Source organism: Phymastichus coffea, unplaced genomic scaffold (genome assembly GCF_024137745.1).
Source record: "Phymastichus coffea isolate CEN01 unplaced genomic scaffold, Cenicafe_Pcof_1.1 PCOF00139, whole genome shotgun sequence".
In the NCBI taxonomy this organism is placed as follows: domain Eukaryota; kingdom Metazoa; phylum Arthropoda; class Insecta; order Hymenoptera; family Eulophidae; genus Phymastichus; species Phymastichus coffea.
In genome coordinates this window covers 309,795-370,742 of record NW_026706950.1, presented here as the reverse complement: position 1 = coordinate 370,742, position 60,948 = coordinate 309,795, and the positions used below count along the sequence as shown (strand labels likewise).

Sequence of the window (60,948 nt, the reverse complement as noted above, 5' to 3'; positions counted from 1 at the left end):
GGCAAACCCTTTGTAACGTTCGTTTAAAATGATAGGCGTTTTAAAACGACAATCTAATTGTCCCTCGATGAATATCAAGCATTTATTTTCTAACGGGTTTTATCACTGATTCCTCGATTTCATCAAGCTTTATTTTGCGAAGCAACACTCATTAATATTTTCATTCCTCGTCGTAATAGTGCAGACCAGTTGATGAAATACATTGGAATATATTACGTTGCGATTAACTAAAGCAATGAAAGTCGGATAGTAATAATTTGTATGATCGAGAGTTGCTTAAATGTCTGCGTTTCCAAAATGATATCGCTAACTACCTTGTAATGTGCAGCAGCGGCGCCAAGCTAATTCGAATTAAATAATGATTTCGCATAAACTCCATTGTTTCGTCGCTTTATTAATTTAACTGCAATTCAATGAGCTAATTGGCTTTTCTTTGAGGTACTCAATTAACATTACGTGGACGGCAAGAATCATGACGCTAGTCTAATCTAAGCAAGAGCGAAAAGTAAACTAACCGATAGTAGCCCAAGATTTAAATTATAGCCGGGTTAATAGAGCAATCGGCGAACTCATTCTAAACTGCCGATAGAATTAATCTGTGATGAAAGTTTGGATAAAGTATGTCGCAAACTAAGCGGGCAAACTGCGCTGCCAAGATCGGGAGGCAAAATAAAAAAATCGGCCGTATGCACAAGTAAAAGTCGACAAAAAGGCGAGCAAAAAAGAAGCGTCGAAGCGACGTGGCTCGCTGCAGACAGAGCGAGAGAGCGAGAGAGGCGAGTGGCTCTTTAGCTTGCGTCGAGATTTTCCAGCGCGGCGCGACGCATCGCGCGAACGGCACCGACGGAGAGAGGGCAAGAGATATCGCTTGCGCGGTAGCGCCGTGGCGTTTAGTGTTTCAGGGCTTTCAGAGAGCGGAGCGGAGCAGAGCGAGAGCGAGCGAGAGAGACGGGAGCCATGGAGGAGGGAGCTTTTGATCTGGCGAAGCTTTGGAGCGCTGCCAAGGAGGTGGGCTACCGCTGCGGCAGCTGATACGGGATACTGGATATAGGATACAGGATACGCTCAGGCCGCCACCGACACGTCGCTAATAAGCTCCAGACAGTGCCCTGAGCAGAGCAGCAGTCACAGAGTAAGAGAAATTGATTGATCCGTAAGCAGCAGCCGCAGTTAGCGATTGCCGCCACTCGCTCGCCCGCTGCTGCGCGATATCTCCGCGAAATTGCCAGCGCGAATGGCGTAGTCGTAGGTTATTCCGTGTGATGTCTAATGTTATTACACTGGGGCTTTGGCGCGGAGACTCAAGAGCGAGAGTGAGAGAGAGAGCGTCGGCGAGCGTAGAAGCGCCAAAGCGAACATTGAGCGAGCGAGCATGCAAGTGTGTGCATGTGTGCCAGTCTATGTCTGCGCTGGCTTCGCCTCGCTCTCCCTCTCTGCCGCCCTCCTTCCTCCGTGTGCGCCAACTACTGCCACTATATACTCGAGTCGAATCTCGCGATTGTCAGATGCTGCCTGCCTGCCTGCCTGACTGCCTGCCTGACTGCCTGCCTGCCTGCCTGCCTGCCTGCCTGCCTGCCTGCCTGCCTGCCTGCCTGCCTGCTTGCCTGCCTGCCTGCCCGCCCGCCCGCCTGCCTAACGACGCTCCGCCGCGCGCTGCAACCGAGGAATTTCCGACGCACACGTGGAATTTCGCTGCTAGCTCCGCCATGATTTACTATTGTACGCAAAAATTGATCGGTTTATCTGCGCTCGCCAATTGTGCCCCGCGCAGCACTCTTCCTGTCTGGCTGCTCGCCTCCCTTCTTTGTTCCGCGCGTTATTGATCGCCCCGCATATACGATCGACCGATTCCTAATCGTTCCAACACGCAAATGTCAAGTGCCATAAACCACGGGAAAAAGAGAAAAGCCAGTCGGCATACGAAACCCACGACGAATTGAAACCTATCGGGGTTATGAAAGCTCGCGACATTTAATGGCCATTAGCTCGTGCGCGCGCTCGCGTAACTTTTAAAGAAATTAATAAAGCGGAAATATTCAGCAGTCAATTAAAACATAATGCAGCAGCGGTAGCAGCATAGCGAGCGCGAGTGATAATTGAACGAAAGCGGCTGAAAAATTCACGGTGGGCGCTATCTCCGCGGGCGCGCGCGCGAGAGGCAGAGAGGGAAAGAGAGAGCGAGGACAGCAGGACAGAGGGAGAGAAAGGTTGGAAAAGAGGGAGCGAGCAGGCGAGCGCCCGTTGACTTTGGCATGATATATCCATCGCGAGAACCGCGCACGGGCGCATAATGAGATCACTTAGCGCTCGGGCGCGTTTTATCGCGGCGAGGCGTCGACTGTATAGCCGGCTGCTCAGCTGCGCAGGCTCCGCGACGGCGACCAAGAGAGCGACGTTCTCGCTCTCTCTCTCTCTCTCTCTCTCGTTCTCTCGGGGGGTCCTCGGCCTTCCTCTCTCGCGGCTGTTGTTAAGTGCACGCCTATCCAGACCGAGGCCTCTTGCCGTGTCCTTCTTTCCCCCTTCCTGCGGCGCTCTTTCGCTCGCTCTTTCGCTCGGTCGCTCGGTCGGTCGCCCGCTCGCTCGCTCGCTCGCTCGCTCGCTTCTTTTTCTCGGCTCGACTGCGCGCCCACTACACCAGTCAGTCAGCAGAAAAGCAGATATTATCGGCTTTTCGGCCCCGAGTCCGGAGAAGCTCCGGCGCGCAGCGCCGTGGCCGCCGTGGGCTGGCCGCGCGGCGCTGCTCAGCCACGGGCGAAGCGTGCCTTCCTTCCGCCTTAATCGCCGATTGGCGCTTGCACGCCCGCAAGAACAAATAAAGTGTCTAGAGTCATCGACGACTAGCTACTGCATCATTCATATGCCGTAAAAGTTTTATGCGATCGCGGCTATAAACTGCAATCCAGCGGTTATAAATATTAAGCCGCGTCGTCATCGCGGTCGCGCAGTTGGCTGCAGCTGTATAGCCTGACCCGTAAGTCGGTGGCCACTTGGGCGGGAGTTGGCGCGAGAGAGCGAGCCCAGCCAGGCCATATAACAGGAACAACGAAGAGGAGGAATTTTCAACTGGCCTAATCCGGGCGACGATTAAACAACTAGCTCTCGTAAACGAACTGGAGCCGCATTCAGAACTGAATAGACTCAATAAACGTTAGAGCGGGAGCTGGCGATCCGTCGCAATTAGGAGGGCCGCGCGCTGGCTGCGCTCCGGCTCGGCCGCCGACGATTAATCCCCATCCGCTCGCTCAATTGTCACTCGCGCCACGCTCTGCTCGACTCGCCGCTGCAGCTCGCCGCCGCTCCGCCGGCTTATTCGAGCCGTCGGCCAAGCCGAGAAAATAGCGCGTCCAGCTGCGCCTCGCACGCACCGAGAACAGACGGCGCCGAGTCAGCTGATTAGCTCTTTAGCTTCGAGTTTGACTTTGGCTCGGTCGAGCTTGGCAGTTGGCAGCTTCGTACGGCGTCGGCGCGCAGCCACGCGACTGTGTGTGGCCGCCGTCTGCACGTGCGTGTGTTCTCTCTCTCTCTCTCTCACTCGCTCGCCCGCTCGCTCGCTCGCTCGCTCTTTCTCTCGCGGCTGCTCGACTGCTCGCGCGGCCCCCTCCGCTCCGCCGCACCGCCGCCGCCGCCGCTCCGCTTCGCCACCGCCGCTTCTCTGTTTCACTGCAGCAGACGGAAAGCGGCGGCGGTGGCGGCGGCGGCGGTGGCGGTAGTAGTGGTAGTGGTGGTAGTCGTGTTGCGCGTCGCTGCGATAGGGTCCCGGGCCGGTGGCGCGCGATCGTCCCGTCCCGTAGAGTCGACGAGCGTGCGCCAGCAGCCTGCCGCCTGCCCGCCTGCCTGCCTGCCTGCCAGCCTGCCGCCTGCCTGCGCTTGCCAGCCAGCCACCCGCGCGCCAGCGCTCACTCACAGTGTCCCGTCGCACGCCGGCCCGCCTGCTTCTCGCGCTCGCGCGCTCTCCGCTCCGCTTCACTCGGCTCGGCTCGGCTCGGCTCTCGCGCGCTGTCGCTCGCCGTCTCGCCTCTATAGCCGACCACTGCGCTCTTACCTGTATGCCGGACACGAGTGCACCTGCATCCGCACGCGCCTCACCGTACTGACCGTAAGTCACTCATTTCTTCACTCTCTGCTTGGCTGCTTTTTTCTCTCTCTCTCTCTCTCTCTCTCTCTCTCTCGCTCTCTCTCTCTCGCTCTCTTTCTGCTTGCTCGTCTCGCTGCGACTGCAATATTGGCTAGTCTTTTGTCGTCTGCTTGTCGCTACTTTTCGCCAATTGCAAAATCCGCAGCGTTTATCGCTTCGGATTTCTTCGCGGTCAATTGGCATTCGCGTCTCACGGGTATCTCTCTCTCTCTCTCCGTCCTCTCTCTCTTTCTCTCTCTCTCTCTCTCTCTCTCTCTCTCTCTCTCTCTCTCTCTGTCTCCCGCGGGCGCGCGCGCGACGACGGCAGTGCGCGCTTTACTGCGGCTCGTTAAATTTTTACGGCCAGGCCACGGGCGTGATTGGCGAGGAGCGATCGCTTTTATTTGCCGTTAAAAACGTGACTTTTTTCGTTCGCCGCGAGCAAGCGTGTCAAGTATGAGGCCTGATTTGGGAGGACCTCGACCAAACCCACTGCGCCGAAATACTGGCGTGCTGTTTTACGGCTGTCGCGCGACGACGCAGATCTCGTTGGGCCGGCAAATTAGTCTGGCGAAAAAAGAGCAACCGGCTGTCGCGGGTCAAGTGGCCGTCTTCTCTCGGCCCGACGATCGAAGCGAGCGCGAAAATCTCGCCCGCGTGTCGGAAAACGACGGGCGGACGGACGGACGAACGGACGGACGGGTAACGAGGGGGCGGCGGTGGGAGGAGGAGGAGGAGGGGAGGGAGGAAGGGAAAGAGGAGGCGAGCAAGTGAGAAGGCTGAGTGGCGGGGGCGGTAGCGGCATCCGTTCCGGTGGCCGGCGCGGGCCGCTCTCTCGTTTGCTCTCTCGCTCGCTCGCACACCGCCGCCACACCCGCCCGTTTGGGAATTCAGCCTTGGCGGCTTTAACGGTTCGCTCACTTACGTGCGCTCGGCTCTCATCTCGCGCGTCCCCTATGCATTATTGACCCCTTGCGCGGGCGCCCGTCGCGATCAATTACAGCCGAACTCGCCGCGGAGTCCCGGCCCGATTGGCCGCCTCCCGCAACTCGGCTGGCGCTCCTCGCGCGAAAGGCGCGAGCAGCGTGAGCAGCGCGAGAATTGGCGTGCGAACTGCTGCGGCCACGCAGCAGTCGGAATCGCTCCGATGTTTAAATTCAGCACAGCCGGACGCACTCGAGCTGCCGGATCATTAAGCTCCGCGAGCGAGCGAAGAGCGCATAACGGCGTATCGCACTTAGCGCGTTGGCGCATATGGGCCAATCGTCGTCGCGGCGACGACGGCGGCGTCAGCTGTACACACAAGCGCGCTGCCCGAGCTGGAGTTTGCGTGGAGCGCGGCGGCGCGTCAGATGTAGGGGCTGGTTAGCTGGCTGCTGACCCGCGCGGATGCATTCAATTTCGGGAGCAGCGAACAACGAGGGCTTATTTCGTGCTCGCACCACCGAGAAATATGTAAGCGACGGCGGGCCGACAGGCGGTCGGGCGGGCAGGGTAGGGCGCCGAGCGGCTGCACGCTCGACACACCTACGTCATTAGAGCGATGACGCTCCCGTGCAAGTGTGCGTTATGTCTATCGGCGGCGGCCGCGGCGGCCGCGGCGGCCCCGGCGGCCCCGGCCCCCTGGCCTGGCTGGCTGCACGAGCCAGCCGAGCAAAGCCGAGTCGAGCGTATTATTATTCCGCATGCGGGCACTTGGCTCCTATCCGCGCCAGAGCTCCCTTCCCTTCTTTTCCCTATAGCACGTACGCCGCGCGCACTTATTGCTGATTGCTTATACGCTATGGATTTTCTATAGTGTCTTTCGACCGCGCTCGAGCGCGCCCTATTAACGGATTATATTGCTGCGGCCGCTTTAATGCTTCGTCTACCTCGCCTGCCCGCCGCCGCCTCCCTCCGGCCCTTGCCGCCCCACTCCGCGATTCTCCGGTTGAGCCGAGGGGCTGGCTGCCTGCCTGCCTGCCTGCCTGCCTGCCTGCCAGCCAGCCCGCTTTCTCGAATTATCCAGTGTAATTGTCGTCCCATCTCTCTCTCGCTCTCTCGCTCTCTCGCTCTCTCTGACCATCGGCTCTGGCCCGCCAACACTAAACTTTCCGTCAACTTTTCCCAACGCACTTTATTTTTCCCGCAAGTTTCACGCAATTATCAACTGCACGAGCGAGGAACAAAACTTGCTCCATCGGCGCTACCACCGTCATGAATATTTTCGTTTGTTCGCAGGAAGTATAGCAGTAATCGAGTGCCCTCGCACTCGGAGATTATGGATAAGAAGCGCAGGAGCAAAACTTGAATTCACAGTGCGTATACCTCTTGAGCGAGAGTTTTGTGCAGTGAATACGTGACGTTAAAAGTGTTCTCATCTCTCTCTTCTATTCTCGGCAGCCCGAGCAGCCGAGCGCAGACAATGGCAACAGCGACAATGGGCCTGCGACGCCGAGTGCACCAAGTCTCCACGACGAGCTCTACCCCAAGCACCAGCAGCACTAGCACCAGCAGCGCCGCCAGCACCAGCAGCAGCAGCCATAGCGGTGCAGGCGGCAGCAAGCGCACGCGCTCGGACAATAACAACAGCCCGTCCCAGGGCAATCTCAACTCGCCGGAGCCCGCGCCAAAGAAGGCCCGCAACAGCTCCCGAGTGGCCGCCGCGAAAGCCAAGGAGCTCGAGATGGCCAAAAAGGTGACGCCGCCGCATTGGTCGGACACGCGCCAGTTCGCTTCGATCGCCGGCCTCTCGCTGCAGGATCAAGCGGCCCTCTGCTCCAACGCCCTGCCCTCGCCGGTCAGCTATCTGTCGTCGATGGCGACCTTCGTCGGCAACGCCGCGGCGAGTCTTGGCAAGGCGCCCGGCGCGGCAGTCTCCTACCTCGACATTTCCAACATGACCGCTGGAGCCGGCCCCAGGCCCAATTGGCCCAATCAGGACGCCAGCACGGCGGATCCCATCAGCCTCGCCTTCTCCGCGGCCGCAGCCTTCCCGTCGACGTCCAAAAGCAACAGCAGCTCGAGCTCGGCCGCGGCCACGTCGACGGCCACGAGCGAGACGGCCGCGAGTGCACAGCAGCAGCAGCAGCAACAGCAGCAGCAGCAGAAGCAGCAGCAGCAACAGCAGCAGCAACAGCAACAGCAACAGCAGCAGCAGCAACCGTCACAGCCACAGCCGGCCGTCGGCTTGCCGAAAAACTTTCCCACCGACGCCATGTTCAACACGTACCAGCCGTGGGTGATCACGACCTACGGGGACCTGGCGAAAACGAAGACGATCACGATCAAGAAGTACGCGCGAATACTGCGGACGCTGCGGGGAGAGGAGGTGAACAGCGCGGAGAACAGCAAGTTTCGGTTTTGGGTGAAGAGCAAGGGATTTCACATCGGGCAGCCGGAGGGCTACGAGGCCAAGCCCGCCGACAGGATTATCGGCAGACACGCCGTCACCACTCCCGGGCTCGATCCCCCGCTCTACGTGCCCACGCAGCCGCCTCACAACAAGGTAAGCTTAAAATCTATATATCTATGCATCCATCTATCCGAGCATGGGAGTATAGTTATAGTGGGCCGCGTAGGTCGCCGCGGCGCGCCAGCGGGAATTGAGCGATCGCACGTGCGTCGCACTCGACGTATCTCCATCTGACACGTTGACTGTCGAGCGCGGCGGAATATACAACGAGCCTCGCTGCAGGAAAAATCGATGCGCGCGGCTGTGGCTCCGCGCGCTATCCCTTTTGTGAACGAGCTCGAGCCCGAGCTGCAGAAGCGAGCGAGCGAGCGAGCGAGCGAGCGAGCGGGGAGCCGGCGCATATTTTATTATGCACCGGAGCAGCGCGCTGCCGACGCTGTTAACGCGCTTCAAAGGGGCCATAGGATCGGGCGCCGCCGCCGCCGCTGCCGCCGCCGCTGCCGCCGCCGCCGCCGTCGCCGTCGCTGGCGCTGGTGCGCGCGCGCTGTGAATTAATCAGGTCTGCCGCCGCTGCCACCGCCACAACGCCGTTTCACTTGCGGGCGCGAGTTTCGCCGCCTTTTCTCTCTCTCTCTCTCTCTCTCTCTCTCTCTCGCTCCGCTGTGCTCCCGCATAGCGCTCCGCACTCGTGGCCGAGTATAAGAGCGCGAGCAGCAGATAAGGTGCCCGCTTCATTACGCCTAATTATACGCCGTCGGGGCGAGAGGGAGGGAGAGCAATGTGTGCGCGCTATAGAGAGGGAGCAGAAGGAGGCCACTTGCAAATGCGAGCTTGGCGTGCCGCCGCCGCAGCGATTTACGACTATGCGCGGCTATACGTATGCGCGCTTTTCAGCTAATTATTGCCGAGCGAAGTGGTAGCAGCCGGCAGTGGCGGTGGCGGCGGCGGCGGCGGCGGCGGCGGCGGTGGCAGCGGCCGAGCGACTGATTATCAATGGCGACTAAAACGAGTAGCGGAGAGAGGTTCATTAGAGACCGCGCGAGCTGCGACTCGGCGCGCAGGAAAAAAGGCCTAGCTAATGGTCGTGATGATGATTCGCAGTGGCGCGTAGTTACACGGCTCGAGCGATGAAAATTGGCGATCCTTAGCTTCCTTCTGCCCGCCGCTCGCAGTTGAGCAAGCGGCGGCAGCCGCGCCGCCAGCGCGGTGAGTACCGCGTGATTATATTCCCGTTGGCGCTTGGGCCGACTCGCTCCTTATTAGTGTAAAGCGGCGCGGAAGATAAAGAGAGGAGCGGCCCCGTAGTCATTTTTCACGGTTGACCGTCGACGCGAGTGAGCGAGCGAGGCAGCCAGCGAGCAGGCGAGAGAGAGAGAGAGAGAGACAGAGATAAGAAATGGAAGCAGTCTCGCTCGCTCGCTGCCCGGCCAGTCATTAGTCACTTTCCGAAGCAGCAGCGGCGGCGGCGTCAGATACGCGCGCAGAGCAGCTCTCGGCGGCGGCGGCGGCGGCGGCGGCGGACCTCACAGCTATTCTCGCGGCGCCGCCAGCCTCTCGCCAACAGCCAGTCTTCTCTCTCTCTCTCTCTCTCTCTCACTCTCCTTTCGCGCGGTATAGCTATAGCGCTGGCACTGAAGCAGCTTGAGCGCGGCAATTCTCGAGATGGAGTCAGCCGGCTCTCCGCCAGCAGCTCCCTCCCGGCACCCTCCTCACTCTCCCGCGGCGGCAGCAGCGGCGGCAGCAGCAGCCGAGAGAAATTCCGAGAGCCGCAGAGAGCTCCGCTGTTTATCTCCTTCCTCGTCTCTCTCTCTCGCTCTCCCTTGCCGTCGCCGCCGCCGCCAGCAACAGCAGCTCTTTCTTTATTATCCGATTCGAACTGCTGCTACGTTTTACCGCCGCACGAAGGTCTTTTCTACTTTTTCGGATTCTCAGCTGTCGGCACTCGGCGCTTAGCGCGAGCGAGAGAGAGAGAGCCTATATCTTGATTGACCGAGCGAGAGGCAGCAACTTGTCATTGATCGCTCTCTCTCTTTCTCGCGCGCGCGCTCCCCATCATTCTCCTTTTCTGTCTCTCTCTCTCTCTCTCTCTCTCTGGGTCTCTCTTGGTTGCTCCGGCTAAAGGTCCCGTAGACACGAGCGCGACTTCGCATTTTTCCGCGGAACGAGCGCTGCTAAACCGACCATATAAAAGGCGCACTCGCACGACTACTGGCTTTTTGCGTCTCGACTAGCTGTCCCTTTCTCGCTAGTCAAAGGCGTGCCTTTAACAACGTGCGCGTACTTGCGTGCACTTAGCAGTCAGCCCGAGAGAATCTAATAATTCATGACACGCTGAAAACGAGGCATTTAAAAGCGAAGCGCGATCTTGGATTCTCGGCGAGCGGAGCGGACGATGATCACGATTCGCGGCGCTCTCTGCGGTTACTTAACTCGCTATTTCTCTCTCTCTCGCTCCAGCTTTCTTGCTCGCTCGCCCGCTCGCTCGCTGCGGCTGGCTCCGCGCGCGCGCGTGTAGACTGAATTTACGCGGTAGCCGCATGGAATGCGCAACGAGCCTCGACGCGACAGCCTCGAATATTTCAATCTTGCCGGGGGACGAGACGCGGTGGACCGAGCATACACATCATCTAGAGCGCCGCTGGCCGGCGAGTCGCCGGCCGCCGGCCGCCGGCCGCGGCTGCCGTGTAATTTGGCGTCGATAAAAGCGGCCCACGAGCGCCAAATTACACGGGCGCTCGCTCGCCCGGCCGCAGCAACAAAACCTGCTACAACAAACGCGACGATCAACTAATGGGCTGCCGGCTCTCTCCAGCTGAGCCTCGTGTATACGCCTGATCGCGCGTGACTGCCTCGTTACTAGCCCCCTTGCCCGTGACATGCTGCTAGCAGGCCGGCGTCGCCAACTGAGGCGCTCGGCCAAGGCCAGACGGAAAAGGGCCGCCACGAGCGCGGCTAGGCCAATCCGGAGGGGCATGCAGTCGCTCGGCAAATGCTCGCGGATGTTTGAGCTTCCATTCCTTTGTTTGCCGCTCGGGACACGCATTGGCTGACTCGCCCGCACCCGGCCGCTCTCTTTCGCTGCCATCGACTTTCCATAATTAGACGAATGCGCGGCGAGCGAGCTCTCTCGCTCTCGGCCGCGGCTGCGCCAGCTTTCATCGCCGCTCGAGACAATCTGCGAGCAATTACGCTATCGAAAATCTCTCGACGTCACGAGGGCCATTAATTATGCAAGCGAGCGAGCGGCTGCAGGCGGCGCTCGGCTCGTCGACTCGGCCGCGGCGGCGGCGGCGTTGGCGGCAGACCGGCGGCTGGCCGGCGGCAGAGCGACGGCCTGAGTCGCCGAGTCGAGTGGTCGAGCCGAGGCGAGCGAGGAAAAGTCGCCGTTATCGCTGCGTTAACGAGTGGAGCGGAAAAAGCGAGGCCTCGAAAAAGCGCGCCGGCCGCGAAGCCTCGAGCCGAGGCGAGTGCGCGCAACAAGTAAATCGTCTCGCGGCCGCAGTCGCGCTCGCCGGCGCTCAAATGAGAAATCCCATAACGACGTGCAAGGCCGGCCGTTTATCTCGCTCGCTCGCTCGGCCGCCCGCCCGCCGGCTCGAACGCGTCAATAGCCGCGCCGGAGTGCCGCGAGGTCGGCCGGCTGGTTAGCTCGCGTCTCCGGCGAAAATAGAAGCTTGTTAGAGCGCGCAGATAGAGCACGACGACGCCGGGGCCACGATCCCTATCTCGCAGCCCACTTCCGTCTCGGCGCCGCGTGAGAGCCGTGCGAGAGCCACGCGAGAGCCGCGCGAGAGCCGCGTGAGAGCCGCCCGAGAGCCGCCCGAGAGCCGCCCGAGAGCCGCCCGAGAGTCGCCCGAGAGCCGTCCGAGTGCCGCGCGCGAGCGCGTTTCATCTTTATTCATGCGACACGCAGTCAAAACACGCCCGTAATCGCGACGGCGCGCTTTCCACTCTGCACCGTCGCCCGCTGCCGCCGCCGCCACCGCCGCCTGCGCCGCGCCGCCGATTATCGTGGGGATCCGTTATGGAAATCTCTCGGCGCTGGCTCTGCAACTCGGAATTATGCAATGCAGCTAGTTTGCTGTGTTCGCTCTCGCGACCTCGAAACTCGTTTCCCTGACTGCTGGCGCCGTTAGCCGGGACGACCAAGTCAACGACGACGACGGGACGCTGCGATTAAGACTCGATCTCTCGCTTCCTCTCGAGCAGATAGGGTCGGGTGTGGTCGGACGCGTGGATGAATTCCAACGGCAGAGCAATAATGCGATCGGGACAATGGCTTGGCGGCCTGTCCAAATGAAAAACGGAGTGGGAGACCGAGAGCCAAGTACAACGTTGGCCAGGGTTAATTGAAGGGTTGCAACGGCGGCGGCACCGGCACCACCGCCACCAGCAGGAGGGCAGCGGATCCCTCTGTTCCTCTTTGCTGGCTGCTTCTCTGGCTGGCACATGATACACGCGCGCCGGCGAATGAGAGAGCGAGAGAGAACAGAACAGAGCCACTAAAACACGAACAACGTGCGGCTCTGCTTAAAAAGATATGCTCGCTGCGAGAGAGAGAGAGAGAGAGAGAGAGAGAGAGAGAGAGAGAGAGAGAGAGAGCTGAGCAGCGGCGGCGGTGGCGGTGGCGGCGGCGAGACGGCGACGATGGAGCGAGAGAAAAAAAGGCGAAAGAGCCGGGAGAGGCCGCAAAGTGGAGATAATAGAAAGAGATGAATAGACGCGTCTGCCGGGCGAAAGGACAAAGAGAGCGAGAGAGAGAGAGAGAACGCGCGCACGAGAGAGAGTAGAGGTAATGAAACAGGTTCGAATCCGCTGCTGTTGCCTGCTCCACCACTACTGCAGACAGTGGACTCGTGTAATGGGCCGCGAGCGAGAGTGAGAGATCTCTGAATTAGATTCGTCCTCGTCCCACTCGCGGATCCGCCGCGGCGGCGGCGACGACGACGGTGGCGGCTATATTGAAAAGAGTATTTTCGCGTTGCTTTCTCCGCTGGCGCTAGAAAGCAAAAAGACGATTCGCCAGTCAAAGCTCATTATCTTCTGGCAGAATGAAAAAATACGGCGGAATGGCGCAAAATTTCCAGATTTCTAACACTCTGGAAGAGGGAAAGGAGGCGCGAGAGAGAACGAGAGAGAAAAAGCGCAGTCGAGCGTTCCCTTCTCATATCTCCATCTGGGGCCGTTGCCGTTCTCGGGTGTACTCTTTCGCGTCTATATCAGCTCGAGCGAGCTCTCGCATGACGCTGCAGCTGAGATTATTATCGGCTCTCTCTCTCTCTCTCTCTCTCTCTGTCTGCTGCTGCAGCTCTGCCCGTCTGTCTGCTGCTGATTCTGAACCTGACTACCACCGCGATGTAACGGCAGCAGAGAGCTGATCAATGAGTCGATCAAGCGACGCTCACTTCGCGGCTCCGTCCTCGAGAGCCAATCGGCCCGTTCGCGCAACGTCAAAAGTCGCTATTGCACGCGCACGAGTTCCCGTGCAGGTTCCGGGCTAAAGCTGGCTTCCCGATCCTTACACATATCGCATGTGCGCGGCTCATAATATATACAATACGCAGAGGCGTGCGAGAGCTAATTCTGAGGCCTGCGTAGCGTAGGTCTGTCTGCGTCGCGCCTGCGTGCATACAAATGGGCGAGCATTGAACGTCGTTGCGTGCGCTCGGCAATGACACACACTCCTAGTCAAACTATCAAGGGTACTGCTCGATGCACGTTTACCAATCAATACATTTCGCCGCACGCGACAACTTGCTGCTGCTGCTGCTGCTGCTGCTGCTACTGGAATACGTTAGCTTGATATCGAGTCAGTCAGCGAGCGTCTGGCAAGTTGGGCGTTAATCTACTAATGATATACAATTGCGAGCGAGCGACCGAACAAGGGGTCGAGGTGGCGGCGGCGGCGTCGACGGCGGCGACGGCAGCGACGGCGGCGGCTTATCTCTCGAAATGCAAATGCCGCCGCTGGGACGAATATGCATACTGATCGAGGATTTTTCAAAGGCCAATGTGACTGGCAGCTGCGGGATCCTCGTCGTTTTTCGTCCCCGATATCGACGCGCGCGCCGCGTGCGATAGCTTGGAAAAGGAGGGGGCTCCGAAAGAGAGGTCGAAAGGCCGGGTGACTGAGGCAAACAGAGAAATCCGAGAGCAGACGGTGCTCTAGCTGCGGATCGCCACCCTCGCTTCTGGCTTCCTCTTCTGCCTCTGCTTCTCTCCTTCGTACTTCTTCTTCTTCTTCCTCCTTTGCCGCGGCGGTCGCGAGGAAATGCGAGCTCTTGGCTGCACAATGGAAGCCCTTTTCTGCCTGTCCTTATGCCGCCGCCGGGCCTTCAAAGGAAAATCGACCTTTTCCTTTCGTCGCGCACGCGTGCGCTATTTGTCGCCGCTGCTCAAATTAGCATTGGATAAAAAATGTAATAAAGGCGTCGCGCGCGGGGCCAAACGACTTGGTAACAAATTAATTAAGCCAGGGAACCAGCGACGGCTATCTCTCGATCTCGTTGCTCGGCTGGCAGGCAGCCTGCGGACTTTTTTCCTTACCGGAAAGATTTCAGTTCCACGGCGGCGGTGGCGGCAGTGGCGGCGGTAGCAGCAGCAACTTCTTTGCAACAACGGCGGCGGCAGCGGCAGCAGCAGCAGCAGCAGCAGCAGCAGCAGCAGCAGCAGCAGCAGCAGCAGACGAGAAAGTTTCGAGATGCCAAAGTTCTCTCTTCTCGGCGGGCGATTCTCGTCCCACTTGCTCTCGCCTCTCTCAGGCGGCGGCAGTGGCGGGGTCCCGTTTCTGCATGAGAACGAGTTGGCTTTAAAGTCGAGCGCTCGAGAGGAAAAAATACGGCGGGGGATAATCTGTCACGGCGATAGGACTCGCTGCGCGAATGGCAAAGCGTTGCCGTCGTCTGAAATTCCCGGCGCGTTCTCGCGCACAAAGAGAGAATCGCAATAAAATGAGCAGAACGCAGCCAGTCGCCCGCAGCGATTCCCAGCCCAGCAGCGGCGACGGCAAGGGCAGCGGCGGCGGCGGCGGCGGCGGCGGCAGCAGCAGCAGCAGCAGCATCAGCAGCAGCAGCGGCGTCGGCAACGGCAGCGGCAGATAATTTATTCGGCTTAGGAGGCCGGATTCCGAAGCTCGATCCCCGCCAGCTCTCACATGCTCGCCACCATAGCCAAAGGCTCGCTGAGCGCTCTCCTTCTAATCCGGATGCTGTCTAACAATGTCATTACGGAGGAATGCATCGCTATCGATTTCGGAAAAGCAGACGTCGCGCTATACGTATAGCGAGGGCGCCGAAAATGGAAGGAACAGGCCGCTCGCGGCGGCGGCGGCGGCGGCGTCGGGGAGACCTACGGAATTTCGGAATAAATTCGCCGCCACCGACGCCGCTGCTCCGCCGCCTATCACGATAAGCGGCGTCGCATTATCGGTTGCCGATAATAGACTATCGGCTCGCTCGCCCCCTCTGCCGCCGCGGCTCAGCCCTTTCAACGGCGGCGGCGCGGCCGCTGGCCGGAGGCGTGTATTTACCTCGGCGCGGCCGGCCCGTATGCGAGCGAGCGGCGCGCGCGCTTAATTGCGCGGCGCTCTCCCGAGTCTTTCCTTTTGATCTTTTTCTCCGTCCGCGAGTTCCGAAAGCTTGTTACACGAGCGAGCTCAAAAGAGCGAGAGTGCTCTGGGTTTTACTCGCGAGCGCGCAGCGTCCCGCGCACGCTCGGTAGCGGCGGCGGCGGCGGCGGCGGCGGCGGCGGCGGCGGCGGCGGCGGCGGCGGCGGCGGCGGCGGTCAGCGCTCTGTCCAAATGAGCCGCTGGGTGGTCGCCGCTCCGTCCTCGCGTCCCGCCAGGCTCCTGCCCGCCGCCGCATGCAGATGGAGGCGCGCCGCGAGACAAACGCGCCGACGTCCCCATCGATTGAGCTATAGAGCTGCGGCCCTGCCGACTCGCGGGCGCGTACGCGTCTCGGCCAGCAAAAAAGAGCCCCGCGAGCTAGCCGGCGAACCTTCCGAGAGCGGAGCGGCGGCCGAGCGAGCGGGCGAAAGAGAGAGAGAGAGAGAGCATCCTGTTATGCGGCTCGTTGAGAAATGGCTCGGGCAAAAAGCAGCCCGCCGCCCGGGCTCGCTCGCGCGCAGTCGAATTTCAGTCGATCCTCGAGCGCTGCAAAAAGCGGCGGCACAGGCGCAGGCACAGGCAGCGCGAGATAAAAGCACGCACGCCACGCGAGCGCGATAAAAATGGGTCAGAGCGGAGAGCACAGCCGGCTCGGCGGCTCTTAACCACTCGCTCAAAAAAAGCCGCGGATGTGTAACAGGCCGATCATCGATTGCCGTCGGCCAGCGTGTAAAGCCGATCGATCCGCCGCCGTCGTTGCCGCCGCCGCTGCCGCCGCCGCCGAAGCCGCGATTTTATCTCGGCGCCGCCGTCGCCGCCGCCGTCGTCGCCGCCACCGTCGCCGCCGCGGTGTACACACATTATCCATGCGTGCCCAGCACGGAACAGCACAGATGGACGCAGTCGAGGCGAGCAGCGTGGGGGGAGTAGGGGAGATGTTATCGGCGAGCGAGCGGAGCAACCCGATTTTACACGCCGGAAGACAACTAGGACGAGCTAGAAATCTCCATAATCTCTTAACGACGCGCCGCGAATCCCATTGCTCGCGGTGCGCGCTTTTCGACGTCGCCCGACGGCTAGCCGCCGCCTCTTCTCGCCTTGTCGCGGCCATCGGCGCGCTCTCCAGTAATGACGCGGCAGCGGGCTTTATCGGATAATCGATATCTACCTATGCGATAAGATTCGCTCTTCTTGTTTTCCCCGGCGAGCGCAGCTGCCAGCCGAGGCGTGAGCGCGAGACCGATACCGTGGCAGCGGCGGCGGCACCGGCACCGGCCGCGTATTTATAGCGCATTAATTATGCCCGTCGAAGCGTAAGCGAAGGAGAGCGTCGTTAGGAAGGGGACTGCGCGTGGCGCGAGCAGCCCGTCGGATCACGAGCGCCGCGCCGAACTACGGGCTGCTCCGCGCACGGATTTGTCCGCGTCAAAGCATCGCCGTCGGCGTGCAGCCGCCGCCGCCGCCGCCGCCGCCACCGCCGCCGCCGCTCCCTCGCGGAGGAGGAGGAGAGGAAGCCCGCGTGTAAGCCGTAAATAGGTACACACGCCTGCAGCTCGCCCTTTCTTCTTTTCCGCCTGTACCCCTTTCGTCTCGCGCTAATCCCTCCTACACCGCGCCGCTTCCTGCAGTGTGCACTCGTGCGCACCGAGACAAAGGCGCGATTATCGATTTTTCGACTGTGTCAGGCATTCGAAAAGAGACCTTTCCTTCTTTTTCCGCCATCGCCGTGGCTGTCGACGTGGCCGCCGTCGCGGCAAGCCAGCTGGCTAGGTGCTCTCTCGCTCCGCTATGCAGGCACGACTGCGCTTGATTAGTTTGGCCGCGTCACTGGCAAACGATGCCAGCCGTCGCCGCCGCCGCCACCGCGGCCGCCGCCGACCGCCCGTCATTAAAAATGTAATCTCGCCGCGCTTTTAACGCCCGGCCACACCACTGCCGACTGTCCGATAAATTACTGCCGCGACGATTGCTCCGCCGACGCGACGCTTTCGCCGGATAATCAGCGCGATGCGCCTCTCTGCGGGCCACGCTGCAATTTGTCGAGCGAAACGCAACGACGAGATCGGCCCGAAAAGAAAACGACCAAGAGCGCAGAGCGCCGAGGAGCACGACAAAAAGAGGAGAAAAAAAGAACGGCGAGAAGAAATCGATGCGCGCACATCGCTCACCGGGGACACCGTCGAGGATTTAGCGAGAGAGCGAGCTTTCGAGCGGCTGCTAATGAAAACAATGCTCTCGCTCGCTCTGCGCTCGCGCATAGAGGATCGGCGTCGTTGTCCCGCCTGACCACAATCCCCTAATCAAAGAGCAAGCACCGGCTCGCTCGCTCCTCATCCTCCTCTCGTCTGCCCGTCCGTCCGTCCGTCCGTCCATCCGTCCATCCGTCCATCCGTCCGTCCGTCCGTCCGTCCGTCCGTCCGTCCGTCCGCCCGTCCATCCGTCCGTTCACTCGCGCACATTCTCTCTCTCTCTCTCTCTTCGTCTCTCGCAAGTCCGACTCTTCGCCCTTCAACAGGTGTTTATAGGGAAATACAATAATGTCGCGCATGCGCCCGCCCCTTCGCTATTTATTTCCACACAAAGATAGTTTGTACATGCACGTGCCCGCACGGATTTTACTGGAGCCCTAAAGTTAGCTAACGCTGATCACCCCGATCCAGCAAATTTGTGCTGGAACGTGCGACACTTGGCTGATCAGCCCGCACTGTTTCGCCTTTATTAGCCCCACTCTCTACAGCTACTTTCTTTTCCACCCTATTTCCCAGCGAGGACAAAAAATTGACGTCTCGGACGCGCGCTTCCGTTTATTTTTATCTTGCAGTGTTTTCACCTCTCGCTTTTCTTCGTTTTATACGACGGGCGCGCTTCTTCGCCGTGCACTCGCGCTATCGTCGGTTCTCCATTAAACTACACGCAGCAATTGATACTCCGATCGTACCAACGACTAAAGAAGGGAGACGTGGGAAGACGTGGGATCTTAATCGACTTGACAAGGCGAGAAAAAATTTGATAGGAACCGTCAAAACGTGAAATCCGTAGGACAGCCGAAGCGACAACGTAGACAAAGACGTTATCGACAGTGCGCGGTTATCGCGTGCGGCCTGAGTCCGAACCAACTGAAGCTTTTCCAGAGTCGATAAAACAGGTTCTCCGGCTCCGCGCTAGATAGGGCGTTGGTAACATTTGCATCGAGTTACCCCTACGCAGTACGTGCCCTTGCGTCTGTAGTACGGCTACCCCCTAACAGAGGGCAGCTGCGACGGGCAACCCTCGCACTTGTTCAATTGACACAGACGTCGCATGCCTCAATAACGTTAAGATGCAAGACCATTGACTGTGATTTCGATAACTTAAATCGTTCGTCGATTTCGATGTTGCAGGCTTTGAATGGAGCCGAAGGAACGGTACCACCAGGAAGAGTCTACAAAAAGGTTGCCATAGTGGAGAACTTCTTCGACATAATCCACGCGGTTCACGTAGACTTGGAGGGTCGCCCTGGGAAGCACGCCGGTCAAAAGCGCACCTACAGAACCGTAAGTACACAGCTTGCTCAATTGGCGCCGAAACAGAGACGCGCAGACCAGCAACGGACAGCTGTATCCGCGATCCGCGTTGCGATTCGACGACGACGACGACGACGACGACCGAGTGGCTCCCCGTGAAAAGGCGGCGCAGAAACGCCGAGACGAATGGCTCGCTCGATTCATTGGAGGAGCTCAATCGCGCGTGTTTTCATTTTGCTCGATTATCCATTTACCCGTGAGAGCGCTCTATCCCAGTCAGTCCGCCTCTCTGTCTCTTTCTCTTCGCCTCCTCCCATCCTCTTTCACGCTGGCTCGACGCGATCTGCTTGTGATTCAAAACCTCAGGACACTTGTTGCACACTGGCTGCCTACTCACACCGCCTCGCACAGGCGTACGGACACACATGCAGGTGTACGCAAGCGCGCTCGCCCTCAAACTGTTTTGCGTTAAGTCGGCCTTACACGCCGCTCGCTCGGCCGCTCTCGCGGCGCGATTCATCGAGCGGAGCATCCCCCGAGATTGCAGCCCCGGCGCGCGCGATCCTCGCTCGGCCGCTCGCCGCCACGGCGTCCTCTCGTCGGAAATCAGAATCTGCATTGCAAACGCACGGCGCGACCATTGAAATGACACGCTCGCTGTTCAGTTTCCGCGCGCAGAGCCGAAAAAACGGAAAAGGCGGGCTTGCCGCGAGACCGGCGGCTGATCGATAGGGCGCGCTGCCGGGGCGTTAACGATCCCCCGCGCCTCGCGAACTTCGCCAAAGGAGCCCCTCGCAAAGTTCGCTTGCGCCGGCGTCCCGGGCCCAGTCCCGCGGGGGAGAGCGAACCAAAGTCGGGCCGGGCCCGCACTCTCGGTCGAGGCCTGCGCGCGCCCGCTCCACGCCGAGGCACACCAAGCTCACGCGAGCTCCTCGCTCGTCTGATTGCAGATCACCGAGACCTACGCCTTCCTACCTCGCGAGGCCGTCACCCGCTTCTTGCTCGGCTGCACGGAATGCCAGAGACGACCAAGGACGCCGAGTCCCACTGCCGGCAGCGGCGGCGGCGCCGCCGCGACCAAGCCCGGCTCGCCGTCGCCCACGGCCTCGCCCTCGCCGACGCCGGACGAGAAGAAGGACGAGCCGGCCAGTCCGAAGCCCGCCGCGGCCGCCGTGACCGGCGGCTCGGCCAAGGACGCGGCGCTGGCGGCGGACGCCGGCTGCAGCGAGAAGCCCGCGGAGACCGGCGCGCTCTGCACGGAGGGCACGAGTGCCGTGCCCGAGGGCGACGACAAGCCCGAGCTGCCCAAGACCGCGTCGACGGAGCCGGCGACACCGGCCGCGGCCGGCGACGCGACCGCGACGGCCGCCGCGACGACGACGATGCCCGGCTCGGACCCCCGCGGGTGCGGCGAGGCCAGCGGCTGCGGCAGCCCCGAGGTGAAGGCGCCGAGCGACGCGGGCGCGGCCAGCCTCGGCGGTGGCGGCGGCCCGTCCAGCGAGTTGCCCAGAGCGAAAGCGAGGGACGAGAAGTACAACCCGCTCAGCATTAGCAACCTGCTGCGAAAAGACCCGGTGAAGAGGAGATCGCCGCCGATCATCACGACCGCCTACCAGCCTTTCCCCGCGTCGGACGTGTACGCGTACACGATGACGGCGACCACCGCGATGAGCGCGGACAGCAGAGCCAGTCAGTCCTCGACGTACATAAGGAAGCTCCACGGCGAGGAGGGGGCGGCCGCGTGCACGCCCGCGGCAGCCTCGGTCGCGCGGCCCTGGTCGCCCGGCAGCAGAGGCGAGTCCAAGTGCGCGCCCGTCGACTACAGCCGGTCGCTGGCGGCCGCGAGCGCGCACGGCGAGCCGACCGGGCAGCAGGAGCCGTGCCGCGCGCAGAGCCCGGGCGCGCCGACGGCGGCGGCGGCCGCGCCCGTGGCGAGCCTGGCCAAGGCCGGGCTGCAGGGCGCCGCCGTGGCGTGCAAGCTCGAGGGCAGCGAGGTGGAGGAGAGCGCCTTCTCGCCGACGGCCGGCCTGATCGACACGAACCTGAACCTGCTGGCGACCATCCAGCAGCTGCACTGCCAGGTGATGCTGGCGCTGACGGAGCGGCTGCGCCCGCCGGTGGCGGCCAGCCCGGCGGCCACCGACTCCTGAGGAACGCCCCCTCCGCCGGTGCCTCGGCGCTGCTATAGCTTCAGCATCGACTCGCTTGTAAATAGCGACTGTAGCATAAAGGGAGCCGAGCAGAAGCCCGAGCAGTGAGGATTGCGCAGTCCTCGTCGCCGCGAGAGCTCTTGTAATTATTATACGCGGGTGATGACTTTGTGCCGTAGAGAAATGATGTTACGTAATTGACAGATAAGCAGAGAAGTACCTATAATGTATCGTTAACACAGTGCTGTACCATTGATTATAATATACGACGATAGAAGTGACAAACACTGCGCTAGACTCTAAGCAGCTGCGAAATATATTATAAATATACGAAAATCAAAGATATACGAAACTTGCTTCTGTTTCAATCTGCCTCCGTTGAGCCCCCGTCCTCGTCCTCGTCCCAGGCGCGGCTGGCTCAGGCTGTGCTGCAGCTAGCCCTTTGAACCAGCGCGCCGAGCATCGGCAAAGGGAGATCGCGCTTAGCTCTCGCGAATAATGAAGACATCTGCGTACGCACGGCCGAGTGAACGGCTGCTCGATTAAAGCGCACCCTCGCCTGGCACTCGCCACCCTCGACAGCGCCGTCAGTCGGCTCTCGCAGGCGCTAGCTCACAATGACCGCGTTATTGACGCTAAACTGGCGGCGGCGGCGTGGCTCTTGGCGCGCACGCGAAGGATCGGGAGAAAAAAGTCAGTGGCAGCGGCAGCCAGAGGTAAGAGAGAGAGAGAGAGAGAAAGGAACGGAGGCATTGTGCTGGCGCTGGCGCTGGCGCTGCCCGGGGGCAATTCGTAACTCGCGACTCGTAGGGAGAAAGGCGCGCGGCTGGGAATCTCTTATTTCCTCGTTGTAGCCTGCCAGAGCGAGCGAGAGAGCCCCAAGGATATAGCTGCCACGCCGCCAGAATGTAGGGGATCATTTCGGAGATAGCTCGGAGATTCGCAAGCTCTCTCTCTCTCTCTCTCTCTCTCTCTCTCTCTCTCTCTCTCTCTCTCTCTCTCTCTCTCTCCACCCCCATTCCCCGGCTCTTCCGCAACGCAGAAGTTGTCGGATGCTAGCTGCCGCCGCCGAGCCGAGGCGAGTTGGATGAAGGGAGAGAGCGCGCGAGAGTGAGAGGGAGAGAGAGAGAGAGAGAGAAAGAGAGAGGTTTTAGGTAAAGGCGGAGGTACAGAGAGAACGGGAGCGGCAGCGGCAGCGGCGCAGATAGCCGAGGCTGGTGGGTTGCTGCGCGAGATGGAACGGGAGGCTAAAGGGGGTGGCTGCGCGAAACGGGTTCTGGCACACAGAGGGATGGGAGGTGAGTCTGCAGAGTCTCGCTCTCGCTCTAGCTCTCAGGAGGGTGAGTTTGGCGCCGAGGTGTCGCGCTCCCGCCAGCAGTTCCGCCCTCCCCCTGCCCCTCTGCCCGCCGTGCGCCGCGCTCCAACTCACTCGAGCTGCTTCCCTCCGCCTCTTCCTTTCGGATCCTCATCTGTTTTATCCCTTTCGTCCTAGCCTTCATTCGTTGCTACGCTACTGCTTGCTGCCTCGTCATTCTAAATAAATAATCCTACCGAGAATTGCAATGCCACTTGGTTCCTGGCGTATACTTGCAGCTCAGCATCGATCGATTATTCGCCGATTTTGAGTTATGTGCCGTAACATAGATGACGGGGGAATGATGACGGAATCGTGTAGTGTCTTGCTGGGCAGGAGGGTCACAGGCAGAGGGGGAGGCGCCAGAGTGACGCCAAGCTGAGCCGAAGTACCTCTACCTCGTCGATGTATCCCTTCCAGTCAATAGCAACGGACTCTAATTCAACAAAAATAGCCAACATGCTGACTGGTTGATATACCATATAATGCATAGAATCAGTTTGAATGGAGAGGCGCGAAGCGGTAAATCCAACACTCGAGTCGACGGTATTAAGTTTTAGCGTTTGCTTTCGCAAGGCCTCCTTAGCAAGCAATTAGAAAGGAAATAATGCGCGCAGGAGTAGGTGAATGAGAGGCGTGTGTGTGTGTGTGCGCGCGCGCGCGCGGGAAGAGGAGTGAGGGGGAAGCGCTAAATCGAGGAGCGAATGGGGTCACTAATGCCGGCATAATAAAGGGATGAATCGCGCTCTCTGAGCTGCTGGCGCTCGTCAAAGCGTTTCCCCCTTTGACGGACGCGCACTCACTCTACTTGCTTGCTTGCCTTTTATTTCGTCGATGCGTGATGTCGCTCCACCTATGCGCACTCGCACGCATGTGCGCGCGCTTGTATTTCGAGGTTGCACGTTGTTACGATTGATGCACCCTTTGTCGCTGCAATCGGACAATTCTACGGACGAGTAATCACAGTGATCCGGCCAAGTTTTAAAAGCTCAAGAGATCAGTGACGTGTGCGCTTGGAAAAACTAGTGGGCGCGCTGCACGCGCTGAGGGACGATATTCGCGCTGGCAATCTGCAAAAAGTAGCCGAATAAGAGCGCAGAGGCGGCTAAAACTAATTGAGGTCGGGGAAGCGTGTCCCCCCGGCGAGAAACTCTCGTTTCTTCACGCCACGATTGTCACGTTATGCATTTCATCAGGCGGGCAGGCGAGCTTCGGCCCCCTCATTGTCGTCGACGGCGCTGTCGTTGCCGCTTCCTTGCGGCTGAGCGTCTTTGTACTTTTCACTCTTACTAATTTCGCGGGGGCGGACGCGCTGCTGCTTCTTTGATAAATGGCTGCCGCGCCAAGCAGCGCGAAACTTCGCTCGGCGCGCTGCGGCGCCGTTGCCGCGTCGCATAGCTCGGGCGCTGAGAGAGAGAGAGAGAGAGAGAGAGTACCTGCGTTTAAATGAGCGGTGCGTAAGAGGCGCGTCCCTCGCCTTTGTTTGCCTCCCCGTCCTCTGGCCGGAAATGGCTCGTTTGCCCGTGAAAAAGTACCGGCAATTTTCGGGAGAGCTTTTGCCTTTTCTTTGTTTTCATCTCCGCTCGCTTATTTCCCAGACTCATTATTAACTGTACCGTTTAATTAGACAAATTTATTAACTGGCCAAACGATTTGATTTAACGTGCGCGCATTTGGCATGGCCTTTTCGGCGATAGCTCGCAACTCTATAACTCACCGTGTCACGCACTACTGGCGAGTTCGATCAACGCGTTTACACCGTAGATTTCTTTTAGAATTGCCGAATGCATTTGTTCTTGAAAAAGATTGGCCGAATATGGCATCTTTCGCGACTGTTGACTAAGACAACGCGTAATCCGTTGCATCGTATTACCGACACGGTGAAAGGGTATGAATCACGTGGCAGGCCAACTTCCAGCCATCGGTGAAAAAATCAGGCAACCTTGAAAAATCGCCGAAAGTCGGAAGGCCAAAGCCCAAGTTGTTGCGGAGCGAAGTTTCCTCGGCGAGCGGAGAGAGAAAGAGCCGAGGCATAAAACCCTACGTTGCCGGTCTAGGCAAGAAATTCGGGGCATTTATTCAGCTAAATCGCAGAGGAAACAGGCTTGGCGTGGGTCGTTCGCTAGCTCGCTAGCGCAGGCGGTGTAGGTCGGGTCGAGTCGGGTTGGGCGCGCGCGCGCCAATGTGTCACTGCTCTCCGGAAGGAAACCATATTTATTAAGAACTGAAGCCCCACCGGCTGCGCATAGCTCGACGCTCGCGCGCGCCACAGCCAGCGCCGTACGTTCGGCTTAACTTGGTTATCGAAATCAATCTTGAGCAGGAAACACTCCGCTTGATAATTCCGCTATTGGCAAAGCCGCGCGACCGAAGTATTCGTCGATTAGCCTCGAAATCCAAATGGTTTTTCAATGGCCGAATTCGTTGCCGCGAGAGCCAAAGAGGCAGGCAAGGAATGGCGCGGCGTCGCGGGACAGATCGGCCAGCTGTCGATAGCGATCGAAAGCCGCAAAGCGAGCACGAGGAAGGAAGCGAGCGAGCGCGAAAGATGGTGGAAAAAGGAACGAAGCGAAAGGAAAAGGAGAACTCGAGCGAGCTCGGCGCTTACGTAAGTACAGTTATAGCGGCAAGCGTAGGGCTTTGGCTGGCAACTCGGTTGGCGAACTTCACCTGTACAAAGTGCAGTTGGCCGCTCGTCAACGTCCGTATCGTTCTTTGAAGTTGCAAAAAGAGGAGAGAGACGCAGACCTAGAGAGGGCTACGCGGGGCTTGAACGCCGAGGGAAAGGAAGGACGAGCAGAGGGAGCTTGCAAGCTCTGGTGGCGGCCAACACTTTTCCTCGTATTACTTAGAGCGGCAGGCAAGCAGGCAGGCAAGCAGGCAGGCAGGCAGGCAGGCAGGCAGCTAGCTGGCTGGCTGGAGAGCGAAAGAGAGCGAGAGAGAGAGAGAGAGAGAGAGAGAGGATATAGCTGGCAGTAGTAGTGCCGAGGCTATATCTCAGAGTAGAAAGCACCCTCGGTGCGAGAGCGTATTATCCCCCTTTCCGCTCTCCCGTTTGCTCTAGTCTCGCTCGGCTATATGTGCGTCGGTGGTGACGGCGACGGCAGCGGTGGCGGCGGCCGCCCCCGCAGAGAACCAGCCCGGCCGACACACTCTGTTTCCCCCAATTCCACCCGTCCACCCACCCACCCACCCACCCACAGCAGCAATAGCACTCGCAGCACTAGCAGCAGTAGCAGCAGCAGCAGCAGCAGCGGCGGCAAGCTCGGAAGGTGGGTGCGCCCTACTGGCGCCTGAATCATCCCACCCGAGGCCGCGGGGGTGGGCGGACTACTACCAGGCTGCTGCTACTGCTTTCGGTACTCTCTCTCTCTCTCTCTCTCTCTCTCTCTCTCTCTCTCTCTCTCTCGCTCTCTCTCTCTCTCTCTCTCTCTCTCTTACTAGAACTCGAGCAACCGACAGAGAGAGCAACGATTGCAAAGGTATAGCGTAAGAGCTTGAAAGCTAGCGGGGTGCGCCAGAAAGAGAGTTAGACGTCAAGCTGTAGGTGCAGCCAGCAAGGCTTATCTAATTATTTTTTGTCCGCCGCACCAAGCCGCGCGCACGACAGGGGTGCGCCTTCTCACTCGCTCAAATTAAATGAATAACGTGCGTGCAACTCCTAGTCTATTTGCGTCACTCCAAACTAGAGTACTCTGCTCTTATTCCCCTACTTCTTCTTCTTCTTCTTTCATTTTTTTTCATCGTCGCTTCACTTTTGTGCTCAGGTTCTTTTCTCTCTTGGAGTCGAGGTGACACGGTTACGCAACGCGACGGCGTTTCGGTCTCGCGTTTCAAATCATCGGAACAGCCCGATGATTCCGACAACGCCGAGATAACGATAGATGCTCTTGAATAACATTTCCCATAGATTTCGCGCCCTACGATATTTTTATTGTCGCCACCCAGGGAAAACTGCCTATCGCGCACTTGACTCGATAAATTATGCATTAACGACTGAATTGGTAACTCGACATTGTTATGCGGGAATGGCAAATTTATAATTTGCTGTGGCTAAAGTAGAAAGCGACGACGAGCGGCTACCAAAGTTCCCACTGGCATTGAAAAAATATCATAATCGCTATTTGCCGTTATTAAGCAGTTTGCGCAGTCAAATTTACGAACGGATTTCACGAATTATTTTTTCGAGTTTGTCCAATCAGAATAAATTATACACATTGGTCTGCCACAAATTTTTTCTCGGAAGTGACTAAACTGAAATACAATTGCGGCAGCAATTTTTTTCCACAAAGCACGCGCGCATGCAATAAGTGTCTGCCGAAATGATTTTATATTGGTAATTGTCACTGTAGATGATTGGAGCAGGCTAAAACAAAATAGCTGGAATATAAGCCTATTTTACCGTAGCGTTGAGTCATCGTAAACAAAATTGTAAAAGCCCTCGGCGAAATATTTAGCGCTACCGTGTGGAAATCATCCGAAAATGCTGGCGTATATAATGCTTTTTTCATAAAACCGGCTGGTACGGGCGCTCGCTCGGCACTACAATCAATGCCAACGGACGGGAGGATGAGGAGGAGGAGGAGGAGGAGGGCCGGGGGGTAGCCGCGTGAGCGCGCGTCACTTTGTCTGCTATAATCCGTTCGTTGCTATAGTCCGTTGTGCTCGCAGATTGTAAAAAAAAGACAGTTTTTATGCCTGACAGAAGTGCCGGGGGTTCGGATGCACAGGTAGTAACTCTTTTTGCCGGCACACGAATAAGACGTAGCGTGCAGAGGCGCATACAATGTAGCCAAGAGGAAGGAACAGGTAGATGCAGTGCACAGGTGCTTAGCAGAAGGTAGGGTATCGACGTGTCGCGGGGGAAAACTCGGCAGCGATGGGGGGAAAAAGGCGCCGTTCATTTTCGTGCGCACAGGCTGGGCGAGCGAGCGAATTTCAGAATTTCCCGTTGACGAGTTGGCTGCAGAGTGAGAGAGAGAGAGAGAGAGAGAGAAAGCGAGCGAGACGGCAGGAAGGTACGATGTCAGATGCGGGTGGAGACACGTGAGGGGGAGGGGGGTGGCAGCGACTACGTCGGAAGGAGAGATAGCGGCTCGGTACTAGAGTAGACGGCGGCGGTGGCGGCGGCGACGACGACGACGAGGGTTGAACGAAGGAAAAGGGAGAGAGAGAGAACGAGCGAGCGAGTTGCCGAGGACTCGGGATACAGTCCCCTTTTCTGGACTCACACCCCTCGAGCCCATCCTTTCCAGCGGCGGCGGCGTCGGCGGCAACGGCGGTAGTTCCGTTATCCGAGCGCGCGCTCTCGCTCTCGCCTTTCCAGCCGCCCCCCGCCTCTCTCTCTCTCTCCTCCCGTTCCCTCGTCGACCCTCGTCGTCCGCCTGCCTGCCTGCCTGCCTGACTGCCACCCATCCCACCGCTGGCTGTACACCCCCGTTTCCTCGTTCCTCGCTCGCTCGCTACTCACCCCCCGGCGGCCCTCTATATACCGAGGCATATTCCACTATGCGCGCGCTCAGCCTTCCTAACATCGCTCTCTCTCTCTCTCTCTCTCTCTCTCTCTCTCTCTCTCTCTCTCTCTATACCCTTTTCGCCGTCTTGCTCTTTCTACGTGTCTGCCTCGCTCGCTCCCCGTGTATATAATATTCGCGTGCTTGCCTCTCTCTCTCTCTCTCTCTCTCTCTCGCCGAGCGCTACTTTCACTCTCTATCTCTCGCTAACTCGCTCGGCTCTTCAATTTTCCATAAACCATGCCATTATTGCTGCAACTTTTGTGCGCAGGGCCACCCGCCGACCAACTATAGTGTACTCGCTTGGCAGCCCGACAGCGCCGGTCGGATTAGCACCTCGAGCGCCGCGTTATCTATAGTCGGCATTCATCCCTCCGCCGACGCTCGCTGACAATTTGCGCAATCTATATAAAAGTAATTGCTAAACGAGCCACTTGAATCATGAATCGTAATTTGTAGCCATGAGCTGGCCATGAATTATTCATCGGGGCTGCGCTCGCGAGCGCGAGCACGGCTCTCGTCGCTTTAATTTCGAAAGTCACCTGTTGTCGCGCAGTCGGGACGCCGGCCTCGCGTCCGTGCGCCACCCTGGAGACCGCCCCCTCCTCTCAACCTACTGCGCGACTCGCTGACGTCGCCGCAGGTCAGAGGCTGTCGATGTGCACGGCCTCTGAAAGAATCGAGTTGATTTGCCGCGGACGGCCTCCCGGCGCTGCCGAGCCAAATGAGCCGCTCGAACGTTTTGCGTCGCGCTACGGCTATATATAACTGCTCGCTAATCCTGGTCGCGCTTCATTTCCCTCTTGGCGAAAAGTCAATGCTTGGCGCGCCGGTGCACACTCGTACATTCTGTGAGAGCGACAGACAGTGGTTGGTGAGAAGAGAGAGAGAGAGAGAGAGAGAGAGAGAGAGAGAGAGAGAGAGAGCAGGGTCTGTCTGTGCTGTCTGACAGCAAATCGATCGAACGGTATAATTTATACCACCCCCCCGAGTGAGTGAGAGCGTGAGTGAGCGAGCGTGTGCGGTACCTCTCTGTGTCCCTCTCTCTCGCGCTGTCTGTCTCTCACGTGGTCGCGGTTGGTCGCTGGCTGGCTGGTTCGCTCGCTGTGAGGCTCGGCCACCGCCCCAAATAGTCATTGCCGACTTGTGTCGCACATCGATCCCCCCTCCCCCTCCCCCAACCCGCGAGCGAGAAAGAGAGAGCGAGTGAGCGAGTGGATAATGGCCTGCGCTCCCGGCATAGGTGAGTGGGCCAGCGGGGGTGGATGCTTTTACGCGCAGCACGGCGCACACAGGTCGCCGCCGGATAAAGAGCCGCTGGCGTACGTGTACGTGTATGCCGGTGTATAAGTGTGGCGTGCGTGTATCATAATAAATGTACGCTCCGCTCGCTCATATCCTCTCTCTCTCTCTCGCTTGTTGGCTGGCTCGCTGGCTCAGTGGCTACGGCAGACGACCGAACGCAAGCTCTCTTTATGTAGGCCTACGCGCCAATTCCTTTTCCACGCGATTACGGCCTTTGCGCGTCCTGCCGTGCGCCAGCCGATTTACCCTCCTCCTCCGCCCCCTCGGCTTTCCTTCGTCGGACGAGCTCCGCTTCTTAACGCCGATGCGTCAGTTCGCCAACGTTTATCGCTTTATTGCTTTGTTCCGCTGTCGCTATATACTCGCGCTCAGACGCGTTTCCATCTGCCTGCGGTTTGGGGAGTCGAGGGATGCGCCTGCACAAATTTCTCAGCATCTTTTGGCCCGCGCAACTCCACGTTCATTCGCCGGCTTGAAAATCGACGACAACGATCGTTGCCTAACGGAATGAACGATGCTCCAAAAACAAAACCTTGCGTACGCGCGACCGCACGGCACTTCAGCCGCGGGAGCGTCATAAATAAATCATAGCTGCGGATTCCATTAAAACTCCATTCACTCGATTGTCTGATAAGCCAATCAAGTTTAATCAAGTGCTATCTTGTCGGGCGGGCAATTAAAATATTAACTGCTGGCGCGTTCGTTCGCGAGCCTCTTTCACTGAAACCTGTTTGCGTTAATTGATTCTGGAATATATTTCAGATCTCGAAGTCGAGGCCGATTACGAGGCCGCATTCATAGATGGCATTCTAAACAATGGAATGCACGGAACGGTGGCCGCCGGGGTAATCCCAGCAGACATTAAAGAGTTGATTAGAATCCGGTGGACCGCGCGGTAACTGTGCGCAGCGAGCGAACGCAGGTGAAACGGAGCGAGCGCGCGCGGACGCCAAAAGTCGAGGCTACGGATCGAACGGAAGGAAAGAAAGAAAGAAAATGAACGAGCGGCGGCGACGGTGGTGGCAGTGGCGGTGGCGGCGGCAGGGGTGCAGCAGAGCGCGCAGCGCAGCGCCGGGGGATGAGCGAGAAAAAGGGGAGGCGAAGTAGCAGAGCCGTAATTATGAATATAAATCGATGGGAGGACGGGATGCCAGTTTGCGGCGTGGCGAAAAGTCAGTCGGACCACTGTGTGACGCCCCGGACGAAGTGGAAAGCCAGCAGCGCCGGCGTTCCGTCTTTTAATTTTAATTAAAGTAAGGTTATAGAGCGGCTCTCACGGCTGGATCTACTACCCCCGGGCCAGCGAGCCGGCTCGTTAAGTCTGTCGGTGCTGGCGAACTTTCGCGGATTAGCACGGCCAGCCGGTCTTATTTTTGCAGTTGGGAACTAGCGTGCGGGGGGCGCGCGGGGGGGGCACGCGGGGGCGCACAAGCGATGCGAATGTTCAGCGTAATTTTCCGAAAAGCTCCATTAGAGTAAAGGGCGCGCAGCAGGCAGGCGAGCGCGCGAGGAGGCTGACAACCCTTGAGTCATAGTTCGCCCCAGTCCTCCAATTTCCGCCGAGAGTTTTTCTTCGGCCCCCATCGCTTGCCGCTCGCGCGCTGCGAGCCCCTCGCTTTTTATCGGCTGTGCACGAAAAGACACGATGATTGCGCTCGGCCCTCGGGGCGAATATTGGGATGCACCGCCGCCGCGGCGCGCGCGGAGCACGAGCGAGCCGACGGGGTGCGGACGCCACCCCGGTGTCGCCCCTCGGCCTCTGCCTGCTACAAGGATGAGGGACGACGAGCAGCGCCTTCCTGGCAATCCGTTGCTCCGGCTGGCTGGCGCGCAAATTACTCGATGCCGGAGAGCGAGAGCGAGCCGCCGCTGCCGCTGCCGCTGCCGCTACTCGGTCGCGTTGCACTGATATTGGAAGCGATGAGCATGATCGTGCATTTTGCCAATTGCACGAGTGTGCGCGCCGAGCGGAGGTCATTCGCCCACCCGCTCCCATTACAGCCTGGAAATTAATGTCACGCTGCGAGCTCGACTTCTGCAGAGCTTTTCCCTCAACGTTAGCCAACCGTATTTAGTTAATGACGATTTTATCAGGGCTGGCGCTGCCGCGCTACGGGCCCCCGCCTGCTCCTAGCACCGATGCTCCTTTTCGCCCTCTTCTTTGTTTCGTCGAGGTTCGCTCTTCGTTTAACTGCACTCTCCAATAATCAATCGGCAATGCGATTTGTCACGACCAAGACTCGCCTCATTTCACGCACCGTCATCATTGTTTGCGGGCTAGGTTTTATCTATTACACGCAATGGGGTTGATTACACGATCATTTGCCTAATTCGCGCGTACGCACTAGAGCATTGGGTTAGCCAAACGACAATTTACTTGCTAAACGCTTTAGCGACATAGAGAGAGAGAGAGAGAGAGAGGAGAGAGAGAGAGAGAGAGGAAACTTTGCGAAACTTTGTAATAGCAGTGGTTTCAAAAGCAACCCTCAATTTGAAAATGTCAGCATATCGCATTGTCCACGTACACGCAAAGCGATGCTGTTTATCACGTGATATTCTCGGTAAAGTAGGCAGATAATCCGAGAAAGAGGGTTGTTAAAAGCTTGCAAACGATTCGGCCGAAATAAACAATCGCCATTCTTTTCCGTTTATCATAGATAACGCGAGGTCACTAAACGCGCGACGCGACGCAGTAGAATCGTCGAGCGCCGCAAGAAAGTAGGTGCGGGAGGGGCCAAGAGAAAGGATCGCTCGTCCGGCGTCGTCGGCACAACAATATCTTTCTACTTTCCGCGGACACAAAGGGAGGCACAAGAAAACGGCGTCGGCGAGGTGGAGCTTGGCGATTATAGGAAGAGAGAGAGAGAGAGAGAGAGAGAGAGAGAGAGAGAGGATGAGAGCGGACGGACAAGCGAACGAAGGACGGGGAGCGAGAGAGAGGCAACAAAGCAAGGAAGTAACCCTCCTAGCTACTATAGGGCAGCTCGGGCTCTCCCGCTCTCTTGGGGGGTGCGGCACGGGTCTAGGGATATTACCCAAGGAGAGAAAGAGAATGAGGACGGCGCCGAGATATCCAGCGCCGCCGGCGAGGAGCCGCGCCAAGCACATCTCGCACACATGTACCGATCGGGGTACACTCGACGCCTTTCTTGCCAAGGAACCCTTCAATTATGTCTTTCGTTTCTCTTCTTCGAGGCCTCTGTTATTGTGTTTTACGAGCCTTTTTAATGATGCCGACCATCTCCTATACACTTACCAACAAATTTAATGTACCCTCTTGCCTCCAACGGAACATCGACTTTCGAAACAACGTTCGCGAAAAGCCTGCAATCGTCAAATTTTCATATCGTTATGGATAAATTAACAACAGATCAAACATGCGTGGTTCAACTGTTTAGAAACAATGACTTTGAATAATAACGCGTACATATGCTCAAGTTGCGATGATAAATTATTCCCACGAATATGAATATTTACGTTGTCTGTATTGTCAATTTGTTGTATTTTCCTAGATTTTATTTATTTTGCGTTGTAAAATTTTACAAACTTCTCAATCTTTCGTATTGAATTAGTAGTTGTCATCGTGACGTTAAGCATATATGTTAAAATATTTGAAATTAAGATCGATCCAACTGGGTAGGAATAGAAAGGGAACTTAAAATGCACTTAATATTCTATTAGCTGTGTTTTTAAAGTTGATTCGAGTTCCCGTAAGGTGTCTTGTGCCTACGAAGACAATAACAAGAAACGTTTTATTTGATTGATAAACTGCATTTAAAATTACTCCGCGTATTTGACTTTGAATGATATTTGAAACCGCTAGTTTCATACGTACCCACACACATATTATGTGATCGAGCACTAGCAACTACTTTCGATTTCAGAAACGTGAAACCAATGCAAAATTTCACAAAACGCACGTGATATGGTGCATTTAGTATTTTATATTTCATAGTTACTTTGTATAAAATGCTATTGCTGGCAAACATGCATCTACGCGGATTCTTTGACGTAAAGCAGAGCTTATTGTTTCCGTAACAAAGAGAATATTGTCGCTCGACCGACGGATAAATCCCGTCGGGTGGTGAATCGAGACGAAAGTTGTTTGCCGAATTTGGCCGTTGCGAGCGTACGCACGAGATTGGCGAGCCACGAAAAAGCTGCGGCCGTACACCTGACTAGTATCGATCTTTACTACTGATCTCTCTACTTACCATACGAACACGTTAGAGCGCGGAGCCGGAGCTATTAGCGCGGAAAATGAAGGCACCCAGCAGTGGGGTTTTAGCAGGATCTAAAAGTCCATTTGAAAATATAAGCACGCTCGCGGCAGAGCAAAAACTCGGCACTTTCCGGCAGACTGCCTCGCTCGCTCTCTCGCCGAGTAATATTTCGAAAGCCTGCGGACCTTTGGCTCGGCGCGCACATGCACTCACCTCGCACACGTGTGCCGCGCCAGCGTACACCGCCCTCCCGTACTCGCGCACAGAGAGAAAAGAGAGAGAGAGAGAGAGGGAGAGAGCAACACCCAACGCTGGAGCGCCAGCTTTTCAGGCCGAGCCGTTCATCAGGGAACGTACGCGAGCGAAAATAGATTTCCCTTTGCCGCGTGCACGCGTGCTATCAAAGAAGTGGGCGTGCGTCCGTTTGTGCGCCGCGCTGATTTCCCCGTCTGTCGCTAGCTTTGTCGTCGGCTTGCCGATGCTTCGGCTCTATTCTTTAGAGTTGCGCCATTGCAATAACTGATCGGACGCGACGGCGACTGCGTGCAATATATATCTAGACCGAGGGCGCGAGAGAAGAGCTGTTGGAAATAGCTTGCCATAACTCTGCTGGCGGCTGGTGGCGAGGAGAATCGGTAGGTACATCGCAGCAGCCAGAGCGAGCTCGGCACGAAGCTAGCGGCGAGAAAAGCGACCCTTTCTAGGTTGAACCTTCATCAAGCGGTCCGGCGACCCCGGAAAGAGAGAGAGAGAGAGAGAGAGAGAGAGAGAGAGAGAGCGAGAGAGAGCCAGCCAGCCAGCTAGCAAACGAGAGAGCTCGAGCTCGAGCTAGCGAGAGAAAGAGCCCACCTTTATCAAGAGCAGCCAGGGCTCGACTCTCCCCTTGCCGAGAGAGAGAGAGAGAGCGAGAGAAAGAGCTGCGGTATTACTCCGCTTCACCTGCATCTCCCTCTGGCGAGCCGAGTTCCTTCTCTGTCTCTCTCGCTCTCTCTCTCTCTCTCTCTCTCTCTCTCTCTCTGCCCTCGCCCCATTTCTCCGGCGCCTTCGGCTGCTCCACAGAGCACAGATCTCTCTTCTTCCTGCCTGCCTGCCTGCTTGCACCCCCTTTCCACCTCCCACCTCCCAACCCCTCAAAACCCTCGACCGTACCTTTATTCTTGTTTCTCTTGTTTCGCGTCCCTCGGACCCGAGATTAACAGATCCTTCCTCACGTAGGAAAAGGGGCGCTTTAGCTTTCTCTTTCTCTCTCTCTCTCTCTCTCTCTGCATCCACTCGTTCTCTCTTTCTTTCCACCCACTCGACCAACCACCCACCCTCATCCATCCGTCCATCCCATCCAACTTGAATGACTTGGCCCGGCGCTCTATTTTTAATTTTGTCGATGCCCACGTCTTTTCTCGCGGTAATTTGGGCAAAAGGATTAATAATTGGCATTGCCAGCGCTCGGAGTACAACGACAAAAGCGATAGCAAGCTGTACGTGCAGCTTTTTGTCGATTTTCTTTTTACTTTATTTTTTTTTAATTTTAAAAACGGTGTTAAGGCGAGAGAGGTACAATGAAATTTTAACGGGATTTTATGTAACAGCAGACGAGCTACAAACGAGTGGAAACAATGGTGAATGGCGTTTCCAGAGCGGATTTCTCATTGTCAGGTGAGCTTGCAGCTTCTCTCTGCCGCTCTCTCTCTCTCTCTCTCTCTCTCTCTCTCTATCTCTCTCTCTCTATTGAGGTAACATCGAGCTTGCGCTCGAGCGTGGCAACGCGGATTAATGTAAAAAGGGTCCGGAATTTCGAGGCTCGCGATCGACCTGCTGATATTCCAGTGAAATTGATTGAAACGCGATGCGCGCGCCTGGACACGTCGATTGCACTCCGAATTTGGAAGCGGCGCTCGCGCGCCACGCAAGCTGCCAAAAACCGAAATTAAAAGAAATCGAGGAGGATAACCAGATTTGCCGATTTACACGACTGGCTGGCTGTGGATCTCCGACCGCGATGTAATTTGCCGGCCGATAACATTGACACGTTACGTAGCTTGCGCACGCGAGCTACTCAGCCATCGATCGCGACTCGTGGCCGCATGGATGTATACACGAACCCAGCCACGGCGTACTGCCGAGGAGTCGGCAATGAGTTACGTGATCTCATCTAATTTTCCGCTAAATAAGTCCGGTCGATGCATAACCGCGGGTTCATTTCTGTTTTTCTCAGCGGCGCCCGCCGTGGGACGTATATAGAGTTATGTAGGTAGTCGCGCGCAAGCTTGCTTGAGCCTGACCTAATTTGAAGGCAGCGCTCGTCATTTCCCGATAAATTATTCGTTGCGCCGCAAGAGAAGCGAAAGAAGAGGCGCCCGACGGCGCATCGATATACAAATGCAAATGCCGATCGCGATATTTTCGACGGAAGCTCGGCGGCGGCGGCGCGCAGCCGGAAGGAGCGAGGCAAAGAGAACGAGCGGAGTATAGGCGGCGCGAAGCCGAGAAAGCCGCAGCAATCGTATCACGGAATTATTTAGAACAGTGGATGGTAGGTAGCCGCTGTAGTTAGGTGAACTGCGGTGTCCGAGGCAGCGGCGGCGTTAGCGCTATAGGCCCTCGCTGCCGCTGCCGCTGCCGCTACCGCCTCGGCGGAATTACCCCAGTCCGTCTCGCTCTCTCTCTCGCTCGCAGTTTCGCTTTGGCCTTCGCTCGCTCGCGAGCAGTGGCTTAGCTCAAAGCAACCCCTCGCGTGCTAGCCTGCCAGCCACCCAACTTCCACGGAGCCAGCCAGCCAGCTAGCGAGCGAGCGAGCGAGAGAGAGAGAGAAAAACCCTCCGTCCTACAATCTAGCGGAGCGAACCCGTCTTCGACCCGCGGCCCCCGCGAGTGCTCAGCCGGAGAAACACAGCTGAGCCAACTACCTGCAGCCAGCTTTTCTCTCGCTCTGCGCCAGCGCCGGCGCCGCTGCGTTTCAGCGCTTTTTATCATTCGGCTCTGGCGCGAGACTCGTCCTTTTTCGCTTGCTCGCTCCGCGCTGCGGCTCCTCCCGCCGCCAAAGCTTACGGCTCGCCGATTTGCGAGACACCTGCCGCAATCGCGTCGCCGGGAGAGGCTTGCGACAACGAGTCCAGCTCTCTCTCTCGAAAGCTTTCAGTGGGAAAATCCAAAGCAAGCTGGCAGAAGGATAGCCGGATAGCTCGCTGCCGCGCTAACGAGAACGTCGCGTAAAGGCTCTCGTTACAAAGAGATGTACGCGCGCCCGAAGTATGTCAAGTGTGAGAGTGCGCGCGCGCGCTCGTGATCCATTGACGACGCTGGAAGGAAGCAGAACAAGAAGAAGGAGACGCAGAAATCCTCGGTGCGCACGAACGATTCAGAGCCGCGGCAGAGTGCATGCATTAGCTGCATATCGATGACGGCAGACTGCTCGGTGCAGTTGATCGCAGCCACAGGACTCGATCCGTAGATCAATAAAGGCCGCCGCCGCCGCCGCCGCCGCGAGTGGAGCATTCGGCGTGCGAGCTACGGACGGCTGTGCGTATGTACCGAGAGCTATAAGCCGCGGCTAATTCAATAGCTGATGGTGATCGCCTGGACCGCTGGCCTTTCGCCTCGGCAAATCTAGCACTTGCTGACCAATCGTCGTCATTGGCGTCGACGTCACGCGGAAGCTCTTCGTCTGGCCATCCGGTGTTTGCGAGGCGCACACACGCACACAAAGCCCGAGCGAGCGGTCGATGCGGGAGGAGAACGACGGCAGGAGGGACGGACGAGGGCGAAGGGGGGAGGGCGGAGGGTCCCAGAGCGGCTGACACACAAACAAGCCTCTGAGCCCTTCCGAGGATCTCCCTCTCGCACTCTCTCTCTCTCTCAGCGCTTTCGCGCTGCTACCTGGCGCGCGGGATAAAAACGAGACGACTCGCTGGCAGCACCAGCACCCCTTTGTCTCGCGCGCGCGCACGGCCTCGGCGAAATTTGCCGCGGCGGGCGAATGGGAGAAAAAGCATGGATTTTGCATAGACCTCTGTCTCTGGCGTGGCCGTAGCGCGCACGCACGGGTGCAGGGGCTTGGATATGTCAAGCGTGCACCTATACCTACAACCCCTGGGACGACACCGCCGCGTTCAACGGCTGGGGTTCAACGCACTGTTAAAGCAACCACACCTCTCTCTCTCTCTCTCTCTCTCTCTCTCTCGCGTTGCATGCAGAGCTCTACACTGCGCAGCGTTATTGCAAGCTCTGCTGTCAGCTTGCGCCGACAGTAATGGCCCACTTAGTCCGAGCCCAGCGCTCGACTCTTTCGATGCTCCCAGTCTAATCGGCTGCGGTGAGCGCGCTGATGCTGGCGCCGCCGCTGCAACGCAACTCAGCCTACCGCCGGCTCGTTTGCATAGTCGCTCGCTTTCTTTTATTTCGGCCAAAGCCTTAGTGAGCAGTGCGCTGCGGGCGGCTGATATTCCCTCCGCTCTGCCTCAGACACGTATGCGAAACGCACGCGTTGAGCTAGCCGAGGCTACGGTACGGCACGGCACGAGAAGGGCTTTAGTGCTCCCAATCCAGCGCTGCTTTAGGTTGGTCGACGGCCTGACGTCTCTCGACCCTCTATATCCCTTCAGTAGAGGGTCGACCGCCGCCTCCGACGGTGATGGCGCCGCCACCGCCGTCGACGACGCACAAACGACAAAAGCCCAAGGAGGCTTTGCTATCCCCCTTATCCTCTCTCACTCTCTCTCTCTCTCTCTCTCTCTCTCTCTCTCTCTCTCTCTCTCTCTCTCTACCCTACCCGACATGCCCTCCTATGCTAGAATCGTTGTCGCGCGTATGTCTGCTGGGCGGAACTCCAATCCGCTCGTGCTTTTCTCTCACTCGTACGCTCGTGTATATACCTATATTCGCACTTACCTCCCCCCTTTGCTCAGCCAGCTTTTCTCGTTTTCCCCGAGAGTGACGGCCCGAGCCCGACGACATCCTCGCTCGCTTTCTCTCTCTCTCTCTCTCTCTTTCTCTCTCTCTCCCACGAATCTGATCAAGAAGTCTAACCCACGAAATTGTCGCCGGAGTTTCGAGGGTTACCGCTGCGCCAGAGCAAGCAGCCAAGGATGGGCGTATTTCTATTTTCAGCCAAGTATTTGAAAGGTATCAAAAGCCAAATCGAAAGTCTCCAGGATGCGGGTTGGAAAAACACACTTGCCGTTGTTTGCCTTTTATCACTGGGCGCATTTAGCGCACGTGCGCGGCTCGAGGCCCATCGGTGGACGAAGGTGCCGCGGCTAAACGTGGTGAGAGGTAAATTGCGGTTTTTCACGAGCCGACGATGAGAGCGGCATCAAATTAAAAAGAGAGAGAGAGAGAGAGAGAGAGAGAGAAACAAGAAGTAAGCTGAAAGAGCCCGGGGGCCGTAGCCGCTCAACGATTCATTATCCCGGCAGCGCGAACGAGCGTACACCTTCGAGCTCCCTCGTAAAAAGCCAAAGTTAAGGCCAACAAACATTTTCCCGGGGATGCTTGCAAAAAAAAAACGCGGGACGCGCAGCCGCCGACCGAGTCGCCCCGGCTAATTTTTTCGCGAGGCGAAATTTTCCCAAGAAGAAAGAGCGAGAGCGAGAAAAAAAGAGAGAGGGGGGGAGCGAGGGTTCAAGCTCTTTGGCGGCGGCGGTGCGCGCCGTGAAATTTACGTTCACGGCAGTCGGCGGCGTCTATAACGCTGCAGCGAAGAGCGACGCATCGCGAGCGATGCCGCAAAGCCCTCTCTCCTTTTGCCTTTGCCGCGCTCGCTCTCTCTCTCTCTCTCTCTCTCTCTCTCTCTCTCTTTCACTCACTCCTCGACTCTGTGCGCAACGCCAAGGTGAGTACCTCCGTATCTTCGCCAAGGCAACTTCAGACGCCCGAGTCTTTTATGCCCCCGAGCGTATATCATTTTAATGAAGTTATTTTCGCGAAAAACTCGGCAAAACCGCAGCTTTTATTTGGCAAACTGGAAACGGGTTCCGTTGAACGTCGCGGACGATTATGCCGAACACGAAATTCGATTCAAATGGTGGCAGTTTCGGGCAACGCGTCCTGCCAACAAAGGGGTGCTTCGAAATGAAGTCACGCTTGTAAAGGCACTCGTAGCTGTGGAAGACGACTCGCAGCGTTCGAATTTGACGATAAAATCGCGCGTCCGCACCGCTGCTAATTTCGGCGACGACGGCGTTGCAGTGGCTGACTGACAGAGTCAATTTCTGGCGCAGGGAAGGGCTGCTCGGCTTGTTCATGGCCTCTCGTCGGTGCGGCAACATAATGGATCTGGGGAGGGGCGAGGGGTTAGGGGATCAGGCAGGGCACGTATAGACGAGCGAGCACGGGTGAGCCACCGAGTCGGGATTCATCGCGATCCGGTGTCTTTTGTTTCCGCGGCCGGGCGTCAACGGATTGGAGCGCCGCAGGAAATTTCGCAAGCGTACTTTTTCTCCGGCTCGGCTCGCGCGCATCGCGTCGAAATAATTGGCGCGAGCAACCGGAGCCGCTCATAAGCGTGACCAGTTTCCGGCTCTGTTCTCCGTACGTACATTAAAGTTGCACTGGCCGGTGCATTTGCGCCTGCGACAGCGCGCGCACGTCCGTCTAGCCTCGAGCAGTCGGCGATCCCGGCTCGCGCGTATTGCGCGCGGCGCGGCGAGAGAAAGACCGAGAGCGCAGAAATATGCAGAGCGGCAGCGATGTGACGGACGCGGCTCGGGGCTCGCGGCTTTTCCACCGGCCCGACTCCCTCGCGCTGGCTGCACCGCACGGAAGTTATCAATGTAGTCCACGCGCGGTCAGGTACTCTTTCGGCGGACCGGGGGGCAGGGGGCGAGAGAGCGGGAGATCGGATTGCGGCATAAATATTCAGAAAGCGAGTGGCTACTCCCCTCCTCGCCATGCGCGGCATAAAATTCAATTTGCGCTCGGCGCGGCGGCACAGCGACCGAGCGAGAATAAGAAGCGCTAGGAAATTTGCTGGCGCCTCTCTCTCTTCCTCGCAGCTTATATCCAGCGGGCGTCTGTGGCGCGCACTTGGCACACGCACGGAGAGCGGAGGAAGAAGCGCTCTCCGGCTAGAAAAGTACATAGTTGGACGAGCGGGTCGCCAGTGCGTCTGGACCCTAATAAGAAACTAGCCTTGCCTTCCCGACGGCGCGCGGCAGCCCCTCTGGGCAACATTACGTTCCATCCTTAACCTTATCTTTCTCCTCTATCTCTGTGCGCCTGCACGCCCGCTCGCCGAGTCGCGCGGCAGCGGCGGCCGGCGTCTATTCCCTTTCTGGCACGGCAGCGGCGGCGGCGGCGGCGGCGGCGGCGGCGGCCCCCTATCTCTCGCGCGCCCGCCGTGCGCTCTCGCTCACCCGTTGGAAATGGGGTGAGCCGTAGTAGTAGTCAGCTCCAAAGAAACTCGCAAGGAGTGAACTTAGCGAGCGAACGGAATTACTGCTATACCAGTCCGAAGGCAGCTCCTGGCGCAAGCAACTCCTAGCTACACTACCACTGCGATGGACTGCTTGCTTCTGCCGCTGCCGCTGCCGCTGCTGCCGCTGCTGCTGCTCCCTTATCGCGCGTAATACTCGCTCAAAGTGCTTTCACGCTTAGCAAAGCAGCTCCGCTCTCTCTCTCTCTCTCTCTCTCCCTCCCGCCGCGTTTGTCAAGACTCGCTCGCTCCGTACTCGTCCAGACTCGACTGTTGTGACGACGACGACGACGACGACGACGACGATTGATTTCGCGAGGGAATATTTCGCCGCAGAGAAAACGGACAATTGATCGATATCGCGTGGCAGCTCTACTCGCTGCCCCCGTGCTTGCTTGCCTGCCTGCCTGCCTGCCTGCCTGCCTGCCTGCCTGCCTGCCTGCCTGCCTGCTACGAAACATTCTCTAGACTACACCTCAATAGGCCTGGCCATGATGAGGGTCTCGGACTATGATCGAGAGGGGCTGCCCTGGCCACTTGGAGGACCCGCGCTCTGCACGCATACACGTGCGCGCTGCGATGCCTACGATGAGTCGCGTCCTTCTTTTTTCCTTTCTCTCGCTCGCCTTCTTTTTCCTTTTGCTTTTATCGAGCCTCGCCGCACCTACACTCTCGCTTTCCCCCGTTTTCGCGCACCTACACGAGTGCACGCGCGCGCATCGATCTGTCTCCGTTTCGCGAGCTTTCTTACGCGTGCAGGCCTGCTTGGAGACAGCTATAGCCGCTCGCCGGCCAGCTCTCCTCGCCTCGGGCTCCGGTCGTTCGGACGCGGCGCCGCGGACAAAGGGTTTCCGCGCGCCCACGCCCAATTAGCGCGCGCACGCTCTTCTGCCGAGCGGGGCTGCGCGGATCATTCGGCCGGTGTCACGGGGGCCACCAGAAGCGCGAGAGCCGACGGGCCGGCGAGACAAAGGAAAGGGCCGCCCAAAAGCCCGCAGTTGGAGCGGCTTGGCTGTCGTTGCGCCCAAGAAAACACTTGGAAAAGCCGCGCGCCGGCAGATCGATGCAGAGCGGCGCGGCGAGGTGCGAACGAAACTCGGCCTGAGGAGCCGTCGCGTGTCGCGCGTTCTGGCCGCCGCGCACGAGCATTCCTCGCAACGTCTACGGTAACGCAGCCAGTTTTGCGGCGAGAAACGACGTAGCTTATTGCAGTCGTCAGAGAGATATGGCTCGTAATCCACATCCGGCAATTGACAAACAATTTGAGCCACAGATAAAAACGACAATCGCAGGCGCGAGGACGGGCGGGAGCGGGGTCGCGATGCTTATCGGGGCGAGGGAGGCCAGCCTGGAAGCCCAGCGGAGCGAGAAAGAAGGAGAGCGAGAGAGCGGCGCTGACGAGAGATAGAGATCGCTCGTTTAAAGTTCGACGAGTCCGAAATGAAGAGTCGCTGCCAAGTTTGTCGCGAAACGCCGGGACAAGATTAGGGTCAGATTAATCCGAGCCATCGAGCCGCCTGTTGGCGTTCAACCCTTGTGTGACGCCTCCGGAATTTACGTAATCGAGCGATTCGCGCGGCGCGTTACGACGCGAGCCGAGCCGACGAGCTCCGCCGCGCATGCCAATCGGAGCGGCCGCGAGTGCTCGCCTGGCCGCTGCCGGCGCGAGCCCGGATAAAGATTCCTTTGGCGCGCAAAAAAGTTCGGCGTTGGCCGTCCGCAGCGCCGGTGGCGGCGGCGACGCGCCGCATCTGCAGCAGAAATTAATATCGAGCTGCGGACAGCGCCGAGTGCACGTGTGCGCCGGCACAGCCAGCCTGGGAGTCGGCCGGCCGCGCAAAAACTAGTGGGTCAGCGTCCGTGTGTTGGTAAGTGTGTATCTCCCTCGGACACGTCCTTCCACTGCTGCCCAAAGGACTTGCACAAGTTCGTTTCATCTCGAGGGCCGCCTGAAAGGGAAGCTTTCAGAGCGAGAGAGCCTGCGAGCCAAGTGGAGCGAGTCGAAACGAGCTCGGCTCTCTCCCTCTCACGGCTCGTTCCTACGTAGGAGGACGGCCTGAAACTCCGATGCTCCGCACTGCTCCGCTCCGCTCCGCTCCGCTCTCTCGCTCCCCTTCCCGTCCGATATGTAGGTGCGGCATACATACGCGCTACATTCCCGGCCTCGCTGCCGAGCTGTTTCAGAAAGTCTCGACTCCCCCCTCCCCCGCCCGGCCCGCGCTGTCCGCCGTCGGCGAGCGAGCGGCCCTTTTTTCTGCCCTTTATCGTTCCCCGCCTGCTGCCGCCTGCTGCCGCCACTGCCGTCGGTGCTGCCGGCCATTCGTAATTATATGCGGCGCTCGCCGCAATCGCGGCGTATATCGAGCCTAGCGGCAGTCTGCGCGGCGCAATTCGATTCGCCGCGCACGCATCTGGAGCGACGACCCTCTCGCCGACTGCGATCCATGGACAGGCGAGAGATAGCGACTGATCGGCCGTGCCTCATTGTCGCCTTATCTGTCGATACGCGAAAATCGCTCGGCCCGTCGCTGCCGCGGCGACACGGCGCTTATCTTCGCTCGTCTGCTCCGCCGGGGCTCGCGCCCGTCAGCCGGCGACAATACCGCGGCCTGCTAATCGCGTCCGCCGATTATTTTAATCCCGCGCGCGAGCGAGGCGTGCGCGCGCGCACGGCGGCGGTGGCGGCGGTGACGGCGGTGGCGGCGGCCCTCGGCGCGAGTCGTCTCGAAATAGTCGTGACGGCGAGGCGGCGGCGGTGGCGGCGGCGGCGGCGCTGTAACAATTTATACATCCGGTGAGCTGCTCTCGCAGCTCGAGCGCACGGGAGGAGATGGAGGCGCGGGGGTATGCACCTTCCGCGCGCGCGAGCAATCAGCGGCGCGAAGGGATTCCCTGCGGAAATTCGAGCCAGTCGAATTCCGAGTGGGCGCCAGGTATACGCGCACACGCGCGCGCGCCCACGAATGCGCGCACACACGTGCTGACAGTCGCGAGGGGGAGGACGGAGATAGCACGGCCGAGTGGAAGCGACGTAGGCGGGGGCCACGTGGCCGTGACGGGAGGCTGCCGCCACCGCCGCCGCCGCCGTCGCTCGGAGAGGTGGTCTCTGCGGTTATTTCGGTGATTGCTTTTATCGCCCGCCTGCCGCTGAAAAATTGCCCGAGCTGGCCGTGCGACCGCTCGCGCGCCCGTAAAGGACTGGCTAATTAGGAGAGCTCGGCTCCGGCTTTTCCCCGAATATATGCAGGCTTTAACTGGAGGCCGCGGCTCTCAGGTCGATAGCGCTGGTTTGATTTGATCGCTACCAAATTATTCAGGAGCAGTCGCTGGATTGTTTATTGGCGGCGGCGAGGCCGCCTGTTATATGCACCGCGCACGGGTCGCGCGACACACGGGGCGCCGCCTTGTTTTCAATTCGTTCCTAGCCCCTGTCGGGAAGCCAGCGGATTGCGAGCTGCAGCACGCTTGCACCTAATTTTGGTATATTTACCGGCTCCTTCCTTTCTTTGTGCGAGAGAACGGGGAGAGGGCCTGCGGGCTCGCTCGCTAATCCGCGACGAAGACGACGACGACGACGACGACGACTACTGCGCCAGCCTTATCTCCCCTCAGTTTACAAATATTTTTCTAAAGATCTCGCTGGCTCGTTTCGCCCAGTCCCTTTCTCTGGAAGGCTGATATATTTCGGACATTTTTCCTTTGCGGCCCTGCTATCTCGTTCATGTGATCGGCGGTGCGGCAGCGTCGGCGGCAGCTCGTCCCACACAGATGTATGCAACCCACAAGAGAGAGAGAGAGAGAGAGAGAGAGAGAGGCTATCACGCCGGGATTGCCGGGAATGCATTAGAGGAGAGCCGAGCGTGTACGTCCGTACGTAGGTACGGGAGGAGGAGGAGGAAGAAGAGGAGGTGGAGGAAGAGGATGAGGAGGTGGCAACGCGGCCGGCACTGCACACACATGCGAGACTGGGGGAGAGGGAGCTTCTTTTCCTGGGCACCGCCGCATATCTGCGGCCTCGCCTCGGTACGTTGCACCGAGACGCACACGCGCAACGAGGAAAATAACCCGTTTACGAGCTACCTCGCTCTTTCTCTCGCTCTCTCGCAGCGAACGCGGATAAATTGGATGGCGCGCTTGAGCAGCGGCGGCTCTCTGCGATACCGAAATATCGGCTGATTGATTCGCCGCCGTTGTCGCTACCGCAGGGGGCAGAGAGAGAGAGAGAGAGAGAGAGAGAAGCAGGAAGGTGTCGCGAAGGGACTAAGAATAGCATGCACGCGATACTGCGGTAGGTGCACTTTAATCGGTCAGCATAAAAAATGCTCGCTCGGGTGTATCTTTAGAATCTATTAGAGGGTCCACTGACGGCGTCGCTGCTACAACACAGTTCACATGAAATACGAATTTGTCTACCTTTCCTCGCTCTTGGAAAAAGAGGAGAGAAAGAGAAGCAGCGATGCAGCTGAGAGAGAAAGAGAGAGAGGCCCGGCAAAAAGGAGCACGCGAGAGAGCTGCCGTTGCCGTGGCCGCCGACGCTGCAGAGGAGGAAGAAAAAGGGAAGAGGAGCGGCTGCCGTTGCCGCTTGCGAGCTCAAAAAAGATAAAAGCGAGGAATAGAGAGAAAGAGAGAACGGCAGAAAGAGAGAGAGAGAGAGAGAGAGAGAGAGAGAGAGAGAGAGAGAGAGAGAGGATAGAAGGAAAGGACAAAAAAGGGGAAAAAACGATGAGAAAAGAACATGAACGTCTTACTGCGGAGCGTCTCGGAGTCTACGATCATCAGAAAGCCCCCTCGAAAGGTCGAGCTCTCGCCTCCGCGCGCGCGCGCCGCGAACGAACGAAGGGAGGAAAAAAAAACAAACGGAGCCCAAGACTTTTTGCAGCATCACGAGTCCACGGGAGACTGCCGAGAGAGAGAGAGAGAGAGAGATGACGAGGACGATAACGGGGGGAGGAGGAATGGGAGGAGGAGGAGGACGGTTGCCGGGGCGCCGCCGCTAAGTTGAAAGAGAGAAAGAGAACGAACGAGTAATGGCAAGAGGGTGAAAGGAGACGAAGGGAGAGAAACCTCCCGTTGCGCCCATACTGGACGACAACGACGACTACTCGGCCGCCGACGACGTTCCTTTTTCTCTTTCTCTCTCTCTCTCTCTCTCTCTCTCTCTCTCTCTCTTTCTTTCTGCCCGAGCCGCTCTCGCGTGGCAAAGGGACCGGGGAAAAGAGAGAAAAACAGGGGCCGAGAGAGCAAACAGAAAAAAAAGAAGGTGAGAGCGTAAATCCATATAGAGCGAGGGGTGCATCTAAAGGGTGCCGAGGCCTCTGTGACACAATCCTTTCTCTCTCTCTCTCTCTCTCTCGCTCTCTTCTGTCTCGGTGCCGTGTGGCACAAGTGCATGCATGCGCCCTTTGTCCGCAATACTATATGGATCTGCAGTATCAAGCAGCGCGGTCTCTAATGTGCAATTTCAAACTCATCGCCCGAGCCTGCAGTTTTTTTTCTTTTATCACTCCTCGCTCAACTTTGTAGGTAGGTGAGAGCGAGCGAGCAAACTGTTGCTGCGCCGTTCGCCTGCTCTCTCTCTCTCTCTTACATGTGACTCGTTATCTGCCGTTGAAAATTGAATTTCTGCTGATTGAACCCGGCGATAAACAAGATTCAGCAGCCGCTAATTGAGCGATCATTCATCGGGCAAGCGGCCATTCACACTCTATGGCAAGGGCTCGCACGCGCGCGCGCGCGAAAGAGAAAGAGCTGATAAGCATCGGATCTGGCGCAGGTATACAGCAGCTCAAAAAGGAAGGAAGGAAGGAAGGAAGGAAGGAAGGAAGGAAGGAAGGAAAGTGCGGGTCGTAGGAGGGAGGATTCTCTCTGGAGTAGAGGCAGAGGCATCATCAGAAAAGTTGGAAACCGAAAGGTGAGGCGCAGCGAGTTGAAGGGCCGGGGCGGGGGGACAGAGCACGTGCGTCGGGGCGCACCCCTCGCCCGGAGTGGCGCCCCTTTTGCCGCTTGTTGCGGTGCACATGCCTCCCCCGTGCGGGTGACGCTGACAGGCCCTCGCACGCGCACGGATCGACAGAGCCGCGCGCTGCAGCGCAGCTCGAGCGTTGCTGGCGCGGCTCCCGCGGCAGAGCGGAGCGGCGTCGGGCGGCGCGGTGCGGCGCGCCGGGAGGGGAGTGCAGCCGGGGGAAGGCCGGCGGTGCACGAGAGAGCTGCGAGCCGCTCCGCGCGGAGCAGGCAACGCGCGCGCGACAGTGGAGGGGATCGGTCGTCGCGCGTATTCCCGACTCGACTTGCTACTCGTCGCGCGGCGCGGAGCGGAGCGGCCAGTTCGCCGTGAGCGCTCGTCACGCGAGGTCATCGATTCGGCGCGCGCGCGCGAGAACGCACCTGCGGCCTATCTCCGCTCGGCGCAGAGCCCTGCATGACAAAGGAATCGACGGCAGCGACGGCGACGACGACGACGACGGCGGCCCAGCTGCTTGCTCCCCGCGCGGCAGTGACCGCACGCATAGCTTGGCGTCGATTCAGTGCTCGCGCCGAGAACAAAGTGCCATGTGCTGACTAGCTGCCTGCCGGCAGGAGGAGAGCGCCGAGACCGGCGGCGGGTTCATTCGTATCCAGCGCGGTTTTGTTTTGCTGCCGGCGCGCCACCTAGACAGGGCCGGGGCGCGAGCGACGAATTAGAGACGGAGCGCGGCGCACGGCTCGCCGAGGATCGACAGCGTTCGGCGACTCGCGGTCCAACAGCAGGCAGAGCACGAGCGGAGCAGCGGCGGCCGCAGCCCGAATATGTCCGCCAAGCGAAAGGCCACTGCCATCATGCAGCACCACAAGGTGAGTAACGATCCTTTTTTTGCGCTCTCCCGTTCGCGCCAGGCAGCCAGCCAGCCAGCCAGCCAGCCGAGAGCCGCTCTCCGCGCACGCAGATATTCTCTCTCCCTTCTCAGCTCGTGCCGCGGCTGCTGGCTGCTCGTCGTTCTTTTTAACCGTGCGCGCCTTCCCTTGTACGGTGCCGTGGCCGCCGCAGAGTCGTTTCAACTTTTACTCCGCTGCTCCCCTCCTTCCTTTCCTCTCTCGCTCTCTCACCTCGCTCTGCTATCGCCGAGCGGCTATCTCTCCCGCTCCCGAGTCTCCTCTCTTTATCGCCCCGCACGACCCAACGTCCGCGACGACTCATTCACACAACTCACGCAACTCCCACCTCGGCTTACCCTTGGACTGCTTGGCCCGAGCCGCTGCTCGCGCAGAGCTGCATGCTTTTTTCCGGACCCGAGGAAAATGTACGATAATCCACGCTCCGATCTCTCTCCGTCTCCTCTCCTGGCGTTATCGCGCTGTTTATGTTTTGAACTCGTCGCGCTGATGAATTGTAACGATACGCGGTCTCGTTTGTGCGTAGGCGGCTGTTCTTCGGAGCCCCGACTACCTCTTTATCTGTCTCTTTCGTCGTTCTGCCCCGAGTCAGGGCATAAATCACAGTAGTCCGCGAGAATTCGCGGGCCCAACGGCATGGCAAAGCAAACGGTCGAGTGCCAGGGGAAAAAAATAAAGCTGCGTCGGTCGTTAAGCCAAGCCGGATCGATTTTGCGCGCGGCCGTGGTGTAGCGTTGCGCGAACGGACAATGGGCCGGCGACGAATCGACGTCGCGCTGATAAATTATCGATGCAACAGTTGCAACTCGCCAGTTCCAGCGCTCTTTCGCTGGCGCTGCCACCGCCGCCACCCCCCGCGCACTTTGCCGATTTGATCGGAAAGCATTAGACGCGAGACCGCCGCCGCCGCCGCCGCCGCCGCCGCAACCGCCGCGTGCTCCGTTATCGTCGCGCCACGTGCATGTGGCACCGTCAAGCTCTTACGTCATCCCCTGTCGATCCCCCTCTCCGCCTCCTCCGGCACTCTTCTCTCTCTGTCTCCGTCTTCTGCACACAATGCCGCGAAGCCTTATGCTTCTTCTTATTTTCTTGTCTCCTCTTTTTCCCTGTTTGTGTCTTTGTTTGCGCCGCGGTATCGACAATTTGCAAGCGCTTGTGCAAGCTTCCGTCCAATCGTTGCGATACGACCAATTTTCGCGTTCTCTTTTGAAAAAAGGACGGCGTCCACTGGGCGTAAGCAAGCTTTACGTCAACAATAGCGTTGTTCTCGTAGCGTCTTGGACGCGGCGCACGCGTCCGCGCGGGACACGCACTCCGGCAATTGGATTCCGAGCGAGAGCAAAATATAATTATACGCAAGGCGGCGTTCGGCGCACTCTTCACCTACTTAAACGGCAATAAATCGCGAAAAGAGAGCGGGAAATCGAGAGAGGCTAAGCGGGTGACGCTCGGCTAATTCGTAGCGCGAAGGGTGGGGTGGAAGAGACGGGAGGAGACAGGCAGGGGCCGAGGGGAGGGGGCGCCGGCGTTAAATCGGAGCCGTAAATACCTCGGTTCTCGGATCCTGGCTGCTCGCTCACTCGCTCCCCTAATTTGACTAATGCGAGGACTACGAGCGAGCCACTAAATCGATCAAATCGTTGCCGCCGAAGCAGCTCGTAGCCCGCCAGAGCAAATTGAGGTGTGGGTCTTTCTCCCTCCCTGTCCTCTCCCAGGCCCCACTCCTACTTTAGTTTTATTAATTTCGACCGGTCGCTCTTCCTCGGGAGGTTTTACGTTGTTTCGATGCCGACCCGATTGTTTTCGTCGGACGCGCGGATAAAATATTACCGTCACGCCGCACGTACGCCTAATGAGCCGATTAATGGTTATATCGAAGGTGCAGTTGCACGTGGCACGCTCTATTATTCTTGATATTGGTTGAGTCTCTCGATAGCGTAGAATTAAGCAGCCTGAGAGAAAGAGTACAGGCTGAAGTCGAGCGACGGATTTGCGAAATTTCTGCGGCGGACTGTACTAGTTTCTATTCAGGGTCGGCCGCTCGAGGCACATACAGCCATGCCGGGATTGTTGCTTGCAATTTCTCGGCACGGACAGCGGGACAGAGAGAAAAGCGAGAGGAAAATCCCAGAAAAGTCGGTACAGTGGTGCCGTGTGCTATATACAGCGGAGTCGGCAGAGCAGGCGGTATCTCATTGGGTGCGAGGCATTCGGCGATGGACCGAGTAGGCGTTGCGCTTTGAATATTTGCCGAACGCGATATCCGCGGGGAGAAGGTAAATAGCCCAAGGCTAATTCGATCTTGTGTAGCGCTAGCGCGCGCTCGTGCAGGCTGCGGTGGCGAGGGAATGGCGCGCGTATAGCTATTGCAAATTAAGCGTGGCTGTCTTGGCTGCGAGCGCCTCCGCGAACGAGGCTCCGTTTCGATGACTATCTCCATTGTGCACCGCGGTCTTCTGGAGCTCCGTCTTTCGCCGGATAAAGCCAGCGTCGATCCCAAAGATACGCGGCTCCGCTGGCTGGCTGGCGAGCTTATCGGACGACTGCGGGGCAAACTTTTTGCCGTCGTCCGCTGTCTCTGGCGCGCGCGCTCTTTCCCTCCCACAAATGGAAACATCAATTTCTGAGAGCTGCAACGCGAGAGAGACAGACTGGGGCGAGGCGAGGCAGTTGCACGCTAGCGTGTCGCGCGATCCTCTCGTTAGCGAATTAATTGTATATATACGAAGAGCCGGGAGAGAGAGAGGCGCTAGCAAAGCCGAGCCGTGGGTAGCGCGACGGCGAGGGGGGAAGTCGTTAAAAATGAAAGGCCATTTTGCTGAAAGTGGCGTGGCGCGGGCGCGGATGTGGGTCAGCGTCCGTTGACATCTATAAATTAAACAGGGCGCAATCAGCGCTGCCGCTAGTCGCGCTCCGGCTAAAATCAATTCGCGCACAGTTCGTTCGCCGCTGTCCCAAGCCCGCGCGCGCCGCTGCAGGCGTTGCATCGCCGCGGCGGAACGCAATCGCCGATAAAAGCGTGAGTCAGAGCGGCGCGCGCTCGGCCGAATGGGGGCTGCGCGCCGCGCGAGCGAGGCGCGGAGGGGAGCCGCCGAAAAATCCGAGCGCCTCGCGCGCATAGGGGCCCCCGACCGGCCCGGCCCGGCTCGGCCCGGCCGTGCCCGCGAGCACCTCGTACGCGCGGCGACCGTCGCGCAACTGGAAATGGGGGCCGCCTGTTCTCGGGCTGGCCGGTTCGTTCGGCGAGGACGCCAGAGGCGCGCGGGAGCGGCGCTGCCCAGCGCCGGATCAATGAGCTCTGCCGGTTATTTCCAGAAGCCGGCGGGACATTGTCATTCAACGATTCGAGCTTTGAACAACGAAAAAGTCAGGCTCTTTGCCTGGTCGGGAGAGCGAGAGCGAGAGAGAGAGAGCGAGAGAGATGGAAGCGCGCAGTAAAGAGACCGAGAGAAAAGTAAAAGCCGGGGCACTCGACGAGGCGGCACACAATGCGAAAAGCCATAAAGGAAGAGCTGGCGAGGAGCGCGTCGCGCCAGACGGACGGACGGCCGGGCGGTCGGGCGGTACGTGCGGGCGGAGGGGGGCTTATCGACGCTGGTGTGCGCGTGCATGTGTGCAGCCGAGCGGAGGGGAGGGACACGTAGGTACGAGTGCTCGTCGCGGAATGCTTTCTCTCGACTCTCGGCCGTGCAGGCGCTGTCCTCTTTGAAAAGCTCGCGCTGGCGCGCGCAGTAGGCGTGTGTCGATAGCGGCGGCCCATCCATGTCAAGGCGCACCGGCCGCTGCACGCAACTCGCGTCAGCGCGTACGCGCGCGCACGAATTTCCTTTCGCACACACGATCGGTTATCTGCGCCCGCCTGTCCTCGTCGTCGCCGCCGCCGCGTCGCATTATCGTCTTGTCGTTGTGCAACCTCCGCGCTCGCGCTCTCACTGTCTCGCTCGCTCCTTCGCGGCTCAATTTCACGCGCCAATGACAGTCGGATTCCGCGCAAAGAGAGTGGCAGTGCGCGGCCGCTGCGAAGATCGAGCCGCGGATAAAACCGCCGTCGGCCCCTCGGACTGCCCTCGGCTATCTCGTCCGCGCAGCGCTCGAAAAAACCCAGCGTGGACGAGGCGCCCGGCCCCTCGCTCGCCTCGCACTCGCCGAGCGTGTAATTGGGACACGTTGGCGGCCAAGAGACAGCGAAATATTTCAACGCGCTCGATTAACCTTTCATCTGCGCCTGGGCCGGCAGTGTCGCGAAAAACGCTAGATATCGAACGAAATTTCCAGCCGACGAACAGTTGCCGGCGAGCAGCGAGCGCACTTCGCAAGCGATAGTTTATTCAGTGGATTATTGACGGGCGGTGCACGCCCGGCTAAAAATAGCCCCCGGCGAAGGCCCACTCGCTCTCTCTCTCTCTCTCTCTCTCTCTCTCTCTCTCTCTCTCTCTCTCTCTCTCTCTCTCTGCCTCCCGTATTTCGAATTTGCGCCCGAAAAGCCGAGCCTGCAGTTGCCGCGCGCTGCTCTTCCCCTGGCGGCGCATTTTCGTCATTTTTTTCGTCCGCGCTCTCCGCCGATGAGCCGTCAATGTTTGATGCGCGGTCGTTGCCACCCGACGGCTGGAGAGAGACGGCCAGAGGGCTATAACCATCGCACGCACGCCTCGGCACAATTGCCGAGGCTTGCTCTCGCGGCTCGAGCTCGAGTTCCCGACCAGTCGAGACGCCGTCGCGCCGAGCGCTGGATGCGCCCGCGAAAGCCGAAGAACGCCACGCTCGTGTCGTCGGGCTTGCGCAACATCGACGAGCGGCCAAGTGAGACTTGGCAGCTCGTCGAATCGATAGCTAATAGCCGCTGCATGGCGCGACTGCTGTAATTAATGCAACAAGTTGATACCTAACCCTCGTCCGCGAGCGCTGTGCCGCTACGCCGCCGCCGACTTTCAGCGACTGCTGTCGGTATCGTCTATCCGATTCGACCTTCTCTCTCGTTCGGTTTCTCGTGGCTCGTCTCGCCCTGCGCGACGCCCGCGCGCGAGCAGCTTTGCCGCTCGGCCGCGCCTGCCGTCGAGCCTGTCCAGCGTACACTTGCGTTCGTGCGTCGTGCTACGCGCGTAATATTTTTTTGGGAAGAGCCGCGCTTCTCCTCGCTGCCGCGTTCGTTCAAAACGAAATGATAATTAAGCCGACGAACTCGTGCGGCAGTACAACAAGCTTACCGCCCGGCTAAAACCCTTAATGAGAAAAAATACGAGCGCGCGGTGAATATTCGGGCGTAAATACGTGGCCGCGGCAAAAACTTAATTCTGGGCGGCCAGCGAGCGGCGCGCATAATGCGCCCAAAATAGAGCCTCTCTCTCTCTCTCTCTCTCTCTGCGCCGTTCGGCGGCCTACACGTGCAGCAGCGGCAGCCGCTTGCGATCGCTGAATTTTTGTATAAATGCGCGTATCGCGCGGCCACTCCATTCGTTATTCGTACACGGGCCTTGCCCTCGCTCGCCCGCGCTAAATGCAGATCGTGCGCGCGAGCGAGCTGCCGAGCCAGCGAACGCGGGAGCTTATCGTCCGCCACCGCCGCCGCCGCCGCCGCTGCTTGTTACACGCGCCCGCTATAAAAGCTCGAATATCCGCGCTCGACTGTGGCTTGTTCAATATTTCACCTCGATGATGACGTCGATGACGCAGGTCGAGGGAGAGAGAGAGAGAAAGAGAATGAACAAAAAATGTATATATACATACAGTACATGTGCCCAGCAGCAGCACTACGAGAGCCCAGCGAAAATCGTTATTTCCTGCAGCGGCCGAGCGAAGCCGTTCTTTTTTTTTTTATTTTTTTTTTCATTCGCCTTTTCATAACCTCGCGTGTGCTCCAAAAATGACGGTTTTGCGATATGTGTGTGTGTGTGTGTGTGTGTGTGTGTGTGTACGTACATACTTGCTGCCGCATGCCCACGCCAGCGCTGTTTTTCAAATGGATTTCAAAGCGCTCGGCGCTTTTCCACGGAAATATTTCTTCGAATCACGCGATCACTTTTTTTCTTCGCTCGCAATTTTCGTTTTGATTTTTTGTTTCGTTCGGTTTATTTGCTCTTCGCGTGCTCTAGCATGCGGGGAAATGAAAAATGTTTAATCGGCAAAAAAAGGCCGGTCGGTCACTTCGAAACCCGTTGCGAGCGAGAAGAACGCTCGGTAGTTTTTTGGCAGCTGGCTTTTTCCGTCGCCCGACGGCGCATAGGAGTAGGGTGACAGTCAGGGCTCGCGAGCGACGCCGAGCACTGCGAAGCAGCCGGTAGAGGTTGCAGAGGGTAGAGAAGTCCGTAGCCCGCGTGCAGTCGCTTTTATCTGTTCGACTCGCGGCGGCGCGGCATAATTTCTACGGGCGAGCAGTTCCGCGGGAGCGCGCAGCTGGAAAGTTGGGGCCAAGTTTTTGGCAAAGGACCGTGCGCCCTGTTTTCCCGCTATTCCAGACTCATTTGTCAGCCTGCAGCCCTTTAATTGGCCATTCGTCAAGTTAACTCGCGATGTATAAAAGCTCAAAAGCACGGCTGGCTGTTTAGCTAAGAGGCTGTTTTCGTTTCTGTTGCCGGTCGGACGCTGAAGCGCACGCAGCAATGTATCGAGTTTACACCACTCGCTTTCAGAAAAGGGTAGCCAAGGCAAAACAGTTTATGCAAATCGCCGCGCATTATCTTTCGTTGCACCGAGGATTAACAAATTACGAACGTCGGCTCTGGAAAAATGTGAAACACGAAAGCCCAGAAGTGGCATTAACGGCGCGCGTCCGAAGAGCGGCGCAGGAGCGAGCAGAGAAAAGCGAACTGGCCAAACCAGTTTCGCGTCTCGGCGCGGATTTGCGTGGCGGCGACGCTCTCGCGCGCATCGGCTAATTGAAATCTACGACTTTGAACTTGGAGCCCCGAAAGGACACGCGCGACGTGCAACGCCGGGGGAGGCGAGGGCGCGCGCCAATTAATTGTCGATTCGGCGAGCGACGCGCCGCGACGGTTTAAAAGCAGAAGCGCCACGGCCGTCGAGAGCGCGTCGGTGCGCCTCTCGGCTCGGCGCGGCGGCGAGGGGATCGCGCGGCCGCAGCCGCGCTGGCGTGTATGTGCGGTCTCGATCGTTTCTTGCCTGCCCGCTCGGCTGCGTTCTCACGCACGCGTACACGCGCGCAGACGCCCGCTTGCACAAGATCTGCGCCGCTCCGGCCGCGAGTCGGCGAGCTTTTTCCAGCGCCGCCGCTGCCGTCGTTGACGGATAATCTAACACAATTGAAGCAATGAATTCGCCTATAGCGCAACGCTTAGACGCGCGCGCGCGCGTTCACCTATTCGCCGGCTTCGTTCAATTGGCTCTCGCTCGCTTCTTCTGGCTGGCGACTGGTTTTTCAAAAAGGAAAACAGAGAAAAGGCAACGAACGCTCTGACCTACTTCGACATGCCGAACGTCGCGCGGTCGAGTTTACGCGTTTATCCGGCTGGCTCGCGCGCGCAGCTTATCGCTGGCGCTCCGATTTCCGCTGCTCGCGATGCGCCGAAAAGAGCGAGCAGCCGGAGGCTGCGCCAGCGGCGGCGAAGGGAGTTGGCGAGCGAGCGACAAGTGTGCGCGCATGCATGCAGCGGCGGCGGCGGCGGCGGCGGAGTGCTCGCGCGGTACCTCGAGGGGAAAAAGAGGTCGAGCGCAGACACGCGGATCCCGCGAGCGAACGGTCGAGGCGCGCAATTATTTCCCGAAAGACCGTGTGCAGCAGCGGCGGCGGCGGCGACGGCGGCGGCGGCGCCGAGTCGCCTCGCGAATTGTGTGTCGAGGTCGCACGCACGAAGCACACGACACCTCTCGCGTTGCGCGCGCGCGCGAGCGACTTTCCAGAGTCGATTGGCCGTGAAAAAAAAACTCGGTCCGTCTCTGTCGCCGAGGCTACAACGGCCGTTACGGCACGTCTAGCCTCCGCGCGCGCGCGTGAGGGAGAGAGAAAGAGAGAGAGAGAGAAAGCAGGATTTTTCGAGCTTTTCTTCCGAGTCACGAGGGTAATGGGTCAGCGCACGCGGTCGCGGTGATTTTCGAAAAGCACGCCGCCTGGACGCGCGCAAGGAAGCGGCAGCGAAGAGGAGGAGCCGTGAAAGCGGGTCGCGAGATTAATGGCCCCCATGAGAGAGAAATTGGCCGATTACCTGCCGCGGACGCACGCGCGCGCAGGCTTCGCCTTCTCTTTGCTTTTTATCGCACCCTTTTAGCGATTCCGCGTGGCTGCAGACCGAGGTCGATGACGCGCGCCAGCCAGCCGCGAGGGTCACGTGGGTTATCTGTCTCATTCGCTGGCGCGTAGTCACCTTTAAACTCAAGGAGCCGCCGCTGCCGGAGGAGTGTAGTAGGAGGGGGAGCGCAGGCGACGGACGGACTCGATGTGTGTGTGCGCTACCTCGCTTGCTCCCCGGCAGCCTCTCTCTCTCTCTCTCTCTCTATCTCTCCAACGCGCGCGCATGTGTGCGAGAGAGCCGAGACGAGCCAACGAGAACGCCGCTCGGCGATCCCTTTTTTTTCCTCTTGCTTGCCTTTTTTTCCAGCGAATATCTTCCTTCGTGCGTAAGTCCGACGAGCGAGCGCTTTAGCTTTTATTCGCGGCTCTCTGCATAGCCTTCGTCTCGAGCTTCTAAGAATATTCCTCCTCTCTCTCTCTCCGCTGCTGCTGCTGCCGCTACGCGATCAAAACGTTATCGTGGGATGCCAAGCGAAGATTAAAATTGATATCCAGAAATGATTGCGCATAGGAGAAGCCGAAAAAGAGAGAGAAGACTCGAAGAAAGAAAACATCTCCACGTGCGGCGCAGTCCGATAAAAGAACTCGCTCAACCTTGGGCGTCCAGTGGCAGGAAGCGAAAAAATAAGGCTTGATAAGAGCGCGCGACGACGCGATCGTGTCGGCGAAAAAAAAACAGCGAACGAGGCAAGGAAAGATTGCGAAAAAGGAGCAGTGTCGTGCGTGCGCCGACGCGCACTCCGCGTACATCATTCCCACGAGCTTGAAAAGCTCCGAAGCCATCCAATTTTCTATGTACTTACAGTGCGCTGCATTCTCGGGGGCTACGTCATGCGCTGGTTCTCTCTCTCTCTCTCTCTCTCGGTCGCGCGCTGTTTTTCCCAGCCGCACACGTTCGTCTGGCGGGTTCAGTGTCTCCCGTTCCCGTTGTCGCTCATCGCGGTGACTTCTCGCTGTTCGATTGCCAGTAATCGCGAGGAATGACCGATCGTTGGCCAAGGAAACGCTACCGCCGGCGTTGTCTCAATGCCTTCTCTCAGCCTCTCTCCCTCTCGCCCATGTCGGTCGTGCGAGCGAACAAAAGCATATTTTTCCTTTCATCGGGACTGTTTTCCGTTGAAAAGAAATCCTACACAGCCGCGCTGTGTAGGCTTACAGGCCGACAAACGAACGCCTCTCCTCGGGCTGCGCCGACAATTAGCAGCGCGCAATGACAAGAGCTCGCGCGCGCGCGGTAGGAGATACACGGCGCGGCAAGCGTTCGTCGAGAGAGCTCGAGCGCGCCCTCTTACGAAAACCGAGCGCAGCCCGCGCTGGGCTCGCCGCGCTTGCCATCCGAGCAGCAGGATCACGCTCGTGTCGATCCACGGCTCGTCGCGCGCCGTCTGTGTTGCGTTAGACGAGCGTGCACACCTGCGAGCACTCGAGCGGGCAGAGGCCGATGCTGCTCCGTCGAGCGCGCTCGTGCTCGCGCTCTCGGCACTCAACGGGATCGCGCATTGTCTGGGCGATCTCCCGTGAGAGATCGAGGCCTCGAGCGAGCGCGCCAAAGCCAGCCGGCTATTAGTAATATTGCAAAAAGAGGTGGGCGAGAGCGCGAGACGAGTCGCGAGTGCGGCGAATGCGTTACACGCTCGCGAATTCGGAGAAGCACTTAGACTCGCGGCGGCTACATACGTTGCGGCAGCGACTCTGCTGCCTCTCTCTCTCTCTCTCTCTCTCTCTCTCTCTCTCTCGCTCGCTCTCCGCGGCAGCAGGACTGTTGCAACCGACTGTCCCTCGTTGCTCCGGGGTCAAGGAAGGTAGAGAGCGAGGCTGGACGCGAGGCGAAGCTGCTCGAGGCGGCTCTCGATGTAAGTGTGCGACGCGCGCGCGTCCCGTTGAAGAATGCCGAACGTCGCAATCGCAAGCGACGAGGGGCCTTCCCCGCGCCCGCGCACTCGCGCGCGCACACACGTGCGGCCTTGGTCGATGAATAATGGCCCGGCCCGACAAACAAAAGGCAATAAAGCGCGAGAGGAAAAAAGGTGGCGAGCGCTCTCTCTCTCTCTCTCTCTCTCTCGCTCGCTGACTCCACCGTTGCCACCGCGACCCGAGCGGAATTCTCTGCTGAGCGACAAACAATTGCCGGCAAGTGGCTTAATTGCAGAGCAACTCCGGCGCGCGCGCACGCATACGCGGCCGAAGAAATCTTCCGCGAGAGAGGAGAACTAGAAGTCGAAAAGCGAGCTCTCCTCGGAGGAAAGCCTACGTGCGCGCTCGCCGAGCGACCGACCGAGAGATCCCCGTTTATCAAGCTGCATCCGCCGGAAGCGGCCTCCGTCGACGACAACGAGCAGCGTAGGTGAGAGAGAGAGAGAGCCGACTGCAAACTGCACTCTTCCGCCACTTTATGCCGAAAGCCCCGAATAATAATGCAACTCTTCGACTGTGCGCAAGGACGAAGCGAGGAATGCTTTCTCTATTCCTCGCTGCCTTCGCAGAGCCTTAATTAAACTCGACGAGCGGCGCGTCTCGGCGATTCTGTAATCGCGGCCCTTTGACTGCCCGTCCGCGCTCAGTTCGAGTTATCGACTCTTTTCTTCCTTCTGTTTCCCTTGCGGTGCGCCCGACAAAATAAAACAAAAAAAAAGAACTTGTTGCGCACACGTGTAGTCGTAGTCGAGAGCTAGATAACGTAATCGAATTAATACTTGCGTGTGAGTATGGTTGCCGCGAGATACAGCGGAGATGGAAGAGTTAGCATCATTTTGTCAACTGAATTTCGAGGTTTGAGTCTCGACCCGCGGGAAATTAAATATGATGATTCGCTTGGCAACATGCTGATGTTTTTTTTTAACACGCGGAGTCCGTGGTTGAAAAAAACATTTTTGTACATCGCGGAGATGACGAGCTACATGGATGAACCAGCGAACGATTTGCTCTGGGCTTTTTATGGGGAACGAAAGATAATACGAACGTAAATGAGTAGAGCTACTGCTCGGCAGTGTGCGCGTGCATAGGTTCGTACATTATTTTCCCTCTCACTCTCCGAGATCAATCGGGAGGGACGAGAACGTCAAAGATGGAGAGCCGATATTGAGTTTAGTATTTATTTGCTCTGTTGCAGGAGAACATCTCGACTCCGGAGCCGGCCGACATATCGGAGGACGATCACTATTCGAGTGAGCACACCCCCCCTTATTATGCATCTCTGTCTCTGTCGTTCTAGCGAGCCATAATTAAGCCGTATGGCTCTGGCGCTGCGCCGGGCGCGTCCGTACGTCTCTTACCTCTTTCCTCCGTACTCCCATCTCAAGGTCCGTCTCGGTAATGTACACAATTGATAATCGCAAAAGGACGGAATAAGCGCGCAACTCGATAAAGCCGCAGCCGCCAGTCTCTCCGATGAAATGTCAATATCCGATTAATCTGGTTTTCAAGTACTGCTATTCGATTAAACTGGCCATGCAGCCGGCAACCAGACGATTACGCGCCAATGAAATTCACACCGAAATCGACGCGGGCGCACGTGCGCCAGCCGCTTTCACTCGACTGCCTCTTTTTTCCCGGCGCCGCACTTCTTTTTTTCCTTTTCTTTTTGGTTTCTTTTTTCCTTTCGCGCTGACACGCTCGCGCGAGGTAGGTCAGGTGTGCGCGCAACCGATTAGGGAGACCGACCCGGATTCCAACGCGGCTGCTAGCCTCGATGCATTATTGAGCATCTCGCGCACCTTGAGTTTTCTCTCTGGCCGCGGCGAGATTTATCGCGGATAACGCGCTTGCCCGTATCTCTCTCGTGGCCGGCGAGACAGAAGGCCGCGCGCGATCGACGACGTACTCAGCGACGAATGCTTTGTGTTGGCTCCGCGGGCGCACAGGCGTACTGATGAAGGACGCCGACAAGCTGAAGCTCATGCTGCTCGCGTGGACGATGCAGCACCAGGCGCAGGGGGCGGTCGGCGCGCCGACTCTGGGCCCGATCCCGCCGGGCGTGCAGGTCAGCCAGGCACAGACCCCGACCACCACCAACAGCAGTAACCCCGGCGCCGCGTCGCCCGGCAGCACCGCTGGCGGCAACGCCGCCGCGCCCGTCACCACCGCCATCACCACGGCCAGCTCTGGCAGCCTCAACAGCGTCACCCTCACGGGTAGGTGCCGACGGCCGAACCACGCGGACGCGCTCCGCCCGCGATCAACGCTTATATAACCGAGACGTGGGATTTCTGTGGTCTGCGCGCGCGCGCGTTGCGAGCATTCCTGCGGTCACGGCATTCCGGCCTCTTTTGTTTCAACGAAGAGTTATGAAAATGCGCGCTCGGACCGAAGCGGCTTGGAGCGCCGCAGCCGCTCGCGGGCGCACTCGAGCACTCGCACCGCGGCGCGACGTCGCTCGGGTGGCCATCCGCGCACCTGCGATCGGCGCGACCGACCGCGACCAGTCGATACCCACGCAACGCGACGAGGCTAATGCGCTGTCGCCCGCAGAAGCACGCAACGGCAGCGCGGACATGAGCGAGCTGACCACGAGCTGCACAGCCTCGAGCCAGGCGAACACAGCCGGCGGCGGTGGCGGCGGCGGCGCCGTCGGCGCTGCGAGCAGCGAGGACATGGCCTCGCTCTGGGCCTCGTACACGATGGGCCTGAAGAAGACGCCGTCGCCGGGCTCGGGCACTCCGTCGCGCGAGCGCGAGCGCGAGCGTGAGTCCAGCCCCGGGGGCGGCGAGGGCGCGGGCAGCGCCCACGACGAGACCAGCAGCAGCGGCAACAAGGAGGACGAGGACGACGACGACGAGGACTCGGACGACAGGCTCGACCCCCGGCACCACGACCCCGAGCGCCTCAAGGCCTTCAACGTGAGCACGCCCGCGAGCGACGGCCCGCGAGCGACGGCCCGCGAGCGACGGCCCGCGAGGGGGGCGGCTGACAGCGAGCTAACCCGCGGCCTTGTTTTGCTTGCATGTCGTCCCGGCAGATGTTCGTGCGGCTGTTCGTCGACGAGAACCTCGACCGCATCGTGCCCATCTCGAAGCAGCCGAAGGAGAAGATCCAGGCCATCATCGACAGCTGCACCAGGCAGTTCCCCGAGTACGCCGAGCGCGCCCGCAAGCGCATCCGCACCTACCTGAAGAGCTGCCGGAGGAACAAGCGCGGCCGGGACGGCGCACCCTGGGACCCGGTGAGTACGCGCCGCGAGTTGGTTACCCCTCGAGCCAGCCAGCACCTGTGTCTAACGCGCCGGGTCGCTCGGCGTGTGTTTCGAACAGGTAAGGCCCACGCCGGCTCA

The 60,948-nt window shown here is 58.6% G+C and overlaps 2 protein-coding genes across 8 annotated transcripts in view; both read left to right on the top strand.

Annotated features, from left to right (window-relative positions):
• The first annotated feature begins 3,676 nt into the window (after window positions 1-3,676).
• Window positions 3,677-21,102, top strand: LOC131671961 (mucin-5AC-like). 2 transcript variants are annotated; one of them, XM_058948808.1, is made up of 6 exons: window positions 3,677-4,096; window positions 6,335-6,411; window positions 6,497-6,609; window positions 6,649-7,601; window positions 18,495-18,647; window positions 19,568-21,102. In XM_058948808.1, exons 3-6 carry the CDS (start codon window positions 6,519-6,521, stop codon window positions 20,765-20,767), a joined length of 2,397 nt encoding a protein of 798 aa, XP_058804791.1. In that variant the 5' UTR covers window positions 3,677-4,096; window positions 6,335-6,411; window positions 6,497-6,518; the 3' UTR covers window positions 20,768-21,102. The 2 variants fall into 2 exon arrangements, with proteins under 2 accessions (XP_058804791.1, XP_058804790.1); XM_058948807.1 differs by having other exon boundaries at window positions 6,497-7,601.
• Window positions 21,103-46,834: 25,732 nt separating this feature from the next.
• The window catches only part of LOC131671962 (nucleolar protein 4-like), a 19,142-nt gene continuing 5,028 nt past the window's right edge, over window positions 46,835-60,948 (top strand). For 4 of the 6 annotated variants that reach the window (XM_058948811.1, XM_058948810.1, XM_058948809.1 and 1 more), the window contains exons 1-6: window positions 46,835-47,401; window positions 58,792-58,846; window positions 59,543-59,812; window positions 60,150-60,517; window positions 60,637-60,840; window positions 60,929-60,948. The exon at window positions 60,929-60,948 is cut by the window's right edge and continues 127 nt beyond it. In XM_058948811.1, coding sequence (XP_058804794.1) covers window positions 47,357-47,401; window positions 58,792-58,846; window positions 59,543-59,812; window positions 60,150-60,517; window positions 60,637-60,840; window positions 60,929-60,948 — 962 coding nt within the window. In that variant the 5' untranslated portion in view covers window positions 46,835-47,356. The remainder of the gene's footprint in view (window positions 47,402-58,791; window positions 58,847-59,542; window positions 59,813-60,149; window positions 60,518-60,636; window positions 60,841-60,928) is intronic. The other 2 variants (XM_058948812.1, XM_058948814.1) reach the window with 2 other exon arrangements.

What these genes read in the sequence shown, in the direction of transcription:
- LOC131671961 (XM_058948807.1), top strand. Translation starts at nt 6,519, where the DNA reads ATGGCAACAGCGACAATGGGCCTGCGACGCCGAGTGCACCAAGTCTCC. An exon ending in CGCAGCCGCCTCACAACAAG is followed by an intron (nt 7,602 to 18,494) that starts GTAAGCTTAAAA and finishes TCGATGTTGCAG; the next exon opens with GCTTTGAATGGAGCCGAAGG. An exon ending in AAAAGCGCACCTACAGAACC is followed by an intron (nt 18,648 to 19,567) that starts GTAAGTACACAG and finishes GTCTGATTGCAG; the next exon opens with ATCACCGAGACCTACGCCTT.